Source organism: Chiloscyllium plagiosum, unplaced genomic scaffold (genome assembly GCF_037043375.1).
Source record: "Chiloscyllium plagiosum isolate Xiang-an unplaced genomic scaffold, Cpla_swu_hap1 HiC_scaffold_40, whole genome shotgun sequence".
NCBI classification, from domain to species: Eukaryota; Metazoa; Chordata; class Chondrichthyes; order Orectolobiformes; family Hemiscylliidae; genus Chiloscyllium; species Chiloscyllium plagiosum.
Window position 1 is genome coordinate 36,425,836 of NW_028270178.1, and position 70,474 is coordinate 36,496,309.

A 70,474-nucleotide genomic window follows, 5' to 3' on the forward strand; every position below is an offset into this window, starting at 1 on the left:
AGTGAGGGAGGAGTGAGTGAGGGAATAGTGAGGGAGGAGTGAGGGAGTAGTGAGGGAGGGAGGAGTGAGGGAGGGAGGGATGCGTGAGTGAGGGAAGAGTGAGTGAGGGAGGAGTGAGTGAGGGAGGAGTGAGGGAGGAATGAGTGAGGAGTGAGGGAGGAGTGAGTGAGGGAGGGAAGAGTGAGGGAGGAGTGAGTGAGGGAGGATGTGAGTGATTGAGGGAAGAGTGAGGGAGGAGTGAGTGAGGAGTGAGCGAGGGAGGAGTGAGTGAGGGAGGAGCGAGGGGTGAGAGAGGGAGGAGTGAGTGAGTAGTGAGTGAGTGAGGGAGGAGTGAGTGAGGGAGGGATGAGTGAGGGGTGAGGGAGGGAGGAGTGAGGGAGGGAGGAGTGAGGGAGGGAGGAGTGAGTGAGGGTGGAGTGAGGGAGGAGTGAGTGAGGGTGGAGTGAGGGAGGAGTGAGGGAGGGAGGAGTGAGTGAGTGAGGGAGGAGTGAGTGAGGGAAGAGTGAGTGAGGGAGGAGTGAGTGAGGGAATAGTGAGGAGGAGTGAGGGAGTAGTGAGGAAGGGAGGAGTGAGGGAGGGAGGGATGCGTGAGTGAGGGAAGAGAGAGTGAGGGAGGCATGAGTGAGGGAGGAGTGAGGGAGGAGTGAGTGAGGGAGGAGTGAGGGAGGAGTGTGTGAGGGAGGAGTGAGGGATGGAGGAGTGAGGGAGGAGTGAGTGAGGACTGAGGGAGTGAGTGAGGAGTGTGTGAAGAGTGAGTGTGGGAGGAGCGAGTGAGTGAGGAGTGAGTGAGGGAGGGAGGAGTGAGGGAGGAGTGAGTGAGGGAGGAGTGAGTGAGGGAGGAGTGAGTGAGGGAGGAGTGAGGGATGGAGTGAGTGAGGGGAGTAGTGAGTGAGGGAGTAGTGAGTGAGGGAGGAGTGAGGGAGGAGTGAGTGAGGGAGGAGTGAGTGAGGGAGGAGGAGTGAGTGAGGAGTGAGTGAGTGAGGAGTGAGTGAAGAGTGAGTGAGTGAGGAGTGAGTGTGGGAGGAGTGAGTGAGGGAGGAGTGAGGGGTGAGTGAGTGAGGAGTGAGGGAGGGAGGGAGGAGTGAGGGATGGAGGAGTGAGGGAGGAGTGAGTGAGGGAAGAGTGAGGGAGGAGTGAGTGAGGGAGGCAGTGAGTGAGTGAGTGTGAGTGAGGAGTGAGTGAGTGAGGAGGGAGTGAGTGAGTGAGGAGGGAGTGAGTGAGTGAGGGTGAGTGTGGGAGGAGTGAGTGTGGGAGGAGTGAGTGTGGGAGGAGTGAGTGTGGGAGGAGTGAGTGTGGAGGAGTGAAGTGAGGGAGGAGTGAGGGAGGAGTGAGTGAGGAGTGAGGGAGGAGTGAGTGAGGAGTGAGGGAGGGAGGAGTGAGGGAGGAGGGAGGGAGGAGTGAGGGAGGAGTGAGTAAGGGGAGGAGTGAGGGAGGAGTGAGTAAGGGATGGGTGAGAGAGGAGTGAGGGAGGAGTGAGTGAGTGTGGGAGGAGTGAGGGAGGGAGGAGTGAGGGAGGAGTGAGTGAGGAGTGAGGGAGGAGTGAGTGAGGAGTGAGGGAGGGAGGAGTGAGGGAGGAGTGAGGGAGGAGTGAGGGAGGGAGTAGTGTGTGAGGGAGTAGTGAGTGAGGGAGGAGTGAGGGAGGAGTGAGTGAGGGAGGAGTGAGTGAGGGAGGAGTGAGTGAGGGGTGAGTGAGTGATGAGAGTGAGGGAGGGAGGGAGGAGTGAGGGATGGAGGAGTGAGGGAGGAGTGAGTGAGGGAAGAGTGAGGGAGGAGTGAGTGAGGAGGCGTGAGTGAGTGGGTGAGTGAGGAGTGAGTGAGTGAGGAGGGAGTGAGTGAGTGAGGAGGGAGTGAGTGAGTGAGGAGTGAGTGTGGGAGGAGTGAGTGTGGGAGGAGTGGAGTGTGGGAGGAGTGAGTGAGGAGGAGTGAGGGAGGAGTGAGTGAGGAGTGAGGGAGGAGTGAGTGAGGAGTGAGGGAGGGAGGAGTGAGGGAGGAGTGAGGGAGGAGTGAGGGAGGAGTGAGTAAGGGAGGAGTGAGGGAGGAGGTGAGTAAGGGATGGGTGAGAGAGGAGTGAGGGAGGAGTGAGTGAGGGAGGAGTGAGTGAGTGTGGGAGGAGTGAGGGAGGGAGGAGTGAGTGAGGAGTGAGTGAGTGGGTGGAGTGAGGAGTGAGGAGGGTGAGGTGAGTTTGGGAGGAGTGAGTGTGGGAGGAGTGAGTGTGGGAGGAGTGAGGGAGGTGAGGAGTGAGTGAGTGAGGAGTGAGTGAGTGTGGGAGGAGTGAGTGTGGGAGGAGTGAGTGAGGGAGTGAGGTGAGGGAGGAGGTGAGTGAGGAGTGAGGTGAGGGAGGAAGTGAGTGAGTGAGGAGTGAGTGAGTGAGGAGTGAGTGAGGGAGGAGTGAGTGAGGGAGGAGTGAGTGAGGGAGTGAGTGAGGTAGTGAGTGAGGAGTGAGGGAGTGAGTGAGGGAGTGAGTGAGGAGTGAGTGAGGAGTGAGGAGTGAGTGAGGAGGTGAGGAGTGAGTGAGGAGTGAGTGAGGAGTGAGGAGTGAGGAGTGAGTGAGGGAGTGAGTGAGGGGAGGAGTGAGGGAGGAGTGAGTGAGGAGTGAGGGAGGGAGGGAGGAGTGAGGGATGGAGGAGTGAGTGAGGGAAGAGTGAGGGAGGAGTGAGTGAGGGAGGCGTGAGTGAGTGGGTGAGTGAGGAGTGAGTGAGGAGTGAATGAGTGTGGGAGGAGTGAGTGTGGGAGGAGTGAGTGTGGGAGGAGTGAGTGTGGGAGGAGTGAGTGAGGAGTAAGGGAGGGAGGAGTGAAGTGAGGAGTGAGGGAGGGGAGGAGTGAGGGAGGGAGGAGTGAGGGAGGAGTGAGTAAGGGATGGGTGAGAGAGGAGTGAGGAGGAGTGAGTGAGTGTGGGAGGAGTGAGGGAGGAGGAGGGAGGGAGTGAGTGAGATGGAGTGAGTGAGGAGTGAGTGAGTGAGGAGTGTGAGTGAGTTTGGGAGGAGTGAGTGTGGGAGGAGTGAGTGTGGGAGGAGTGAGGGAGTGAGGAGTGAGTGAGTGAGGAGTGAGTGAGTGTGGGAGGAGTGAGTGTGGGAGGAGTGAGTGAGGGAGGAGTGAGTGAGGAGTGAGTGAGTGAGGAGTGAGTGAGGAGTGAGTGAGGGAGGAGTGAGGGAATGAGGAGTGAGTGAGGGAGGGAGGAGGGAGGGAGGAGTGAGGGAGGGAGGAGTGAGGGAGGGAGGAGTGAGGGAGGGAGGAGTGAGGGAGGGAGGAATGAGGGAGGAGTGAGTGAGGGTGGAGTGAGTGAGGGAGGACTGAGGGAGGAGTGAGGGAGGAGTGAGGGAGGAGTGAGTGAGTGAGTGAGGAGTGAGGGAGGAGTGAGTGAGGGAGGAGTGAGTGAGGGATGAGTGAGTGAGGGAGGAGTGAGTGAGGGAAGAGTGATTGAGGGAGGAGTGTGAGTGAGGGAGGGAGTGAGGGAGTGAGTGAGGAGTGAGGGAGTGAGTGAGGAGTGAGTGAGGAGTGAGTGAGGAGTGAGTGAGGAGTGAGTGAGGGAGTGAGTGAGTGAGGGAGTGAGTGAGGGAGTGAGTGAGGAGTGAGTGAGGAGTGAGTGAGGAGTGAGTAGTGAGGGAGTGAGTGAGGGAGTGAGTGAGGGAGGGAGGAGTGAGTGAGGAGTGAGTGAGGGAGTGAGTGAGGGAGTGAGTGAGTGAGGGAGTGAGTGAGGAGTGAGTGAGGAGTGAGTGAGGAGTGAGTGAGGGAGTGAGTGAGGGAGTGAGTGAGGGAGGGAGTGAGTGAGGGAGGGAGGAGGTATCCCTCCCAAGTCCCTCCCCTCTGCGTGTTTAGTGTTTTCTCATCGTTCTCTGTATCTCTGAGCTCTCTCCTCCCTCCCTCCTTCCCTCCCTCCTTCCCTCCCCCCCCTCAGTCCCTCCCCCCCTCCCTCCCCCCCTCAGTCCCTCCCCCCCCCCTCAGTCCCTCCCCCCTCAGTCCCTCCCCCCTCAGTCCCTCCCCCCTCCCTCCCTCCCCCCTCCCTCCCGCCCTCCCTCCCTCCCTCCCTCCCTCCCCTGGGGAAGGACACTGCCACCTGGAGCAATGAGGGATCACAGGAGAGAGCTCAGTCTCCTCGCCATCCTGGCTGCAGTGCTCGGTGAGTGACTGGGCACAGGGCCCCTCATCTCCACTCACCCTCATCTCCTGCAAGTACACGGCCTGGAGGGAGGGCACGGGAGGGGGGAGAGAGGGAGGGAGAGGGAGGGAGGGAGGGAGCGACAGTCGGGGGAGATGGAGATGCAGGTTCAGACAGAGACACAGAGAGATACAGAGACAGAGAGAGAGAAATGACAGGGGAGGGAGGGAGAGAGTGGGGTGGGGAGATGGAGATGGGAATGCAGATAGAGGGAGAGAGAGACACAGAGACAGGGAGAGAGAGAGACACACAGAGACAGGGAGAGAGAGAGACAGAGAGAGAGAGAGAGAGAGAGACAGAGACAGGGAGAGAGAGACAGAGAGAGAGAGAGAGACACAGAGACAGGGAGAGAGAGACAGAGAGAGAGAGAGAGACAGAGAGAGAGAGAGACACAGAGACAGGGAGAGAGAGACAGAGAGAGAGAGAGACACACACAGAGACAGGGAGAGGGAAGGAGAGAGAGTGGGGGAGATTGTGATGGAGATGCAGATAAAGAGAGAGAGATAGAGTGAGAGAGAGAGAGAGAGAGACACAGAGACAGGGAGAGAGAGACACAGAGACAGGGAGAGAGAGACAGAGAGAGAGAGAGACAGAGACAGGGAGAGAGAGACACAGAGACAGGGAGAGAGAGACAGAGAGAGAGAGACACAGAGACAGGGAGAGAGAGACAGAGAGAGAGAGAGAGAGACACAGAGACAGGGAGAGAGAGAGAGAGAGAGAGACAGGGAGAGAGAGACAGAGAGAGAGAGACACAGAGACAGGGAGAGAGAGACAGAGAGAGAGAGAGAGAGACAGAGACAGGGAGAGAGAGACACAGAGACAGGGAGAGAGAGAGAGAGAGACAGAGACAGGGAGAGAGAGACACAGAGACAGGGAGAGAGAGACAGAGAGAGAGAGAGACAGAGACAGGGAGAGAGAGACAGAGAGAGAGAGTGAGAGAGAGAGGGAGAGAGAGACACAGAGACAGGGAGAGAGAGAGACAGAGACAGGGAGAGAGAGACAGAGAGAGAGAGTGAGAGGGAGAGAGAGACACAGAGACAGGGAGAGAGAGACAGAGAGAGAGAGACACAGAGACAGGGAGAGAGAGACAGAGAGAGAGAGAGAGACAGAGACAGGGAGAGAGAGACACAGAGACAGGGAGAGAGAGACAGAGAGAGAGAGAGACAGAGACAGGGAGAGAGAGACAGAGAGAGAGGGAGAGAGAGACACAGAGACAGGGAGAGAGAGACAGAGAGAGAGAGAGACAGAGACAGGGAGAGAGAGACACAGAGACAGGGAGAGAGAGACAGGGAGAGAGAGACACAGAGACAGGGAGAGAGAGACAGAGAGAGAGAGAGAGACACAGAGACAGGGAGAGAGAGAGAGATAGAGAGACAGAGACAGGGAGAGAGAGACAGAGAGAGAGAGAGAGACAGAGACAGGGAGAGAGAGACAGAGAGAGAGAGAGAGAGACAGAGAGAGAGAGAGACAGAGACAGGGAGAGAGAGACAGAGAGAGAGAGAGACAGAGACAGGGAGAGAGAGACAGAGAGAGAGAGAGAGAGACAGACAGAGACAGGGAGAGAGAGACAGAGAGAGAGAGAGAGAGACCGAGACAGGGAGAGAGAGACAGAGAGAGAGAGAGAGAGACAGAGACAGGGAGAGAGAGACAGAGAGAGAGAGAGAGAGAGAGACAGAGACAGGGAGAGAGAGAGACAGAGAGAGAGAGAGAGAGAGACAGAGACAGGGAGAGAGAGAGACAGAGAGAGAGAGAGAGAGACACAGAGACAGGGAGAGAGAGACAGAGAGAGAGAGAGAGAGAGACAGAGAGAGAGAGAGACACAGAGACAGGGAGAGAGAGACAGAGAGAGAGAGAGACACACACAGAGACAGGGAGAGGGAAGGAGAGAGAGTGGGGGAGATTGTGATGGAGATGCAGATAAAGAGAGAGAGATAGAGTGAGAGAGAGAGAGAGCGAGGAAGCTGCTGGTGACAGGCTGAGATGGAGGGAGGCTTGGAGACAGACAGCTGCAATCTGTTGGGAGGAGGTGAGGGTGTACCGATGTGGGTGCGGGAGGCAGTTTACACGGAGAAGCATGCAGCCTCCCCTGGCCGATCAGCCACCAGACGCCCACAGCGACCCTCTGCTTCCCCCACCCAGCCCCATTCCCCTCCCCTCTGGTCGTGCGTGTGTCTGTATGTGTCAGGCAGGATTTAAGTGTTCATGGCACCAGTCCAGGGAGCTGGGAAAATCAAAACAAGACTCTGGACAGATGGTGAGTGACTCATCCTCCACGTTATTCAGTTTTAAGCACAGTTTGCATTAGATGACAGCACAGCCCTTCAATATTATAGATTTACACAGAAAGAGGAGAGCTCTCTGTACACCGAACCCCATCAAACACTCCCAGGGCAGGGACAGCACGGGGTTAGATACAGAGTAAAGCTCTCTCTACACTGTCCCCCATCAAACCCTCCCAGGACAGGGACAGCACGGGGTTAGATACAGAGTAAAGCTCCCTCTACACTGTCCCCCATCAAACACTCCCAGGATAGGGACAGCACGGGGTTAGATACAGAGTAAAGCTCCCTCTACACTGTCCCCCATCAAACACTCCCAGGACAGGGACAGCACAGGGTTAGATACAGAGTAAAGCTCCCTCTACACTGTCCCCCATCAAACCCTCCCAGGACAGGGACAGCACGGGGTTAGATACAGAGTAAAGCTCCCTCTACACTGTCCCCCATCAAACACTCCCAGGACAGGGACAGCACAGGGTTAGATACAGAGTAAAGCTCCCTCTACACTGTCCCCCATCAAACCCTCCCAGGACAGGGACAGCACGGGGTTAGATACAGAGTAAAGCTCCCTCTACACTGTCCCCCATCAAACACTCCCAGGATAGGGACAGCACGGGGTTAGATACAGAGTAAAGCTCCCTCTACACTGTCCTCCATCAAACACTCCCAGGACAGGGACAGCACGGGGTTAGATAAAGAGTAAAGCTCCCTCTACACTGTCCCATCAAACACTCCCAGGATAGGGACAGCACGGGGTTAGATACAGAGTAAAGCTCTCTCTACACTGTCCCCCATCAAACACTCCCAGGACAGGGACAGCACGTGGTTAGATACAGAGTAAAGCTCCCTCTACACTATCCGCATCAAACACTCCCAGGACAGGGACAGCACGGGGTTAGATACAGAGTAAAGCTCCCTCTACACTGTCCCCCCATCAAACACTCCCAGGACAGGGACAGCACGGGGTTAGATAAAGAGTAAAGCTCCCTCTACACTGTCCCCCATCACACACTCCCAGGACAGGGACAGCACGGGGTTAGATACAGAGTGAAGCTCCCTCTACACTGTCCCCCATCAAACCCTCCCAGGACAGGGACAGCACGGGGTTAGATACAGAGTAAAGCTCTCTCTACACTGGTCCCCATCAAACCCTCCCAGGACAGGGACAGCACGGGGTTAGATACAGAGTAAAGCTCCCTCTACACTGTCCCCCATCAAACCCTCCCAGGACAGGGACAGCACGGGGTTAGATACAGAGTAAAGCTCCCTCTACACTGTCCCCCATCAAACACTCCCAGGACAGGGACAGCACGGGGTTAGATACAGAGTAAAGCTCTCTGCAGAATGAGGGCTGTTGCAGTCCCATTCCTTCACTGCAATTCCCTGCCTTCTCCCAATATCCTTGGGCACCATTTCGGTCGAAATAACCATCCAGAGGTCCTCTCCAAAGTCTCAGTTGAACCTGCTCTCCCCCACATTTCCAGGTAGCGCATTCCCCCACATTTCCAGGTAGCGCATTCCCCCACCCTCACTGTCGCGGATTGTCGCGAGGTCAGCCAGGGGCACCTGAGAGAACAGGAGTCCCCTGAGTGGGGCTGTTAAACTGGGTCCAATCAGGGAGCCCTGGCTGACAGATCTGAACAGGCTGGTCCGAGGTTCTGTTGACTCTGAGAGCAGGCCCTGAGGGAGCCGGGTCAGTGTCGGGGAGTCTCCGCGGGGAAATAAAGGGAGACAGCTTACCAGGCACTGTGGAGTTTTTTTTATCACTGACTGCCTCCCTCGTTCTCGCTCGACTTGCACACCTCAGTCCCTGGGTTTCTTTCGCAAACGGAAGTAATTTCTGCCTGTCCAGCCCGAAACTCCACCGAATCCCCTTCTGCGCCTCCAAGGAGAGCTGTCCCAAAGTCTGCGACTGCGGCCTCTCGGTGCCAGGGACCCGGGTTCGATTCCAACCTCGGGGCGACTGTCCATTTGGAGATTACGCTTTCTCCCTGTGTCTGTGTGGGTTTCCTCTCACAGTCCAAAGATGGTCAGGGTGGATGGGCCATGCTAAATTACCCATAGTGCTCAGGGATGTGTAGGTTAGGGTGGATTGACCATGCTAAATTACCCATAGTGCCCAGGGATGTGGAGGTTAGGGTGGATTGGCCATGCTAAATTACCCATAGTGCCCAGGGATGTGGAGGTTAGGGTGGATTGGCCATGCTAAATTACCCATAGTGCTCAGGGATGTGCAGGTTAGGGTGGATGGGCCATGCTAAATTACCCATAGTGCTCAGGGATGTGGAGGTTAGGGTGGATGGGCCATGCTAAATTACCCATAGTGCTCAGGGATGTGCAGGTTAGGGTGGATTGGCCATGCTAAATTACCCATAGTGTCCAAAGATGTGAATGTTAGGATGGATTGGCCATGCTAAATTACCCACAGTGTTCAGGGATGTGCAGGTTGGGGTGGATTGGCCATGCTAAATTACCCATAGTGCCCAGGGATGTGCAGGTTAGGGTGGATTGGTCATGCTAAATTACCCACAGTGCCCAGGGATGTGCAGGTTGGGGTGGATTGGCCATGCTAAATTACCCATAGTGCTCAGGGATGTGTAGGTTAGGGTGGATTGGCCATGCTAAATTACCCATAGTGTTCAGGGATGTGCAGGTTGGGGTGGATTGGCCATGCTAAATTACCCATAGTGCTCAGGGATGTGCAGGTTAGGGTGGATTGGTCATCCTAAATTACCGATAGTGCTCAGGGATGTGCAGGTTGGGGTGGATTGGCCATGCTAAATTACCCATAGTGCTCAGGGATGTGCAGGTTAGGGTGGATTGGCCATGCTAAATTACACCATAGTGTTCAGGGACGTGCAGGTTAGGGTGGATTGGCCATGCTAAATTACCCATAGTGTTCAGGGACGTGTAGATCAGGGTGGATTGGCCATGCTAAATTACCCATAGTGCCCAGGGATGTGCAGGTTAGGGTGGAATGGCCATGCTAAATTACCCATAGTGTTCAGGGATGTGCAGGTTAGGGTGGATTGGCCATGCTAAATTACCCATAGTGTTCAGGGATGTGTAGGTTAGGGTGGATTGGCCATGCTAAATTACCCACAGTGCTCAGGGATGTGCAGGTTAGGGTGGATTGGCCATGCTAAATTACCCCATAGTGTTCAGGGATGTGCAGGTTATGGTGGATTGGCCATGCTAAATTACTCATAGTGCCCAGGGATGTGCAGGTTAGGGTGGAATGGCCATGCTAAATTACCCATAGTGTTCAGGGATGTGCAGGTTAGGGTGGATTGGCCATGCTAAATTACCCATAGTGCTCAGGGATGTGCAGGTTAGGGTGGATTGGCCATGCTAAATTACCCATAGTGCTCAGGGATGTGCAGGTTAGGGTGGATTGGCCATGCTAAATTACCCCATAATGTTCAGGGATGTGTGGGTTAGGGTGGATTGGCCATGCTAAATTACCCCATAATGTTCAGGGATGTGTGGGTTAGGGTGGATTGGCCATGCTAAATTACCCATAGTGCCCAGGGATGTGTAGGTTAGGGTGGATTGGCCATGCTGAATGACCCATAGTGCCCAGGGATGTGTAGGTTAGGGTGGATTGGCCATGCTAAATTACCCATAGTGTTCAGGGATGTGTGGGTTAGGGTGGATTGGCCATGCTAAATTACCCATAGTGCCCAGGGATGTGTAGGTTAGGGTGGATTGGCCATGCTGAATGACCCATAGTGCCCAGGGATGTGTAGGTTAGGGTGGATTGGCCATGCTGAATGACCCATAGTGCTCAGGGACAGTGTCCTAGCCTGCCCACCCCTGAACACTATGGGGTAAATTCGAACTGCTGATCCACCTTGCTGCATCTGGATTGGGTACTTTCTTTCGAGAGTCATTGTGCACACGCCAAAGTCTGAGGGAGTGGAGGTGACAGTGTGGTGTTGTGAGTGTGGCGTCGACCCTGGATGTCCGCATGCAGGAATCTTGAAGCTTTCCTCCAGTGCACCTTTCCACAAAGTCTGGCGTCCTGTTGCTGCGATCGCTATCATGCTACCGTCTGCTTTGAGCAACTGAAACTCTGTGAGCCTTGACCTTTCTGCAGGGCTCCTCCATTTCAGTCTGCCTTACTGTGTCTTCTGCCAAAATGGGGAGCTTCCCGCCTTGCCACTTTTTCACCACCAGCTCTCTCTTGGCCCCTCCAGCTTTTCATGTCACGTCCAATGCCCTCTGGGCATCCTGTGACATAATATGGCATTAAGAGGTTCTTTCTGAACGGAGGTTTTAGGATAGAGGTGCTGAGCCGTTTGTTTTAAACCAATAGACTAAACAGCTTGTAGAGTCATAGAGATGTCCAGCACGGAAACAGACCCTTCGGTCCAACCCGTCCATGCCGACCAGATATCCCAACCCAATCTAGTCCCACCTGCCAGCACCCGGCCCATATCCCTCCAAACCCTCCCTATTCATATACCCATCCAGATGCCTCTTAAATGTTGTACCAGCCTCCACCACATCCTCTGGCAGCTCATTCCACACACGTACCACCCTCTGGGTGAAAAGGTTGCCCCTTTGGTCTCTTTTATATCTTTCCCCCCTCACCCTAAACCTATGATCCTCTAGTTCTGGACTCCCCCACCCCAGGGAAAAGACTTTGTCTTTTTATCCTATCCATGCCCCTCATGATTTTGTAAACCTCTATAAGGTCACCCCTCATTTTACTAAAGCAGGAACAATAGGAGCAGCCTGGCTGGGTGGGGTCAAGCTACACAGAGCCAGGGGTTTCGTTTAACCTTTAGTTTCTCAGGAGCAGTTGCTGAGAAGTCTTAAAGCTGGGTTTGGAAACTGCAGTATATCTGTCCCTGCTGCACTCTCTCTCTCTCTCTCTTTCTCACCCCCCTCCCTCTCTCATCTCTCTCTCTCCCCCTCTCTCTCTCTCCCTCTCTCACACACTCATTCTCTCTCTCTCCCCCCCTCTCTATCTCCCTCTCTCTTTCTTTCTCTCTCTATCTTGCTCTCTCTCCTCTCTCTCTCTCCCCCTCTCTCTTTCTCTCTCCCTCTCTCCTTCTCTCTCCCTCTCTTTCTCTCTCTCTCTCCCTCTCTCTCTCTCTCCCCCTCTCTCTTTCTGTCTCTCTCTCACACACATTCTCTCTCCCTCCCGTCTCTCTCCCTCTCCCCTCTCTCTCTCCCTCTCCCCTCTCTCTCTGTCCCACAGACACACTCTCTCTATCTCACGGGATGTGACAATATCAGAACAGTTACTGTTTCATCGTTAAACTCTCTGTGACCCTGTTAAGATTTCCCACAGAGTTCAGTCGTTCCAATTCCTTGTTGCTTTTGCTCGATTTTAACTCGCGTGTACAAACAAAGTGGGTTTTGCGTGACATCGCGTAGTCCGACGAATCAAATTTAAAATAAAGTGGACAACGTTAAAAATCATACGACGCAGGTTTATTTGGAAGCACTAGCTTTCGGAGGGCTGCTCCTTCATCGGTTAGCTAGTGGAGACGGATCATAGAATTTATTCCGAAACATCTTAATGTCAGACACGTGATCCAATATATTGAGCAGTGCTGTCAAGTCTTTCATCTTTTAGAAAGGGTCGCAGGTTTCGGTTCATTAATCTGTGAATCCCAGAGTCTTCTGTCAAGTCACACTCCCGAGATAACGTAAGGTTAGCGACTTTTGAGAAAATCTGCAGCTCGCGTTGAGGTTCTGGGTGTAGGTTTGCTCGCTGAGCTGGAAGGCTGGTTTCCAGACGTTTCGTCACCATACCAGGTAATACCTTTAGTGAGCCTCTGGATGAAGCGCTGGTGGTGTGGCCCATTTTCTGTGTTTGGGTGAGGAAGGACACCACTTAGACTGGGACAACACATCCATCCTAGGACAAGCCAAACAGAGACACCCACGAGAATTCCTCGAATGATGGCATTCCAACCGGAACTCTATCAACAAACACATTGACTTGGATCCCATCTAACACCCTCTGAGGGAAAAAAAACAGGAAACGACATCAGCACGGGAAGTGACGTCACCACAGGAAATGGCGTCACCAAACCCAAGGATACCTAAACACATAAATAGAAAGCGGGCCACACCACCAGTGCTTCATCCGGAGGCTCACTGATGATGCAACCGAATATGGTGACAAAACATCTGAAAACCAACCTTCCAGCTCAGCGAGCAAACCTACATCCAGAAATTAAGGTTTAATAAAAAAACAAAAAGTAACATCCCAGCTCAGACAATACATTAAAGGCGTGAGGTTAGAGTCTGTCTGTATCCCAGTCTTGAGTCAGACTGGTTCGATTTCCAAAGTAGGAATTTATAAAATGTCGCATGGACGAGAAAAAATATTGACTCAATTCCAACGCCTAGCCAAATTACACATAGCTAAACTTCTTCTTATTTTAAAGTTCTGGGCAATCTTGTTTTGATTAGATTCCCTACAGAGTGGAAACAGGCCCTTCAGCCCAAAAAGTCCACACTAACCCTCTGAAGAATAACCTACCCAGATTTATTTCCCCTGACTAATGCACCGAACACTATGGGTAATTTAGCATGGCCAATCCACCCTAACCTACACATCCCTGAGCACTATGGGTAATTTAGCATGGCCAATCCACCATAACCTGCACATCACTGGGCACTATGGGTAATTTAGCATGGCCAATCCACCCTAACCTGCACATCCCTGAGCACTATGGGGTAATTTAGCATGGTCAATCCACCGTAACCTGCACATCCCTGAACACTATGGGTAATTTAGCATGGCCAATCCACCCTAACCTGCACATCCCTGGGCACTATGGGGTAATTTAGCATGGCCAATCCACCCTAACCTGCACATCCCTGGGCACTATGGGGTAATTTAGCATGGGCAATCCACCCTAACCTGCACATCCCTGGGCACTATGGGTAATTTAGCATAGCCAATCCACCCTAACCTGCATATCCCTGAACACTATGGGTAATTTAGCATAGCCAATCCACCCTAACCTGCACATCCCTGGGCACTATGGGGTAATTTAGCATGGGCAATCCACCCTAACCTGCACATCCCTGGGCACTATGGGTAATTTAGCATAGCCAATCCACCCTAACCTGCATATCCCTGAACACTATGGGTAATTTAGCATGGCCAATCCACCCTAACCTGCACATCCCTGAACATTATGGGTAATTTAGCATGGCCAATCCACACTAACCTGCATATCTCTGGACAGTGTGGGTAATTTAGCATGGCCAATCCACCCTAACCTGCACATCCCTGGGCACCATGGGTAATTTAGCATGGCCAATCCACCCTAACCTGCACATTCCTAAGCACTATGGGTAATTTACCACGGCCAATCCACCCCTAACCTACACATCCCTGGGCACTATGGGTAATTTAGCATGGCCAATCCACCCTAACCTGCACATCCCTGGGCACTATGGGGTAATTTAGCATGGCCAATCCACCCTAACCTACACATCCCTGGGCACTATGGGTAATTTAGCATGGCCAACCCACCCTAACCGACACTTTCCCGAACACTATGGGTAATTTAGCATGGCCAATCCACCCTAACCTACACATCCCTGGGCACTATGGGTAATTTAGCATGGCCAATCCACCCTAACCTACACATCCCTGAACACTATGGATAATTTAGCATAGCCAATCCACCATAACCTGCACATCCCTGGGAACTGTGGGTAATTTAGCATGGCCAATCCACCCTAACCTGCACATCCCTGGGCACTGTGGGTAATTTAGCATGGCCAATCCACCCTAACCTGCACATCCCTGCACACTATGGGTAATTTAGCATGGCCAATCCACCCTAACCTGCACATTCCTGCAGACATGGGCAGGGGGAAGAATGTGCAAACTCCCACCCAGACAGTCGCCCCGAGACTGGCATTGAAGCCGGAGCCCAGGCGATGAGAGGCAGCGGTGCTAACCACTGAGCCACTGTGCTGCCCTTATATATCCTTGCGGGGGTTGGGGGGAGGGGGAGGGGGGTGGGGGAGAGAGAGGGGGTGTGGTTTGGGGGTGGGGGTTGATGTGGTCCATTGAGATTGACGGGGGCCCGCAGCACTTGGCAGTTTCTGAAATAAATCAGTGGAAGCGTGATATCTCTTCAAAGAAACTGTGCTCGCTTTGTCCTGATGACGTTGAGTATATTTTGGAATACTGCAGCTGATAGGTTGTTGTCCCCCTCCACCCCCACATGCCCAGCCCCACCTTGTGAACCACAGAATTATGGGAGGGCCGCTCCCTCAGTAGAGATCCGCCATTTTGGATCGTGATGAAATATTTGCACTCAGCAGGTGGCGGGCTATTTAGGAACTCTCTTCCAAAATGGCGGGTACTCACGTATTTGGGAAATTGATGGGGCGATTTTGTTTTTTTTGGGAGTTGAGGGAGGGGGGAGCAGGTGGGAGGGTACACGATTGTATTGTAGACCGCCCCCCAATAGTCAGAGGGAAATTGAGAAGCAAACTTGTAAGGAGATCTCGGCTATCTGTAAGAATAATAGGGTGGTTATGGTAGGGGATTTTAACTTTCCAAACATAGACTGGGACTGCCATAGTGTTAAGGGTTGAGATGGAGAGAAATTTCTTAAGTGTGTACAAGACAATTTTCTGATTCAGTATGTGGATGTACCTACTAGAGAAGGTGCAAAACTTGACCTACTCTTGGGACATAAGGCAGGGCAGGTGACTGAGGTGTCAGTGGGGGAGCACTTTGGGGCCAGAGACCATAATTCTATTAGATTTAAAATAGTGATGGAAAAGGACAGACCAGATCTAAAAGTTGAAGTTCTAAATTGGAGAAAGGCCAATTTTGACGGTATTAGGCAAGAACTTTCGAAAGCTGATTGGGGGCAGATGTTCGCAGGTAAAGGGACGGCTGGAAAATGGGAAACCTTCAGAAATGAGATAACAAGAATCCAGAGAAAGTATATTCCTGTCAGGGTGAATGGGAAGGCTGGTAGCTATAGGGAATGCTGGATGACTAAAGAAATTGAGGGTTTGGTTCAGAAAAAGAAGGAAGCATATGTCAGGGACAGACAGGATAGATCGAGTGAATCCTTAGAAGAGTATAAAGGCAGTAGGAGTATACTTAAGAGGGAGATCAGGAGGGCAAAACGGGGACATGAGATAGCTTTGGCAAATAGAATTAAGGAGAATCCAAAGGGTTTTCACAAATATATTAAGGACAAAAGGGTAACAAGGGAGAGAATAGGGCCCCTCAAAGATCAGCAAGGCGGCCTTTGTGTGGAGCCACAGAAAATGGGGGAGATACTAAATGAATATTTTGCATCAGTATTTACTGTGGAAAAGGATATGGAAGGTATAGACTGGAGGGAAATAGATGGTGACATCTTGCAAAATGTCCAGATTACAGAGGAGGAAGTGCTGGATGTCTTGAAACGGTTAAAGGTGGATAAATCCCCAGGACCTGATCAGGTGTACCCGAGAACTCTGTGGGGAGGTAGAGAAGTGATTGCTGGGCCTCTTGCTGAGATATTTGTATCATCGATAGTCACAGGTCAGGTGCTGGAAGACTGGAGGTTGGCTAACGTGGTGCCACTGTTTAAGAAGGGCGGTAAAGACAAGCCAGGGAACTATAGAGCGGTGAGCCTGACCTCAGTGGTGGGCAAGTTGTTGGATGGAATCCTGAGGGACAGGATGTACATGTATTTGGAAAGGCAAGGACTGATTCGGGATAGTCAACATGGCTTTGTGCGTGGGAAATCATGTCTCACAAACTTGATTGAGTTTTTTGAAGAAGTAACAAAGAAGATTAATGAGGGCAGAGCAGTAGATGTGATCTATATGGACTTCAGTAAGGCGTTCGACAAGGTTCCCCATGGAAGATTGATTAGCAAGGTTAGATCTCATGGAATACAGGGAGAACTAGCTATTTGGATACAGAACTGGCTCAAAGGTAGAAGACAGAGGGTGGTGGTGGAGGGTTGTTATTCAGACTGGAGGCCTGTGACCAGTGGAGTGCCACAAGGATCGGTGCTGGGCCCTCTACTTTTCATCATTTACATAAATGATTTGGATGCTGCATAAGAGGTACAGTTAGTCAGTTTGCAGATGACACCAAAATTGGAGGTGTAGTGGACAGCGAAGAGGGTTACCTCAGATTACAACAGGATCTGGACCAGATGGGCCAATGGGCTGAGAAGTGGCAGATGGAGTTTAATTCAGATAAATGTAAGGTGCTGCAGTTTGGGAAAGCAAATCTTAGCAGGACTTATACACTTCATGGTAATGTCCTAGGGAGTGTTGCTGAACAAAGAGACCTTGGAGTGCAGGTTCATAGCTCCTTGAAAGTGGAGTCGCAGGTAGATAGGATAGTGAAGGCGGCGTTTGGTATGCTTTCCTTTATTGGTCAGAGTATTGAGTACAGGAGTTGGGAGGTCATGTTGTGGCTGTACCAGACATTGGTTAGGCCACTGTTGGAATATTGCGTGCAATTCTGGTCTCCTTCCTATCGGAAAGATGTTGTGAAACTTGAAAGGGTTCAGAAAGGATTTACAAGGATGTTGCCAGGGTTGGAGGATTTGAGCTACAGGGAGAGGCTGAACAGGCTGGGGCTGTTTTCCCTGGAGCGTCGGAGGCTGAGGGGTGACCTTATAGAGGTTTATAAAATTATGAGGGTCATGGATAGGGTAAATCGACAAAGTCTTTTCCCTGGGGTGGGGGGAGTCCAGAACTAGAGGGGCATAGGTTTAGGGTGAAAGGGGAAAGATATAAAAGAGACCTAAGGGGCAACTTTTTCACCCAGAGGGTGGTACGTGTATGGAATGAGCTGCCAGAGGATGTGGTGGGGGCTGGTACAATTGCAACATTTAAGAGGCATTTAGATGGGTATATGAATAGGAAGGGTTTGGAGGGATATGGGCCGGGTGCTGGCAGGTGGGACTAGATTGGGTTGGGATATCTGGTCGGCATGGACGGGTTGGACTGAAGGGTCTGTTTCCATGCTGGACATCTCTATGACGCTATGACTCGAGGTCAGAGGTCAGATGGCCGCCCTCCAGCCTCTCCACGTGTCAACCCCAGCTGCTCCTGTCATCCCAACAGGAACATTGAGTATCCGGGTGGTACAGGTCCCCAGAGGGCCGCTCTACAGGGTGGAGGGGACCCACGTGTTCATCCCGTGCAACGTGACACAGGCCGAGGGCACCGACAGATTGGTTTTCCGGTGGGATTTCGTCAACGCGGAGATGGAGACGGGCACGCCGATCGCTGTGGTCAGCACCCAGGACAGCGGGTACCCTGATGCCAGGTACCAGCCCCGCGTCAAAGCCGGAGAGATCTACATTCACAGGCTGTCACGCAGCTCCGCTCAACTGCACCTTACACACCTGCAGAGGGGCGACCAGGGGCAGTACAAGTGCAAAGTGGGCACCAAGACACAGCTCGCCTCACAGAGTGCCACGGTTGAGCTGAAAGGTTGGCATTGAGAACCGAGCAGAAATGGGGTTGGCGTGCATTGTGAGTGGGAGTGAATGGGAAGGGGTTTGGGACCATTCGGATTGTGTGCGGTGGGAGTGAATGGGAAGGGTGTTTGGGTCCATTGGGATTGTGTGGAGTGGGAGTGAATGGGAAGGGGTTTGGGACCATTGGGATTGTGTGCAGTGGGAGTGAATGGGAAGGGGTTTGGGTCCATTGGGATTGTGTGGAGTGGGAGTGAATGGGAAGGTGTTTGGGACCATTGGGATTGTGTACGGTGGGAGTGAATGGGAAGGGGATTGGGTCAATTGGGATTGTGTGGATTGGGAGTGAACGGGAAGGGGTTTGTGTCCATTGGGATTGTGTGCGGTGGGAGTGAATGGGAAGGGGTTTGGGTCCATTGGGATTGTGTACAGTGGGAGTGAATGGGAAGGGGTTTGGGACCATTGGGATTGTGTACGGTGGGAGTGAATGGGAAGGGGATTGGGTCCATTGGGATTGTGTGCAGTGGGAGTGAATGGGAAGGGGTTTGGGTCCATTGGGATTGTGTGCGGTGGGAGTGAATGGGAAGGGGTTTGGGTCCATTGGGATTGTGTGCGGTGGGAGTGAATGGGAAGGGGTTTGGGTCCATTGGGATTGTGTGCAGTGGGAGTGAATGGGAAGGGGTTTGGGTCCATTGGGATTGTGTGCAGTGGGAGTGAATGGGAAGGGGTTTGGGTCCATTGGGATTGTGTGCGGTGGGAGTGAATGGGAAGGGGTTTGGGTCCATTGGGATTGTGTGCAGTGGCAGTGAATGGAATGGGGTTTGGGTCCATTGGGATTGTGGGCAGTGGGAGTGAATGGGAAGGGGTTTGGGTCCATTGGGATTGTGTACAGTGGGAGTGAATGGGAAGGGGTTTGGGTCCATTGGGATTGTGTGCGGTGGGAGTGAATGGGAAGGGGTTTGGGTCCATTGGGATTGTGTGCGGTGGGAGTGAATGGGAAGGGGTTTGGGTCCATTGGGATTGTGTACAGTGGGAGTGAATGGGAAGGGGTTTGGGTCCATTGGGATTGTGTGCGGTGGGAGTGAATGGGAAGGGGTTTGGGTCCATTGGGATTGTGTGCAGTGGCAGTGAATGGGATGGGGTTTGGCTCCATTGGGATTGTGTGCAGTGGGAGTGAATGGGAAGGGGTTTGGGTCCATTGGGATTGTGGGCAGTGGGAGTGAATGGGAAGGGGTTTGGGTCCATTGGGATTGTGTACAGTGGGAGTGAATGGGAAGGGGTTTGGGTCCATTGGGATTGTGTGCGGTGGGAGTGAATGGGAAGGGGTTTGGGTCCATTGGGATTGTGGGCAGTGGGAGTGAATGGGAAGGGGTTTGGGTCCATTGGGATTGTGTGCAGTGGCAGTGAATGGGATGGGGTTTGGGTCCATTGGGATTGTGTGCAGTGGGAGTGAATGGGAAGGGGTTTGGGTCCATTGGGATTGTGGGCAGTGAGAGTGAATGGGAAGGGGTTTGGGTCCATTGGGATTGTGTACAGTGGGAGTGAATGGGAAGGGGTTTGGGTCCATTGGGATTGAGTGCGGTGGGAGTGAATGGGAAGGGGTTTGGGTCCATTGGGATTGTGTGCGGTCGGAGTGAATGGGAAGGGATTTGGGTCCATTGGGATTGTGTGCAGTGGGAGTGAATGGGAAGGGGTTTGGGTCCATTGGGATTGTGTGGAGTGGGAGTGAATGGGAAGGGGTTTGGGTCCATTGGGATTGTGTGCAGTGGGAGTGAATGGGAAGGGGTTTGGGTCCATTGGGATTGTGGGCAGTGGGAGTGAGTGGGAAGGGGTTTGGATCCATTGGGATTGTGTGCGATGGGAGTGAATGGGAAGGGGATTGGGTCCATTGGGATTGTGTGCGGTGGGAGTGAATGGTAAGGGGTTTGTGTCCATTGGGATTGTGTGCAGTGGGAGTGAATGGGAAGGGGTTTGGGTCCATTGGGATTGTGTGCAGTGGGAGTGAATGGGAAGGGGTTTGGGTCCATTGGGATTGTGTGCAGTGGGAGTGAATGGGAAGGGGTTTGGGTCCATTGGGATTGTGTGCAGTGGGTGTGAATGGGAAGGGGTTTGGGTCCATTGGGATTGTGTGCGGTGGGGGTGAATGGGAAGGGGTTTGGGTCCATTGGGATTGTGTGCGGTGGGGGTGAATGGGAAGGGGTTTGGGTCCATTGGGATTGTGTGCAGTGGGAGTGAATGGGAAGGGGTTTGGGTCCATTGGGATTGTGTACGGTGGGAGTGAATGGGAAGCGGTTTGGGTCCATTGAGATTGTGTGCGGTGGGAGTGAATGGGAAGGGGTTTGGGTCCATTGGGATTGTGTGCGGTGGGAGTGAATGGGAAGGGGTTTGGGACCATTGGGATTGTGTGCGGTGGGGGTGAATGGGAAGGGGTTTGTGTCCATTGGGATTGTGTGCGGTGGGAGTGAATGGAAAGGGGTTTGTGTCCATTGGGATTGTGTGCAGTGGGAGTGAATGGGAAGGGGTTTGGGTCCATTGGGATTGTGTGCAGTGGGAGTGAATGGGAAAGGGTTTGGGTCCATTGGGATTGAGTGCAGTGGGAGTGAATGGGACGGGGTTTGGGTCCATTGGGATTGTGTGCGGTGGGAGTGAATGGGAAGGGGTTTGGGACCATTGGGATTGTGTGCAGTGGGAGTGAATGGGAAGGAGTTTGGGTCCATTGGGATTGTGTGCAGTGGGAGTGAATGGGAAGGGGTTTGGGTCCATTGGGATTGTGTGCAGTGGGAGTGAATGGGAAGGGGTTTGGGTCCATTGGGATTGTGTACAGTGGAAGTGAATGGGAAGGGGTTTGGGTCCATTGGGATTGTGTGCAGTGGGAGTGAATGGGAAGGGGTTTGTGTCCATTGGGATTGTGGGCAGTGGGAGTGAATGGGAAGGGGTTTGGGTCCATTGGGATTGTGTGCAGTGGGAGTGAATGGGAAGGGGTTTGGGTCCATTGGGATTGTGTACGGTGGGAGTGAATGGGAAGGGGTTTGGGTCCATTGGGATTGTGTGCGGTGGGAGTGAATGGGAAGGGGTTTGGGTCCATTGGGATTGTGTGCGGTGGGAGTGAATGGGAAGGGGTTTGGGTCCATTGGGATTGTGTGCAGTGGGAGTGAATGGGAAGGGGTTTGGGTCCATTGGGATTGTGTGCGGTGGGAGTGAAAGGGAAGGGGTTTGGGTCCATTGGGATTGTGTGCGGTGGGGGTGAACGGGAAGGGGTTTGGGTCCATTGGGATTGTGTGCGGTGGGGGTGAACGGGAAGGGGTTTGGGTCCATTGGGATTGTGTGCGGTGGGGGTGAACGGGAAGGGGTTTGGGTCCATTGGGATTGTGTACGGTGGGAGTGAACGGGAAGGGGTTTGGGTCCATTGGGATTGTGTACAGTGGGAGTGAACGGGAAGGGGTTTGGGTCCATTGGGATTGTGTACAGTGGGAGTGAACGGGAAGGGGTTTGTGTCCATTGGGATTGTGTGCGGTGGGAGTGAATGGGAAGGGGCTTGTGTCCATTGGGATTGTGTGCGGTGGGAGTGAATGGGAAGGGGTTTGGGTCCATTGGGATTGTGGGCAGTGGGAGTGAATGGGAAGGGGATTGGGACCATTGGGATTGTGTGCAGTGGGAGTGAATGGGAAGGGGTTTGGGTCCATTGGGATTGTGTGCAGTGGGAGTGAATGGGAAGGGGTTTGGGTCCATTGGGATTGTGTACAGTGGGAGTGAATGGGAAGGGGTTTGGGTCCATTGGGATTGTGTGCGGTGGGAGTGAATGGGAAGGGGTTTGGATCCATTGGGATTGTGTGCAGTGGGAGTGAATGGGAAGGGGTTTGTGTCCATTGGGATTGTGTGCAGTGGGAGTGAATGGGAAGGGGTTTGGGTCCATTGGGATTGTGTGCAGTGGGAGTGAATGGGAAGGGGTTTGGGTCCATTGGGATTGTGTGCAGTGGGAGTGAGTGGGAAGGGGTTTGTGTCCATTGGGATTGTGTACAGTGGGAGTGAATGGGAAGGGGTTTGGGTCCATTGGGATTGTGTAGAGTGGGAGTGAATGGGAAGGGGTTTGGGTCCATTGGGATTGTGTGCGGTGGGAGTGAATGGGAAGGGGTTTGGGTCCATTGGGATTGTGTGCGGTGGGAGTGAATGGGAAGGGGTTTGGGTCCATTGGGATTGTGTGCGGTGGGAGTGAATGGGAAGGGGTTTGGGTCCATTGGGATTGTGTGCGGTGGGAGTGAATGGGAAGGGGTTTGGGTCCATTGGGATTGTGTGCGGTGGGAGTGAATGGGAAGGGGTTTGGGTCCATTGGGATTGTGTGCGGTGGGAGTGAATGGGAAGGGGTTTGGGTCCATTGGGATTGTGTGCAGTGGGAGTGAATGTGAAGGGATTTGGGTCCATTGGGATTGTGTGCGGTGGGAGCGAATGGGAAGGGGTTTGGGTCCATTGGGATTGTGTGCAGTGGGAGTGAATGGGAAGGGGTCTGGGTCCTTTGGGATTGTGTGCGGTGGGAGTGAACGGGAAGGGGTTTGGGTCCATTGGGATTGTGTGCGGTGGGAGTGAATGGGAAGGGGTTTGGGTCCATTGGGATTGTGTGCGGTGGGAGTGAATGGGAAGGGGTTTGGGTCCATTGGGATTGTGTGCAGTGGGAGTGAATGGGAAGGGGTCTGGGTCCTTTGGGATTGTGTGCAGTGGGAGTGAATGGGAAGGGGTTTGTGTCCATTGGGATTGTGTGCAGTGGGAGTGAATGGGAAGGGGTTTGGGTCCATTGGGATTGTGTGCAGTGGGAGTGAATGGGAAGGGGTTTGGGTCCATTGGGATTGTGTGCGGTGGGAGTGAATGGGAAGGGGTTTGGGTCCATTGGGATTGTGTGCAGTGGGAGTGAATGGGAAGGGGTCTGGGTCCTTTGGGATTGTGTGCAGTGGGAGTGAATGGGAAGGGGTTTGTGTCCATTGGGATTGTGTGCAGTGGGAGTGAATGGGAAGGGGTTTGGGTCCATTGGGATTGTGTGCAGTGGGAGTGAATGGGAAGGGGTTTGGGTCCATTGGGATTGTGTGCAGTGGGAGTGAATGGGAAGGGGTTTGTGTCCATTGGGATTGTGTACAGTGGGAGTGAATGGGAAGGGGTTTGGGTCCATTGGGATTGTGTAGAGTGGGAGTGAATGGGAAGGGGTTTGGGTCCATTGGGATTGTGTGCGGTGGGAGTGAATGGGAAGGGGTTTGGGTCCATTGGGATTGTGTGCGGTGGGAGTGAATGGGAAGGGGTTTGGGTCCATTGGGATTGTGTGCGGTGGGAGTGAATGGGAAGGGGTTTGGGTCCATTGGGATTGTGTGCGGTGGGAGTGAATGGGAAGGGGTTTGGGTCCATTGGGATTGTGTGCGGTGGGAGTGAATGGGAAGGGGTTTGGGTCCATTGGGATTGTGTGCGGTGGGAGTGAATGGGAAGGGGTTTGGGTCCATTGGGATTGTGTGCAGTGGGAGTGAATGTGAAGGGATTTGGGTCCATTGGGATTGTGTGCAGTGGGAGTGAATGGGAAGGGGTTTGGGTCCATTGGGATTGTGTGCGGTGGGAGTGAATGGGAAGGGGTTTGGGTCCATTGGGATTGTGGGCAGTGGGAGTGAATGGGAAGGGGTTTGGGTCCATTGGGATTGTGTGCGGTGGGAGTGAATGGGAAGGGGTTTGGGTCCATTGGGATTGTGTGCGGTGGGAGTGAATGGGAAGGGGTTTGGGTCCATTGGGATTGTGTGCGGTGACAATATGGTAATCCAATCCCCCTTTCTGTTTCTTGTCTTTATTCCTGTGCTGTTGTTCCTGTATTTCTTTGACCCTTATTTGTTTGTCTCTCTCTCTCTCTCTCTCTCTCTCTCCTTTCCTGTTTCTCCTTCTGCAATCCGCTCTCTCTCCATCCATCCCTCTTACTCTCTCTCCCTTCCACTCGATGTCGCTCACTCTCCCTCTCACTGTGTCTCGCTATGCTTTTCTTATATCTTCCTGCATCTCCCTCTTACTCTGTTTTCTGTCTCTCCTCTCTCTCTCCCCCACGGTCTGCCTCCATCTTGCTCTCACTCTCTCTCACCCTCCCTCCCCCTCTCCCTGCCCCCCTCTCTCTCTTTTCCTCCCTCTCTTCTCCCCTTCCGCCTTCCTCTTTGTCCCCTCCCCCTCTCTCTCCCACTATCTCCCTCCCCTTACTCCCTCCCCTTCCCCCCTCCCCACTCCCCTTCCCCCCCTCACTCCTCTTCCACCCTCTTCTCTCCCCCTCAACCTCCCCCTCATTCTCTTTTCCTCCTGTTCCTCCCTTCTCTTCACTTCCTCCTCTCTCTCTCCGGTCTACCTCTCCTCACATCCTCCCCTACCCCCTCTCCCCTTCCCCCTCACCCTCCCACCACACCCCCCTATAGGGGGCGGCCCGCGGGGGCGCCCGATCTCTCCGTTCACTACTCCTCACACTCTACTCTCCCTCCCACTCCCTCCCCCTCCCCCTCCCGTCTCTGCTCCCTCCCTCCCCTTCCCCTCCCATTCCCCTTCTCTCCTTCCATCCCTCCCCTTCTCCTCACCCTCTCCCCTCACCCCTTCCCACTTCCCCACTCACCTCCCTCCATCCCTGCACCATTTCCCTCCCCTCTCCTCTCACCTCCCTCCCCCTGCCTCCCCCTCACACTCCATCTCCCCGCACCCCCCACTCCCCTCCCTCTCTCACCCTTCTCTCCCCGTCTCCTCTCTCCCCCCCACCTCCTCTATCCTCTCTCCCCTCCCTCCCTCCCCGTCACCTCCCCTCTCCTCTCCCACCCTCTCCCTCCCCCTACCCATTCTCCTCACCCCTCCTCCCTCCCCCTTCGCATCCACTCCATCCCTCCTCCTCTCCCCATCCCCCTCCACCCCTTCCCACCTCCCCCTCCCCTCCATCCCTGCTCCCGCACCTTCCCTCTCCCCACACGCTCACTCCCCCTCACACTGCCCCACTCCCTCTCTCCCCGTCCCCCTCTCTCCCACCCTCCCCATTCCCTTCCCCTTCCCCCTCCCCCTCCCTCCCTCACACTCCCCCTCCCCCTCTCCCTCTCCCCTCCATCTCTCTCTCTCTCTCTCTCCTTCTCCCCTCCCTCCCTCACACTCCCGCTCTCCCCTCTCCCTCTCCCCTCCATCTCTCTCCCTCTCCCTACCTCCCTCACACTCCCGCTCTCCCCTACCCCTCTCCCCTACATCTCTCTCCCTCTCTCCCCTCCCTCCCTCACACTCCCGCTCTCCCCACCCTCCCTCCACCTCTCCCCACCCGGCTCGACCTCTCCACTACAAACGTCCCTGTTCCCCCCTCCACTCCATCCCTCCTCCTCTCCCCATCCCCCTCACCCCTTCCCACTCCCCCTCCCCTCCATCCCTGCACCCGCGCCTTCCCTCTCCCCACACGCTCCCTCCCCCCTCACACTGCCCCACTCCCCTCTCTCCCACCCTCCCCATTCCCTTCCCCCTCCCCCTCCCTCACCCTCCCACTCCCCACTCTCCCTCTCCCCTCCCTCACCCTCCCACTCCCCCCTCCCCTCTCCCCTCTCCCTCTCCCCTCCCTCACACTCCCACTCCCTACTCCCCCTCTCCCCTCCATCTCTCTCCCTCTCTCCCCTCCCTCCCTCACACTCCCCCTCTCCCCACCCTCCCTCCACCTCTCCCCACCCGCTCCACCCTCTCCACTACAAACGTCCCTGTTCCCCCTTCCCTCCACTCCATCCCTGCCCTTCCCTCTCCTCCCCGTCTCCCTCCACCCTCCCTCCGCCCAGTCCTCCCGGACACCCTCCACCTGTCCCCGGCCCTCGGGGGAGGGGGGGACCCTGGTCCTGCGCAGAGGGCGAGCGCCTGGGCCTGCGATGCCGGGCCGAGACGCTCACGGTGCCCCACACCCACCTCGCGCTGGCCTTCCGGGTCAACCGGAGCGCGGCCGGGGAGCTGGACACGGTCATCGGAGTGGGGCCCGAGCTGAGGGTGGACAGCCCGGGCGCCGGGCCGTACTGGCCCGCTTCCTCCGCGGCCAGGTGGGCCTGGAAAAGGTCAAAGGTGACTCCTACCGCCTCAGGGTCGACCATGTCAAGCCGCAGGACACAGGGCTTTACCTCTGCACGGCCAGGGAATGGATCCAGGACCCGGACGGAGGCTGGCGGAGATTATCGAAAAGACCATTTCCCTGGCGGAGCTCACCGTCCAACCCAACGGTGAGCGGAGGGGTGGGGGGGGGGGGGATTTACCTCCCTCTCCAATCCTTCAGGGCAATTGGGAAGAGGAGTGAGGGGGAGAGTGGGATTAGACTGGGTGGGATATTAAAGGGAGTGGGGAGTGAGGGAGAGTGGGATTAGACTGGGTGGGATATTAAAGGGAGTGGGGAGTGAGGGGGAGAGTGGGATTAGACTGGGTGGGATATTAAAGGGAGTGGGGAGTGAGGGGGAGAGTGGGATTAGACTGGGTGGGATATTAAAGGGAAGTGGGGAGTGAGGGGGGAGAGTGGGATTAGACTGGGTGGGATATTAAAGGGAGCGGGGAGTGAGGGGGAGAGTGGGATTACACTGGGTGGGATATTAAAGGGAGCGGGAGTGAGGGGGGAGAGTGGGATTAGACTGGGTGGGATATTAAAGGGAGCGGGGAGTGAGGGGGGAGAGTGCGATTAGACTGGGTGGGATATTAAAGGGAGGGGGAGAGTGAGGGGGGAGAGTGGGGTTAGACTGGGTGGGATATTAAAGGGAAGTGGGGAGTGAGGGGGAGAGTGGGATTAGACTGGGTGGGATATTAAAGGGAGCGGGGAGTGAGGGGGAGAGTGGGATTAGACTGCGTGGGATATTAAAGGGAGGGGGAGAGTGAGGGGGGAGAGTGGGGTTAGACTGGGTGGGATATTAAAGGGAGCGGGGAGTGAGGGGGGAGAGTGCGATTAGACTGGGTGGGATATTAAAGGGAGGGGGAGAGTGAGGGGGAGAGTGGGGTTAGACTGGGTGGGATATTAAAGGGAAGTTGGGGAGTGAGGGGGGAGAGTGGGATTACACTGGGTGGGATATTAAAGGGAGCGGGGAGTGAGGGGGGAGAGTGGGATTAGACTGGGTGGGATATTAAAGGGAGCGGGGAGTGAGGGGGGAGAGTGGGATTAGACTGGGTGGGATATTAAAGGGAGTGGGGAGTGAGGGGGGAGAGTGGGATTAGGCTGGGTGGGATATTAAAGGGAGCGGGGAGTGAGGGGGGAGAGTGGGATTAGACTGGGTGGGATATTAAAGGGAGCGGGGAGTGAGGGGGGAGAGTGGGATTAGACTGGGTGGGATATTAAAGGGATCGGGGAGTGAGGGGGAGAGTGGGATTAGACTGGGTGGGATATTAAAGGGAGCGGGGAGTGAGGGGGGAGAGTGGGATTAGACTGGGTGGGATATTAAAGAGAGCGGGGAGTGAGGGGGAGAGTGGGATTAGACTGGGTGGGATATTAAAGAGAGTGGGGAGTGAGGGGGAGAGTGGGATTAGACTGGGTGGGATATTAAAGGAGTGAGCGGGGAGAGTGGGATTAGACTGGGTGGGATATTAAAGGGAGTGGGGAGTGAGGGGGGAGAGTGGGATTAGACTGGGTGTGATACTAAAGGGAGCGGGGAGTGAGGGGGGAGAGTGGGATTAGACTGGGTGGGATATTAAAGGAGCGGGGAGTGAGGGGGGAGAGTGGGATTAGACTGGGTGGGATATTAAAGGGAGCGGGGAGTGAGGGGGGAGAGTGGGATTAGACTGGGTGGGATATTAAGAGAGCGGGGAGTGAGGGGGAGAGTGGGATTAGACTGGGTGGGATATTAAAGAGAGTGGGGAGTGAGGGGGAGAGTGGGATTAGACTGGGTGGGATATTAAAGGGAGTGAGCGGGGAGAGTGGGATTAGACTGGGTGGGATATTAAAGGGAGTGGGGAGTGAGGGGGGAGAGTGGGAATTAGACTGGGTGTGATACTAAAGGGAGCGGGGAGTGAGGGGGGAGAGTGGGATTAGACTGGGTGGGATATTAAAGGAGCGGGGAGTGAGGGGGGAGATTGGGATTAGACTGGGTGGGATATTAAAGGGAGCGGGAGTGAGGGGGGAGAGTGGGATTAGACTGGGTGGGATATTAAAGGGAGTGGGGAGTGAGGGGGGAGAGTCAGATTAGACTGGGTGGGATATTAAAGGGAGCGGGGAGTGAGGGGGGAGAGTGGGATTAGACTGGGTGGGATATTAAAGGGAGCGGGGAGTGAGGGGGGAGAGTGGGGTTAGACTGGGTGGGATATTAAAGTGGTCGGGGAGTGAGGGGGGAGAGTGGGATTAGACTGGGTGGGATATTAAAGGGAGCGGGGGAGTGAGGGGGGAGAGTGGGATTAGACTGGGTGGGATATTAAAGGGGGTGGGGAGTGAGGGGGAGAGTGGGATTAGACTGGGTGGGATATTGAAGGGAGTGGGGAGTGAGGGGGGAGAGTGGGATTAGACTGGGTGGGATATTAAAGGGAGCGGGGAGTGAGGGGGGAGAGTGGGATTAGACTGGGTGGGATATTAAAGGGAGTGGGGAGTGAGGGGGGAGAGTGGGATTAGACTGGGTGGGATATTGAAGGGAGTGGGGAGTGAGGGGGGAGAGTGGGATTAGACTGGGTGGGATATTAAAGGGAGCGGGGAGTGAGGGGGGAGAGTGGGATTAGACTGGGTGGGATATTAAAGGGAGTGGGGAGTGAGGGGTGAGAGTGCGATTAGACTGGGTGGGATATTAAAGGGAGTAGGGAGTGAGGGGGAGAGTGGGATTAGACTGGGTGGGATATTAAAGGGAGTGGGGAGTGAGGGGGGAGAGTGGGATTAGACTGGGTGGGATATTAAAGGGAGCGGGGAGTGAGGGGGAGAGTGGGATTAGACTGGGTGGGATATTAAAGAGAGCGGGGAGTGAGGGGGAGAGTGGGATTAGACTGGGTGGGATATTAAGGGAGTGGGGAGTGAGGGGTGAGAGTGCGATTAGACTGGGTGGGATATTAAAGGGAGTAGGGAGTGAGGGGGAGAGTGGGATTAGACTGGGTGGGATATTAAAGAGAGCGGGGAGTGAGGGGGAGAGTGGGATTAGACTGGGTGGGATATTAAAGGGAGCGGGGAGTGAGGGGGGAGAGTGGGATTAGACTGGGTGGGATATTAAAGGGAATGGGGAGTGAGGGGGGAGAGTGGATTAGACTGGGTGGGATATTAAAGGGAGCGGGGAGTGAGGGGGAGAGTGGGATTAGACTGGGTGGGATATTAAAGGGAGTGCGGAGTAAGGGGGAGAGTGGGATTAGACTGGGTGGGATATTAAAGGAGCGGGGAGTGAGGGGGGAGAGTGGGATTAGACTGGGTGGGATATTAAAGGGAGTGAGGGGTGAGGGGGGAGAGTGGGATTAGACTGCGTGGGATATTAAAGGGAGTGGGGAGTGAGGGGGGAGAGTGGGATTAGACTGGGTGGGATATTAAAGGGAGTGGGGAGTGAGGGGGAGAGTGGGATTAGACTGGGTGGGATATTAAAGGGAGTGAGGGGTGAGGGGGGGAGAGTGGGATTAGACTGCGTGGGATATTAAAGGGAGTGGGGGAGTGAGGGGGGAGAGTGGGATTAGACTGCGTGGGATATTAAAGGGAGTGGGGAGTGAGGGGGAGAGTGGGATTAGACTGGGTGGGATATTAAAGGGAGTGGGGAGTGAGGGGGGAGAGTGGGATTAGACTGGGTGGGATATTAAAGGGAGTGGGGAGTGCGGGGGAGAGTGGGATTAGTCTGGGTTGGATATTAAAGGGAGCGGGGAGTGAGGGGGGAGAGTGGGATTAGACTGGGTGGGATATTAAAGGTAGTGGGGAGTGAGGGGGGAGAGTGGGATAAGACTGGGTGGGATATTAAAGGGAGCGGGGTGTGAGGGGCGGGAGATTGGGGTGCCAGTGGGATCTTCCTGTGCCTGATCTGTGCTCTGCTCCGCCCGCAGACATGAGACTGGGTGCAGTGGCATCCCTCGCCCCTTCCAAGTTTTACCGGGGGGACACGGTGGAGCTGCACTGCAACGTGACTCTGGGAGTGGGGCTCGGTGAGGAGGAGGAGGAGCCGCGGCTGGCGGTGGGTTGGTGGGGCCAGGCCGAGGAGCCCCTGGCGATGGTGGACCATCGCGGCGTCTCCGTGCCCACGGCCTGGCAGGGCCGCACTCCCGCCGGGAGTGAGCTCAGCTCCGACCGTCCCGCTGCCCTCTGCTTCCGCCTCCGAGTCCACCGAGCGTCGAAGGGCGACGAGGGGCCGTACCGCTGCCAGGTCACCAGCTGGGGGCGCCGGCGAGGCACCAGCCCCTACCTCCTGGCCAGCGCCCAATCGCAGCCCGTCACCCTCTTCCTCTACCTCTCCCGTGAGTATGGGGGTGAGGGGGGGCGGGGGGTGGGTGCGTGGGTGAGGGCTCCCTAATATTGGGGTCAGGTGTGAAGGGTCGCACAGTTTGGGGGGGGGGAAGGGTCGTCTGGGTCTCACAGTTTGAGGGGGAATGGGGTGAGGGGTTGCACAGTTTGAGGGGGAATGGGGTGAGGGGTTGCACAGTTTGAGGGGGAATGGGGTGAGGGGTTGCACAGTTTGAGGGGCTGAGGGGTCACACAGTTTGAGGGGGAATGGGGTGAGGGGTTGCACAGTTTGAGGGGCTGAGGGGTCCCACAGTTTGAGGGGGAATGGGGTGAGGGGTCTCACAGTTTGAGGGGGTGAGGGGTCCCACAGTTTGAGTGGGAATGGGGTGAGGGGTTGCACAGTTTGAGGGGGAATGGGGTGAGGGGTTGCACAGTTTGAGGGGCTGAGGGGTCCCACAGTTTGAGGGGGAATGGGGTGAGGGGTCGCACAGTTTGAGGGGGAATGGGGTGAGGGGTCCCACAGTTTGAGTGGGAATGGGGTGAGGGGTTGCACAGTTTGAGGGGGAATGGGGTGAGGGGTTGCACAGTTTGAGGGGCTGAGGGGTCACACAGTTTGAGGGGGAATGGGGTGAGGGGTTGCACAGTTTGAGGGGGAATGGGGTGAGGGGTTGCACAGTTTGAGGGGCTGAGGGGTCCCACAGTTTGAGGGGGAATGGGGTGAGGTGTCTCACAGTTTGAGGGGGTGAGGGGTCCCACAGTTTGAGGGGGAATGGGGTGAGGGGTCGCACAGTTTGAGGGGGTGAGGGGTCCCACAGTTTGAGGGGGAATGGGGTGAGGGGTCGCACAGTTTGAGGGGGAATGGGGTGAGGGGTCCCACAGTTTGAGGGGGAATGGGGGTGAGGGGTCTCACAGTTTGAGGGGGAGGGGTCCCACAGTTTGAGGGGGAATGGGGTGAGGGGTCTCACAGTTTGAGGGGGTGAGGGGTCCCACAGTTTGAGGGGGAATGGGGTGAGGGGTCTCACAGTTTGAGGGGGTGAGGGGTCCCACAGTTTGAGGGGGAATGGGGTGAGGGGTCGCACAGTTTGAGGGGGTGAGGGGTCCCACAGTTTGAGGGGGAATGGGGTGAGGGGTCGCACAGTTTGAGGGGGAATGGGGTGAGGGGTCCCACAGTTTGAGGGGGAATGGGGTGAGGGGTCGCACAGTTTGAGGGGGAATGGGGTGAGGAGTCCCACAGTTTGAGGGGGAATGGGGTGAGGGGTCTCACAGTATGAGGGGGGAAGAGGGTGAGGAGTCTCACAGTTTGAGGGGAAGGGGGTGAGGGGTCCCAGTTTGGGGGGTGATCGGATGAGGGATCCCACAGTTTTGGTGTTGAGGGCAGAGGGGTCCCACAGTTAGGGGGGGGGGGGGGAGACAGTGGAGGGAGGGATCCCACCGTTAGGTGTGGAGGGGGGGGGGTTGGCAGAGGGCTGGAGGATGAGGGCGACGTGCTGACCACTGCGCACTGCATTGTTCGTAGCCTCCGACACCCTCCTGATCCCACTGTCGGTGGGCGCAGCCCTGTCTCTCTCTGTCGCCATTGCCATCATCGCCACGGTGACCTGCTGCTTCCTCCGGAGACTCGCCAAGCGCTGACGGCTCCGACCGGGGGTGAGTGATCGAGCCCGCGGCTTCACCGGCACAGCAAGATCCCAATTCCAAAACCTCCCCCACCCCCCCCACCCCCCCCCCACAGTCCACTGACCTTCTCCCGACTCTGCATCTCTCCTCAGAGCTCCACGTCACGGGCCTGACTGGCTGGAGCGCCAGGAAGACAACCGAAGACCTGAAACTCCCACCCTCCAGCAAGCTGAGCCTCTTGGGATAGGCCAACGTTCGGCAAAACCCCGACGTTCCCAAACTCCGCCTCGTCCTGGCCATCCACCGGGCAACGTTGCAAAATATTGAACCCCCTCCCCGTCACCAACAGGGTGACTTGGAAAATGCAACCGCAAAATAGTGTCACCCCCAAAAAAACACACCGACACCGTTGAAGGTCTGACTCTCTGGAACGCGCCAAACTCCTGGATCTCAATAACCCCAACATCGACCGTGTTACCCCGGAAACATACACTTTCCCCAAAATCGCTTATACACCAACTTCCCCCCAACCAAAGCACGGACAACTACCCAACAAGATATCGCAAAACTTTTGCCCCGTACCCAACCAGATCACCCAAAATCACTGACCCCCATCCCCAAACCAGATCCCCCAAAATCACTGACACCTATCCCAAACCAGATCCCCCAAAATCACTGACCCCCATCCCCAAACCAGATCCCCCAAAATCACTGACCCCCATCCCCAAACCAGATCCCCCAAAATCACTGACACCTATCCCAAACCAGATCCCCCAAAATCACTGACCCCCATCCCTAAACCAGATCCCACCAAAATCACTGACCCCCATCCCCAAACCAGATCCCCCGAAATCACTGACCCCATCCCAACCATATCCCCCAAAATCACTGACCCCCATCCCCAAACCAGATCCCCCAAAATCACTGACACCCATTCCTAAACCAGATCCCCCAAAATCACAGAGCCCCATCCCAACCATATCCACCAAAATCACTGATCCCATCCCCAAACCATATCCCCCCAAAATCACTGACTCCCATCTCAAACCAGATGCCCCAAAATCACTGACCAACATCCCCAAACCAGATACCTCAAAATCACTGACACCCATCCCAACCATATCCCCCAAAATCACTGACCCCATCCCCAAACCAGATACCCCCCAAAATCACTGACCCCATTCCCAAACCAGATCCCCCCAAAATCACTGACCACCATCCCCAAACCAGATACCCCAAAATCACTGACCCCCATCCCAACCATATCCCCCAAAATCACTGACCCCCATCCCCAAACCAGATCCCCCCAAAATCACTGACCCCCATCCCCAAACCATATCCCCCAAAATCACTGACCCCCATCCCCAAACCATATCCCCCAAAATCACGGACCCCCATCCCCAAACCAGATCCCCCAAAATCACTGACCCCCATCCCCAAACCAGATCCCCCAAAATCACGGACCCCCATCCCCAAACCAGATCCCCCAAAATCACTGACCCCCATCCCCAAACCAGATCCCCCAAAATCACTGACCCCTATCCCAAACCATATCCCCCAAAATCACTGACCCCCATCCCCAAACCAGATCCCCCCAAAATCACTGACCCCCATCCCCAAACCAGATCCCCCAAAATCACTGACCCCCATCCCCAAACCATATCCCCCAAAATCACTGACTCCCATCCCAACCATATCCCCCAAAATCACTGACCCCCATCCCCAAATCAGATCCCCGTCAAAATCACTGACCCCCATCCCCAAACCATATCGCCCAAAATCACTGACCACCATCCCCAAACCAGATACCCCAAAATCACTGACCCCCATCCCCAAACCAGATCCCCCAAAATCACTGACCCCTATCCCAAACCATATCCCCCAAAATCACTGACCCCCATCCCCAAACCAGATCCCCCCAAAATCACTGACCCCCATCCCCAAACCAGATCCCCCAAAATCACTGACCCCCATCCCCAAACCATATCCCCCAAAATCACTGACCCCCATCCCCAAACCATATCCCCCAAAATCACGGACCCCCATCCCCAAACCAGATCCCCCAAAATCACTGACCCCCATCCCCAAACCAGATCCCCCCAAAATCACTGACCCCCATCCCCAAACCAGATCCCCCAAAATCACTGACCCCATTCCCAAACCAGATCCCCCCAAAATCACTGACCACCATCCCCAAACCAGATACCCCAAAATCACTGACCCCCATCCCAACCATATCCCCCAAAATCACTGACCCCCATCCCCAAACCAGATCCCCCCAAAATCACTGACCCCCATCCCCAAACCATATCCCCCAAAATCACTGACCCCCATCCCCAAACCATATCCCCCAAAATCACGGACCCCCATCCCCAAACCAGATCCCCCAAAATCACTGACCCCCATCCCCAAACCAGATCCCCCAAAATCACGGACCCCCATCCCCAAACCAGATCCCCCAAAATCACTGACCCCCATCCCCAAACCAGATCCCCCAAAATCACTGACCCCTATCCCAAACCATATCCCCCAAAATCACTGACCCCCATCCCCAAACCAGATCCCCCCAAAATCACTGACCCCCATCCCCAAACCAGATCCCCCAAAATCACTGACCCCCATCCCCAAACCATATCCCCCAAAATCACTGACTCCCATCCCAACCATATCCCCCAAAATCACTGACCCCCATCCCCAAATCAGATCCCCGTCAAAATCACTGACCCCCATCCCCAAACCATATCGCCCAAAATCACTGACCACCATCCCCAAACCAGATACCCCAAAATCACTGACCCCCATCCCCAAACCAGATCCCCCAAAATCACTGACCCCTATCCCAAACCATATCCCCCAAAATCACTGACCCCCATCCCCAAACCAGATCCCCCCAAAATCACTGACCCCCATCCCCAAACCAGATCCCCCAAAATCACTGACCCCCATCCCCAAACCATATCCCCCAAAATCACTGACCCCCATCCCCAAACCATATCCCCCAAAATCACGGACCCCCATCCCCAAACCAGATCCCCCAAAATCACTGACCCCCATCCCCAAACCAGATCCCCCCAAAATCACTGACCCCCATCCCCAAACCATATCCCCTAAAATCACTGACCCCCATCCCCAAACCAGATCCCCCCAAAATCACTGACCCCCATCCCCAAACCATATCCCCCAAAATCACGGACCCCCATCCCCAAACCAGATCCCCCAAAATCACTGACACCTATCCCAAACCAGATCCCCCAAAATCACTGACCCCCATCCCCAAACCAGATCCCCCAAAATCACTGACCCCCATCCCCAAACCATATCCCCCAAAATCACTGACCCCCATCCCCAAACCAGATCCCCCGAAATCACTGATCCCATCCCCAAACCAGATCCCCAAATTCACTGACCCCCATCCCCAAACCAGATCCCCCGAAATCACTGACCCCTTCCCCAAACCAGATCCCCAAATTCACTGACCCCCATCCCCAAACCAGATCCCCCAAAATTACTGAGCCCCATCCCAACCATATCCCCCAAAATCACTGACCCCCATCCCCAAACCATATCCCCCAAAATCACTGACCCCCTTCCCCAAACCATATCCCCCAAAATCACTGACCCCCATCCCCAAACCAGATTCCCCAAATTCACTGACCCCCATCCCCAAACCAGATCCCCCAAAATCACTGACCCCCATCCCCAAACCAGATCCCCCCAAAACACTGACTCCCATCCCAAACCATATCTCCCAAAATCACTGACCCCCATCCCCAAACCAGATCCCCCAAATTCACTGACCCACATCCCCAAACCAGATCCCCCAAAATCACTGACCCCCATCCCCAAACCAGATCCCCCAAAATCACTGGCCCCCCTCCCCAAACCAGATCCCCCCAAAACACTGACCCCCATCCCCAAACCATATCTCCCAAATTCACTGACCCCATCCCCAAACCAGATCCCCCAAATTCACTGACCCCCATCCCCAAACCAGATCCCCCCAAAATCACTGACCCCCATCCCCAAACCAGATCCCCTCAAAATCACTGACCACCACCCCCAAACCAGATCCCCCAAAATCACTGACCCCCATCCCCAAAACATATCCTCCAAAATCACTGACCCCCATCCCCAAACCATATCCCCCCAAAATCTCTGACCCCATCCCCAAACCAGATCCCCCAAAATCATTGACCCCTCATCCCCAAACCAGATCCCCCAAAATCACTGACCCCCATCCCCAAACCATATCTCCCAAAATCTCTGACCCCCATCCCCACACCAGATCCCGCAAAATCACTGACCCCCATCCCCAAACCATATCTCCCAAAATCACTGACTCCCATCCCCAAAACATATCCCCCCCAAATCACTGACCCCCATCCGCAAACCATGTCCCCCCAAAATCTCTGACCCCCATCCCCAAACCAGATCCCCCAAAATCACTGACCCCCATCCCCAAACCATATCCCCCCAAAATCTCTGACCCCCATCCCCAAACCAGATTCCTCAAAATCACTGACCCCTATCCCAAACCAGATTCCCCAAAATCACTGACCCCTATCCCAAACCATGTCCCCCAAATTCACTCACCCCCATCCCCAAACCAGATCCCCCAAAATCACTGACCCCCATCCCCAAACCAGATCCCCCAAAATCACTGATCCCCATCCCCAAACCAGATCCCCCAAAATCACTGACCCCCATCCCCAAACCAGATCCCCCAAATTCACTGACCCCCATCCCCAAACCATATCCCCCCAAAATTACTGACCCCCAACCCCAAACCAGATCCCCCAAAATCACTGACCCCCATCCCCAAACCAGATCCCCCAAAATCACTGGCCCCCATCCCCAAACCATATCCCCACAAAATCACTGACCCCCATCCCCAAACAAGATCCCCCAAAATCACTGACCCCCATCCCCAAACCATATCCCCCCAAAATCACTGACCCCCATCCCCAAACCATATCCCCCCAAAATCACTGACCCCCATCCCCAAACCAGATTCCCCAAAATCACTGACCCCCATCCCCAAACCAGATCCCCCAAAATCACTGACCCCTATCCCCAAACCAGATACCCCAAAATCACTGACCCCCAACCCCAAACCATATCCCCACAAAATCACTGACCCCCGTCCCCAAACCTGATCTCCCAAAATCACTGACCCCCATCCCCAAACCAGATCCCCCAAAATCACTGACCCCCATCCCCAAACCATATCCCCCCAAAATCACTGACCCCCATCCCCAAACCAGATCCCCCAAAATCACTGACCCCCATCCCCAAACCAGATCCCCCAGAATCACTGACCCCCATCCCCAAACCAGATCCCCCAAAATCACTGACCCCCATCCCCAAACCAGATCCCCCAAAATCACTGACCCCCATCCCCAAACCAGATCCCCCAAAATCATTGACCCCTCATCCCCAAACCAGATCCCCCAAAATCACTGACCCCATCCCCAAACCATATCTCCCAAAATCTCTGACCCCCATCCCCAAACCTGATCCCCCAAATTCACTGACCCCCATCCCCAAACCATATCTCCCAAAATCACTGACTCCCATCCCCAAAACATATCCCCCCCAAATCACTGACCCCCATCCCCAAATCATGCCCCGCCAAAATCTCTGACCCCCATCCCCAAACCAGATCCCCCAAAATCTCTGACCCCCATCCCCAAACCAGATCCCCCAAAATCACTGACCCCTATCCCAAACCATATCCCCCAAAATCACTGACCCCCATCCCCAACCATATCCCCCAAAATCACTGACCCCCATCCCCAAACCAGATCCCCCAAAATCACTGACCACCATCCCCAAACCATATCCCCCAAAATCACTGACCCCCATCCCCAAACCAGATCCACCAAAATCACTGACCCCCATCCCCAAACCAGATCCCCCAAATTCACTGACCCCCATCCCCAAACCAGATCCCCCAAAATCACTGACCCCCATCCCCAAACCAGATCCCCCAAAATCACTGACCCCCATCCCCAAACCATATCCCCCCAAAATCACTGACCCCCATCCCCAAACCAGATCCCCCAAAATCACTGACCCCCATCCCCAAACATATCCCCCCAAAATCACTGACCCCATCCCCAAACCATATCCCCCCAAAATCACTGACCCCCATCCCTAAACCAGATCCCCCAAAATCACTGACCCCCATCCCCAAACCATATCCCCCAAAATCACTGACCCCCATCCCCAAACCAGATCCCCCAAAATCACTGACCCCCATCCCCAAACCAGATCCCCCAAATTCACTGACCCCCATCCCCAAACCAGATCCCCCAAAATCACTGGCCCCCCTCCCCAAACCAGATCCCCCAAAATCACTGACCCCCATCCCCAAACCATATCCCCCCAAAATCACTGACCCCCATCCCCAAACCAGATCCCCCAAAATCACTGACCCCCATCCCCAAACCATATCCCCCCAAAATCACTGACCCCCATCCCCAAACCATATCCCCCCAAAATCACTGACCCCCATCCCCAAACCAGATACCCCAAAATCACTGACCCCATCCCCAAACCAGATCCCCCAAAATCACTGACCCCCATCCCCAAACCAGATACCCCAAAATCACTGACCCCCCAACCCCAAACCATATCCCCCCAAAATCACTGACCCCCGTCCCCAAACCTGATCTCCCAAAATCACTGACCCCATCCCCAAACCAGATCCCCCAAAATCACTGACCCCCATCCCCAAACCAGATCCCCCAAAATCACTGACCCCCATCCCCAAACCAGATCTCCCAAAATCACTGACCCCCATCCCCAGACCAGATCCCCCAAAATCACTGACCCCCATCCCCAAACCAGATCCCCCCAAAATCACTGACGCCCATCCCCAAACCAGATCCCCCAAAATCACTGACCCCCATCCCCAAACCAGATCTCCCAAAATCACTGACCCCCATCCCCAAACCAGATCCCCCAAAATCACTGACCCCCATCCCCAAACCAGATCTCCCAAAATCACTGACCCCCATCCCCAAACCAGATCCCCCAAAATCACTGACCCCCATCCCCAAACCAGATACCCCAAAATCACTGACCCCCAACCCCAAACCATATCCCCCCAAAATCACTGACCCCCGTCCCCAAACCTGATCTCCCAAAATCACTGACCCCCATCCCCAAACCAGATCCCCCAAAATCACTGACCCCCATCCCCAAACCAGATCCCCCAAAATCACTGACCCCCATCCCCAAACCAGATCTCCCAAAATCACTGACCCCCATCCCCAAACCATATCCCCCAAAATCACTGACCCCCATCCCCAAACCAGATCTCCCAAAATCACTGACCCCCATCCCCAAACCAGATCCCCCCAAAATCACTGACCCCCATCCCCAAACCAGATCCCCCAAAATCACTGACCCCCATCCCCAAACCAGATCCCCCAAAATCACTGACCCCCATCCCCAAACCAGATCCCCCAAAATCACTGACCCCATCCCCAAACCAATGTCTCCAAAACACCGAAAGCCTTCCCAAAATATCACACTCCCCCATGTTCTCAACCCCAATCTCCTTCAATCCACCCTCTATCACTCTCTGTCCATCCCTTTCTCGCTCTCTCTCTCTCTCTCTCTCATTCTCTCACTCTGCCTCTCAGTTTCTCTTCCCCCTCTCCCGTTCCTTCTGCCTCTGCTTTTCTCTCTACTTCTGTTCCTATCAATCCATCTCTCTTTTTTGCGTCCTGTCTCTATTCCTCCCTCTCCCTCGCTTTCACTCTCCCTCGCTATTTTCTCCTTCTTTCGGTCACTCTCTCCTCCCCCAACCCCCCCCCCCCCCCCCCCCTTTCGCCCGATGACTCTGTCTCTCAGTCACGACCTGAGTAAGTGCTGAGATGTTGTTACCCCTCAGGGACAGTTTCGGACCAGAGAGCGCCCCCTCAGGCTTAATGGGGGGTGGGGGGGGGGGAGAGCAATGGAAGACTGAGAGGAGGAGAAATTTCCTCTCCCGGAACTCCTTGCCGCCGAGAGCTGAGGGGGCAGACTCCTTGTGTACATTGAAAAGTGAAATAGATCAGTCGGGGAATCGAGGGTTAAAGGGAATGTGCAGGAAAGTGGACATGAGGACTTTTGGTACAGCCATGATCCTGTTGAACGGTGTCACAGGCTTGTGGAGCCAAATGGCCTCGTCCTATACCTATTTCTAATGGCTTGACTCCTCACTGGGGTAAGACCATTGGAAAGTAAGCCCTTCCATTCCTAGTGTCATCATAACAAAAGCACATAAAGCTCCCTCTTGTATCTTTCAGTCTCAGATTGATCGAAAATACTGCTCAGGTATTTGTACTGAACAGGGGGGCACTATTTATGACCAGTAATTAGAGTCTTAAAAAAGTTAAACCGTTGCAAACTGTAGGCGTACAACCGTACTAATTAAAACTCCAAACTGCTTACAAACACCTCAAAGAGAGACAGAGTAAGGTCGATTACGGACTGAGGGGAAAGATGGGTCAGTACCTGTTCCTAGGTTCTGTTGTTGAGACCATCTTTCTGTTGGCTGGCTCGTTGATTCAGTCATCTTTCTCCAGATGCTGGTCAGTGAGGGATACTTGTAAAACGTCTCCGACCTGTCTGTTTAAATGTCACAGCTTAGAACTGTCGCATGAGGGTGAACTGGTTTCCTTTCAGGTCAACAGTGAGGTTTGACTGCAGAGAACAGAGAGACCACTTCATAGGCTGTTGAAGAACCAAACATCTCTCTCTCTCTCTCTCTCACACGCACTGTTTCTTGTTCCCAGTTGCAAACTGCTTAGGGTCACCTGGGAACTAATCACACAATTGCTGGCACGCAGAAAAAGTATCGATCGTTGATAAGTGGTCACCAGTCCATAGACCAATTAACTTCTGTTTCCAAGAAAAACGGTACATCTCTGTACTCTGCAACTCCAAACTCAAAGGTTCGGGCAGTTCTTTATGATTGCACGGCACGAGGGTCAGATTTCTCTTACGTTTCGGAAATTACAGCCACCTTTTCAAACACTGGTTTGGAAGGAAATTCTCTCTCATTGCACTCTGTTTTTGAAAGCAAAAATTAATCACTTCAGTCCTCTCTCTCTCTCTCTCTCTCTATCTATCTCTCAGTCCCCTCTCTCTCTCTGTCTCTATCTGTCTGTCTCTCTCTCAATCTTTCAGTCCTCTCTCTCTCTCAGTACCCCCCCCCCGTCTCTCTCTCAATCTTTCAGTCCTCTCTCTCTCTTAGTACCCCCCCGTCTCTCTCTCAATCTCTCAGTCCTCTCTCTCTCTCTCTGTGTCTCTGTCTCTCTCTCAGTCCCCTCTCTCTCTGTCTCTATCTGTCTCTCTCTCAATCTTTCAGTCCTCTCTCTCTCTCTCTCTCAGTACCCCCCCCCCGTCTCTCTCTCAATCTCTCAGTCCTCTCTCTCTCTCTCTGTGTCTCTGTCTCTCTCTCTCTCTATCTCTCAGTCCCCTCTCTCTGTCTCTATCTGTCTCTCTCTCTCTCAATCTTTCAGTCCTCTCTCTCTCTCTGTGTCTCTGTCTCTCTCTATCTCTCAGTCCCCTCTCTCTCTGTCTCTATCTGTCTCTCTCTCTCAATCTTTCAGTCCTCTCTCTCTCAATCTCTCAGTCCTCTCTCTCTCTCTGTGTCTCTGTCTCTCTCTCTCTCAGTCCCCTCTCTCTCTCTCTCAATCGTTCAGTCCTCTCTCTCTCTCTCTCAGTACCCCCCCCGGTCTCTCTCTCAATCTCAGTCCTCTCTCTCTCTCTCTGTGTCTCTGTCTCTCTCAGTCCCCTCTCTGTCTGTCTCTATCTGTCTCTCTCTCTCTCTCTATCTCTCAGTCCCCTCTCTCTCTGTCTCTATCTGTCTCTCTCTCTCAATCTTTCAGTCGTCTCTCTCTCTCTCTCTCTCTCAGTCCCCCCTACCCGTCTCTCTCTCAATCTCTCAGTCCCCTCTCTCTCTCTGTCTCTCTCTGTCTCAATCTTTCAGTGCTCTCTCTCAATCTCCCAATCGTCTCTCTCTCTTTCTCTCTCTCTCATTCCCCTCTCTCATTCTCTCTCTGTCTCTCTCTCTCTCAATCTCTCTGTCCTCTCTCTCTCTGTCAGTCCCCTCTCTCTCTCTCAATCTCTCTGTCCTCTCTCTCTCTCAGTCCCCCCCTCTCTCTCTCTCTCTATCTCTCAATCCTCTCGCTCTCTCTCTCTCTCTCAATCTCTCAGTCCCTTCTCTCTCTGTCTCTCTCTCTCAATCTCTCAGTCCTCTCCCTCTCTCTCTATCTCTCAGTCCCTTCTCTCTCTGTCTCTCTCTCTCAATCTCTCAGCCCTCTCCCTCTCTCTCTCTCAATCTCTGTCCTCTCTCTCTCTCAATCTCTCAGTCCCTTCTCTCTCTGTCTCTCTCAATCTCTCAGTCCTCTCCCTCTCTCTCTCTCTCAATCTCTCTGTCCTCTCTCTCTCTCTGTCAGTCCCCCCTCTCTCTCTCAATCTCTCTGTCCTCTCTCTCTCAGTCCCCCCTCTCTCTCTCTCTCAATATCTCAGTCCTCTCCCTCTCTCTCTCTCAATCTCTCAGTCCCTTCTCTCTCTCTCTCTCTCAATCTCTCAGTCCTCTCCCTCTCTCTCTCTCAATCTCTCTGTCCTCTCTCTCTCTCTCTCAATCTCTCAGTCCCTTCTCTCTCTCTCTTTCTCTCTCTCAATCTCTCTGTCCTCTCTCTCTCTCTCTCATTCTCTCAGTCCCTTCTCTCTCTGTCTCTCTCTCTCAATCTCTCAGTCCCCTCTCTCTCAATCTCTCAGTCCCCTCTCTCTCAATCTCTCTGTCCTCTCTCTCTCTCTCTCTCTCAATCTCTCAGTCCCTTCTCTCTCTCTCTCTCTCTCTCTCTCTGTCCCTATCTCTCTCTTTCTCCCCCTTGCTCCTTCATTGCATGTGCCACTTGTCCAATCCTGGAGTTGCCCGTTCTGCTCAGTGTGGATACGATGAGACGTGCATGTCCCCACAGTGCTATACCGACCCCGTCTGCTCCTGTCACAGTGTGGTTAACGGCCACGAGTTGATAGTTAGCGATGGCTGACTGGCAAATATTGGACGCAAACTGGAAAGGAGAGCTGGTTAATCTCGTTGACGCTGGTTAGTGAGATGTTATTGTCGCTGGGTACGGGTGAACATCCGAGACCCAGCAAATGGAAAAGTTAACGGCTAACGCAGTGAGTATCGATGGAGCATTCAATTTTCCGAACGGCTGGTTAAGAGTTGTTGCCAAGATGGGAACCATACAATGGTTGGTCAATCGCTAACCTTTATCCAGAACCTGTGGGATGTGTGTTCACTGATATCTGGTGATGGCAATGTTGGATTTACTCGAATCCCTTGCACTGAAATGAATAAATATATTTATGAACGTGAGCGAAGTCGGTTTAGTTGTCACAGTGTTAACGGTGGAGTAAATCCATCGCTCGTAATTGTTTATCGCTGTGGGATGGTTTGTTGAAAATGGAAAAATACATTATAAGTTATAAACACAGCATATCTGTGTGTGTGTGTGTGAGTGTGTGTGCCTGTGTGTGTGTGTGTCTGAGTGTCTGTGAGTGTGTGTGAGGGAGAGAGTGTGTGTATGTACCAAGTGAGTGTGTGTGTGAGTGTGAGTATGTGTGTCTGTGGGTGAGTCTGGATGTGAGTGTGTGTATGAGTGTGTCTGTGGGTGAGTCTGTGTGTGTGTGTGCATGTGTATGTGAGTGTGAGTATGTGTGTCTGTGGGTGAGTCTGGATGTGAGTGTGTGTATGAGTGTGTCTGTGGGTGAGTCTGTGTGTGTGTGTGCATGTGTATGTGAGTGTGTGTGTGTGTGTCTGTGGGTGAGTCTGTGTGTGTGTGTGCATGTGTATGTGAGTGTGTGTGTGTGTGTCTGTGGGTGAGTCTGTGTGTGTGCATGTGTGTGTGTCTGAGTGAGTCTGTGTGTGAGTGTGTGAGTGAGACTGTGTGTGTGCATGTGTGTGTGTCTGTGAGTGAGTCTGTGTGTGAGTGTGTGAGTGAGACTGTGTGTGTGCATGTGTGTGTGTCTGTGAATGAGTCTGTGTGTGAGTGTGTGAGTGAGACTGTGTGTGTGCATGTGTGTGTGTCTGTGAATGAGTCTGTGTGTGAGTGTGTGAGTGAGACTGTGTGTGTGCATGTGTGTGTGTCTGTGAATGAGTCTGTGTGTGAGTGTGTGAGTGAGACTGTGTGTGTCTGTGAGTGAGTCTGTGTGTGTGTGTGTCTGTGGGAGAGTCTGTGTGTGTGTGTCTGTGGGTGAGTCGGTGTGTGTGTGTGCATGTGTGGGTGAGTCTGTGTGGGTGTGTCTGTTGGTGAGTCGGTGTGTGTGTGTGCATGTGTATGTGAGTGTGCGTGTGTGTCTGTGAGTGAGTCTGTGTGTGAGTGTGTGGGTGAGACTGTGTGTGTGCATGTGTGTGTGTGTCTGTGAGTGAGTCTGTGTGTGTGTGTCTGTGGGTGAGTCTGTGTGTGTGTGTCTGTGGGTGAGTCGGTGTGTGTGTGTGCATGTGTATGTGAGTGTGCGTGTGTGGGTGAGTCTGTGTGGGTGTGTCTGTTGGTGAGTCGGTGTGTGTGTGTGCATGTGTATGTGAGTGTGCGTGTGTGGGTGAGTCTGTGTGGGTGTGTCTGTGGGTGAGTCGGTGTGTGTGTGTGCATGTGTATGTGAGTGTGCGTGTGTGGGTGAGTCTGTGTGGGTGTGTCTGTGGGTGAGTCGGTGTGTGTGTGTGCATCTGTATGTGAGTGTGCGTGTGTGGGTGAGTCTGTGTGGGTGTGTCTGTGGGTGAGTCGGTGTGTGTGTGTGCATCTGTATGTGAGTGTGCGTGTGTGGGTGAGTCTGTGTGGGTGTGTCTGTGGGTGAGTCTGTGTGTGTGTGTGCATGTGTATGTGAGTGTGCGTGTGTGGGTGAGTCTGTGTGGGTGTGTCTGTTGGTGATTCAGTGTGTGTGTGTGCGTGTGTATGTGAGTGTGTGTGTGTGTTTTAGTGTGTGTGTGCATGTGTATGTGAGTGTGCGTGTGTGGGTGAGTCTGTGTCTGTCTGTTGGTGAGACTGTGTGTGTGCATGTGTACATGAGTGTGCATGTGTGGGTGTGTCTGTGTGTGGGTGAGTCTGTGTGTGTGTCTGTTGGTGAGTCGGTGTGTGTGTGTGCATGCGTATGTGAGTGTGCGTGTGTGGGTGAGTCTGTGTGTGTGCATGTGTATATGAGTGTGCATGTGTATGTGAGTGTGTGTGGGTGAGTCTGTGTGGGTGTGTCTGTTGGTGATTCGGTGTGTGTGTGTGCGTGTGTATGTGAGTGTGTGTTTTAGTGTGTGAGCGTGTATGTGAGTGTGTGTGTGTGTATGTGAGTGTGTGTGGGGGTGAGTCTGTGTGTGAGTGTGTGTGCGTGTGAGAGTGTGTGAGTGTGTGTGCGTGTGTATGTGAGTGTGGGTGAGTGTGTTCGTGTGTGTGTGGGTGAGTCTATGTGTATGTGAGTGTGTGTGTGTGTGTTAGTGAGTGTGTGCATGTGTATGTGAGTGTGCGTGTGTGGGTGAGTCTGTGTGTGCGTGGGTGGGTCTGCGTGTGTGCATGTGTATGTGAGTGTGTGTGGGTGGGTGAGTCTGTGTGTGTGTGGGTGGGTCTGTGTGTGTGCATGTGTATGTGAGTGTGCGTGTGTGGGTGAGTCTGTGTGTGTGTGGGTGGGTCTGTGTGTGTGCATGTGTATGTGAGTGTGCGTGGGTGGGTGAGTGTGTATGTGAGTGTGCGTGGGTGGGTGAGTCTGTGTGTGTACGTGAGTGTATCTGTATGTGTGTGTGTGTGGATGAGTGTGTGCGTGGTTGGGTGAGTCTGTGTGTGCGTGTGTATCTGAGTGTACGTGAGTCTGTGTGTGTTTGTGTGCGTGTGTATCTGAGTGTGCATGAGTCGATGTGTGTGCGTGCGTGTGTATGTGAGTGTGCGTGTGTGTGTGTGTGGGTGAGTGTGTATGTGAGTGTGCGTGGGTGGGTGAGTCTGTGTGTGTGGGTGAGTCTGTGTGTGTACGTGAGTGTATCTGTATGTGTGTGTGTGTGTGGATGAGTGTGTGCGTGGTTGGGTGAGTCTGTGTGTGCGTGTGTATCTGAGTGTGCGTGAGTCTGTGTGTGTTTGTGTGCGTGTGTATCTGAGTGTGCGTGAGTCGATGTGCGTGCGTGTGTATGTGAGTGTGTGTGTGTGAGTGTGCGTGTGTGGGTGAGTCTGTGTGAGTCTGTGTGTGTGTTAGTGAGTGTGCGTAAGTCTGTGTGTGTATGTGCATGTGTATCTGAGTGTGCGTGAGTCTGTGTGTGTTTGTGTGCGTGTGTATCTGAGTGTGCGTGAGTCGATGTGTGTGCGTGCGTGTGTATGTGAGTGTGTGTGTGTGAGTGTGCGTGTGTGGGTGAGTCTGTGTGAGTCTGTGTGTGTGTTAGTGAGTGTGCGTGAGTCTGTGTGTGTATGTGCATGTGTATCTGAGTGTGCGTGAGTCTGTGTGTCTGTGTGTGCACGTGTGTGGGTGAGTCTGTGTGTGCATGTGTATGTGAGTGTGCGTGTGTGTGTGTTAGCGTGTGTGTTAGTGTGTGTGTGTGTTAGTGAGTGTGTGTGAGAGCGTGTATATGAGTGTGTGTGCGTGTATGTGAGTGTATGTGTGGGTGAGTCTGTGTGTGTGTGAGTGTGCGTGCGTGGGTGAGTCTGTGTTAGTGAGTGTGCGTGAGTCTGTATGTGTGTGCGTGTGTATCTGTGTATGTGAGTGTGTATGTGAGTGTGCGTGTGTATGTGAGTGTGTGTACGTGTGTGTGTGTGCGCGTGTGAGTGTGTGTGTGAGTGTGTGTGTGGGTTAGTGTGTTCATGTGTGGGTGAGTCTGTGTGTTAGTGAGTGTGTGTGTGTTAGTGAGTGCCTGCATGTGTATGTGAGTGTGCATGTGTGGGTGAGTCTGTGTGTTAGTGAGTGTGTGTGTGTTAGTGAGTGCCTGCATGTGTATGTGAGTGTGCATGTGTGGGTGAGTGTGTGTGTGTGCATGGGTAAGTGAGTGTGCGTGTGTGAGTGAGTCTGTGTGTGTGCGTGGGTGGGTCTGTCTGTGTGTGTGTAGGTGAGTCTGTGTGTGTGCGTGAGTGTATCTGTATGTGTGTGTGTGGATGAGTGTGCGCGTGGTTGGGTGAGTCTGTGTGTGTGCGTGTGCATCTGAGTGTGTGTGAGTCTGTGTGCATGAGTGTGTGTGTGTGTGGGTGAGTGTGTGTGTGTATGCGTATGTATGTGAGTGTGCGTGTGTGCGTGAGTGTGTGTGTGTGGGTGAGTGTGTATGTGAGTGTGCGTGGGTGGGTGAGTCTGTGTGTGTGGGTGAGTCTGTGTGTGTACGTGAGTGTATCTGTATGTGTGTGTGTGTGGATGAGTGTGTGCGTGGTTGGGTGAGTCTGTGTGTGCGTGTGCATCTGAGTGTGCGTGAGTCTGTGTGTGTTTGTGTGCGTGTGTATCTGAGTGTGCGTGAGTCGATGTGTGTGCGTGCGTGTGTATGTGAGTGTGTGTGTGTGAGTGTGCATGTGTGGGTGAGTCTGTGTGAGTGTTAGTGAGTGTGCGTAAGTCTGTGTGTGTATGTGCATGTGTATCTGAGTGTGCGTGAGTCTGTGTGTGCACGTGTGTGGGTGAGTCTGTGTGTGTGCATGTGTATGTGAGTGTGCGTGCGTGTGTTAGCGTGTGTGTGTGTGTTAGTGTGTGTGTGTTAATGAGTGTGTGTGTGTTAGTGAGTGTGTGTGAGAGCGTGTATATGAGTGTGTGTGTGGGTGAGTCTGTGTGTGTGTGAGTGTGTGTGCGTGTGTATGTGAGTGTGCGTGTGTGGGTGAGTCTGTGTGTTAGTGAGTGTGCGTGAGTCTGTGTGTCTGTGTGCGCGTGTATGTGAGTGTGCGTGTGTATGTGAGTGTGTACGTGTGTGTGTGTGCGTGTGAGAGTGTGTGTGTGCATGTGTGTGAGTGTGTGTGTGGGTGAGTGTGTTCATGTGTGGGTGAGTCTGTGTGTTAGTGAGTGTGTGTGTGTATTAGTGAGTGTCTGCATGTGTATGTGAGTGTGCATGTGTGGGTGAGTCTGTGTGTGTGTGCATGGGTAAGTGGGTGTGCGTGTGTATGTGAGTGTGTGTGTGTTAGTGAGTGTGTGTGTATGCGTGTATGTGAGTGTGTGTGTGTGGGTGAGTGTGTGTGTGAGTGTGTTTGTGAGTGTGTGGGTGAGTCTGTGTGTTAGTAAGTGTGTGTGAGTGTGGGTGTGTGGGTGAGTCTTCGTGTGTGGGTGTGTTAGTGAGTGTGTGTGTGTGAGTGTGGGTGTGTGGGTGAGTCTTCGTGTGTGGGTGTGTTAGTGAGTGTGTGTGTGTATGTGAGTGTGCGTGTGTGGGTGAGTGTGTTAGTGAGTGTGTGCGTGTGTATGTGAGTGTGTGTGGGTGAGTGTGTGTGTGGGTGAGTGTGTTCGTGAGTGAGTCTGTGTTAGTGAGTGTGTGTTAGTGAGTGTGTGTATGTGAGTGTGCGTGTGTGGGTTAGTCTGCGCGTGTGTGTGTTAGTGAGTGTGTGTGTGTTAGTGAGTTTGTGTGTGCATGTGAGTGTGTGGGTGAGTGTGTATGTGTGCGTGTGTGGGTGAGTGTGTATGTGTGCGTGTGTGGGTGAGTGTCTGTGTGTGTATGTGAGTGTGTGTGTGTGGGTGAGTGTGTGTATGTGGGTGAGTGTGTGTGTGTGCGCGCGTGTGTGTGTGTCAGTCTGTGAACGTGTGTGTCGGTGAGTGTGTGTGGCTGTCCGTGTATGTCTGTCTGTGAGTGTGTGTGGCTGTCTGTGAGTGTGTGCGTGTATGTGTGTGTCTGAGAGTGTGTGTCTGTCTGTGTGTTTGTCTAAGTATGTGTATGTGTCTGTGAGTGTGTCTGCGTATGCATGAGTCTGCGTGTGTGTGAGTGAATATATCTGTGTGTGTGTGAGAGAGTGTGTCTGTGTGTGTGAGAGTGAGTGTGAGTGTGTCTGAGTGTGTGCCTGTGTGAGTGAGTGAGTGAGTGTGTGACTGTGCGTGTCTGTGTGTGTGAGAGTGAATGTGTGTCTGTGCGTGCGTGCATTTGTGTGTGAGAGTGAGTATATCTGTGTGTGTGAGAGAGAGTGAGTGTGTGTATGTATGTGTAAGTGTGTGTGCGATTGAGTGTGAGTGTGTCTGTGAGTGTGTCTGTGGGTGTGACTGTGTGCGTGTATGTGAGTGTGTGTGTGTGTGCACCTATGCGAATGTGTTTGTGTGTGTGGGTGAGTGTGTGTGTGTGTGCGCGTGTCTGTCTGTGTATGAGTGTAACTAACAGTGTTCACACAAGCACACGGAGCCCCTGAAGAGAAACTCTTGGGAAGACGAGGCCCACATCTGACGGAGCCCCTCCTTCAGGATCTGGCCTCGCCACGTGGGCCTGTCAGCTCCTGTCCAGCACGCGGAATCTGGAACAGGAGTTCAAGCACATGAATTGCATGAGTTGGTGAGCTCGGTTGGCTGGATGGCTGGTCTGCGATGCAGAGAGCGGCAAACAGCATGGGCTCAATCTGAATGTGGAGAGGTGAAAATGCCACCAGTGAGCGGTGTCTGCGAGGAGAGATCTGCTCGACGGTCTGCCAGTGCAAACGAGAGGACATGTCACCTTTCATCCCGTGACAGGGTTTGAGGTGCAGATGTTGGTGTCCAAACGCATCAGGGAAATTCCTGCTTGTGCTGTCAGCTCGATGTTTCACGAGAGGGCCGCGGTGGGTACAGCGATGCCCCACCCAGGTGAGCCACAGCAGAGATGTATTCCCGATGAGACACTGACCGAGCACAAACCAGAGGGAGGGAGAGCCACGTCTTCTGGAAATTTCCTGCTTCGTTCCTGGAAGACGTCCACCTCAGCTCAAAGCATCCCCACTGGAATCTCATAATTCTATTTCTCGCGGTCCTGTCGGCGTGTTATAATGTAGGGGCTGGAGGGGGTTGCAGAGATAGGGAGGGGTGTAGGGGCTGGAGGGGGTTACAGAGATAGGGAGGGGTGTAGGGGCTGGAGGGGGTTACAGAGATAGGGAGGGGGTGTAGGGGCTGGAGGGGGTTACAGAGATAGGGAGGGGTGTAGGGGCTGGAGGGGGTTACAGAGATAGGGAGGGGGTGTAGGGGCTGGAGGGGGTGACAGAGAGAGAGAGGGGGTGTAGGGGATGGAGGGGGTGTAGGGGATGGAGGGGGTTACAGAGATAGGGAGGGGGTGTAGGGGATGGAGGGGGTTACAGAGATAGGGAGGGGGTGTAGGGGCTGCAGGGGGTTACAGAGATAGGGAGGGGGTATAGGGGCTGGAGGGGGTTACATAGATAAGGAGGGGAGTGTAGGGGCTGGAGGGGGTAACAGAGATAGCGAGGGGGCGGAGGGGGTTACAGTGATAGGGAGGGATGTAGAGGCTGGAGGGGGTTATAGAGATGGGGAGGGGGTGTAGGGGCTGGAGGGGGTTACAGAGATAGGGAGGGGGTCTAGGGGCTGGAGGGGGTTACAGAGATAGGGAGGGGGTCAAGGGGCTGGAGGGGGTTACAGAGATAGGGAGGGGTGTAGGGGATGGAAGAGGTTACAGAGATAGGGAGGGGTGTGGGCTGGAGGAAGTTACAGAGATAGGGAGGGGGTGTAGGGGCTGGAGGGGGTTACAGAGATAGGGAGGGGGTGTAGGGGATGGAGGGGGTTACACAGATAGGGAGGGGGTGTAGGGGCTGGAGGAGGTTACAGAGATAGGGAGGGGGGTGTAGGGGCTGGAGGACGTTACAGAGATAGGGAGGGGGGTGTAGGGGCTGGAGGGGGTTACACAGAGAGGGAGGGGATGTAGGGGCTGGAGGGGGTTACAGAGATAGGGAGGGGTGTAGGGGCTGGAGGGGGTTACAGAGATAGGGAGGGGGTGTAGGGGCTGGAGGGGGTTACAGAGATAGGGAGGGGGTGTAGGGGATGGAGGGGGTGTAGGGGATGGAGGGGGTTACAGAGATAGGGAGGGGGTGTAGGGGATGGAGGGGGTTACAGAGATAGGGAGGGGGTGTAGGGGCTGCAGGGAGTTACAGAGATTGGGAGGGGGTGTAGGGGCTGGAGTGGGTTACAGTGATAGAGAGGAGTAGGGGGTTACAGAGATAGGGAGTGGTGTAGGGGCTGGAGGCGGTTACAGAGATAGGGAGGGGGTGTAGGGGATGGAAGAGGTTACAGAGATAGGGAGGGGTTGTAGGGGCTGGAAGAGGTTACAGAGATAGGGAGGGGGTGTAGGGGCTGGAGGGCGTTACAGAGATAGGGAGGGGGTGAAAGGGCTGGAGGGGGTTACAGAGATAGGGAGGGGGTGTAGGGGCTGGAGGGGGTTACAGAGATAGGGAGGGGTATAGGGGCTGGAGGAGGTTACAGAGGTAGGGAGGGGTGTAGGGGATGGAGGAGGTTCCAGAGATAGTGAGAGGGTGTAGGAGCTGGAGGAGGTTACAGAGATAGGGAGGGGTGTAGGGGCTTGAGGAAGTTACAGAGATAGGGAGGGGGTGGAGGGGATGGAAGAGGTTACAGAGGTAGGGAGGGGGTGTAGGGGCTGGAGGGGGTTACAGAGATAGGGAGGGGGTGTAGGGGCTGGAGGGGGTGTAGTGGCTGGAGGGGTTTACATAGATAGGGAGATGGTCTAGGGGCTGGAGGGAGTTACAGAGATAGGGAGGGGGTGTAGGGGCTGGAGGGGGTTACAGAGATAGGGAGGGGGTGTAGGGGCTGGAGGAGGTTACCGACATAGGGAGGGGGTCTAGGGGCTGGAGGGGTTACTGAGATAGGGAGGGGGTCTAAGGGCTGGAGGGGGTTACAGAGATAGGGAGGGTGTGTAGGGGCTGGAGGGGATTACAGAGATAGGGAGGGGGTGTAGGGGATGGAGGGGGTGTAGGGGATGGAGGGGGTTACAGAGATAGGGAGGGGGTGTAGGGGATGGAGGGGGTTACAGAGATAGGGAGGGGGTATAGGGGCTGGAGGGGGTTACATAGATAGGGAGGGGAGTGTAGGGGCTTGAGGGGGTTACAGAGATAGGGAGGGGGCGGAGGGGGTTACAGTGATAGGGAGGGATGTAGGGGCTGGAGGGGGTTACAGAGATAGGGAGGGGGTATAGGGGCTGGAGGGGGTTACAGAGATAGGGAGGGGGGTGAAGGGGCTGGAGGGGGTAACACAGATAGGGAGGGGTGTAGGGGCTGGAGGGGGTTACAGAGATAGGGAGGGGGTGAAGGGGCTGGAGGGGGTAACACAGATAGGGAGGGGTGTAGGGGCTGGAGGGGGTTACAGAGATAGGGAGGGGGTGTAGGGGATGGAGGGGGTGTAGGGGATGGAGGGGGTTACAGAGATAGGGAGGGGGTGTAGGGGCTGGAGGGGGTGTAGGGGATGGAGGGGGTTACAGAGATAGGGAGGGGGTGTAGGGGATGGAGGGGGTTACAGAGATAGGGAGGGGTGTAGGGGCTGGAGGAGGTTACAGAGATAGGGAGGGGGTGTAGGGGCTGGAGGGGGTTACAGAGATAGGGAGGGGTGTAGGGGCTGGAGGAGGTTACAGAGATAGGGAGGGGTGTAGGGGATGGAAGAGGTTACAGAGATAGGGAGGGGTGTAGGGGCTGGAGGAAGTTACAGAGATAGGGAGGGGTTGTAGGGGCTGGAGGGGGTTACAGAGATAGGGAGTGGCTGTAGGGGCTGGAGGAGGTCACAGAGATAGGGAGGGGGTGTAGGGGCTGGAGGGGGTTACAGAGATAGAGAGGGGTATAGGGGCTGGAGGAGGTTACAGAGATAGGGAGGGGTGTAGGGGCTGGAGGGGGTTACAGAGATAGGGAGGGGTATAGGGGCTGGAGGAGGTTACAGAGATAGGGAGGGGGTGTAGGGGCTGGAGGGGGTTACAGGGATAGGGAGGGGTATAGGGGCTGGAGGAGGTTACAGAGATAGGGAGGGGTGTAGGGGCTGGAGGCGGTTACAGAGATAGGGAGGGGTATAGGGGCTGGAGGAGGTTACAGAGATAGGGAGGGGTATAGGGGCTGGAGGGGGTTACAGAGATAGGGAAGGGGTGTAGGGGATGGAGGAGGTTACAGAGATAGGGAGGGGTATAGGGGCTGGAGGGGGTTACAGAGATAGGGAGAGGGTGTAGGAGCTGGAGGAGGTTACAGAGATAGGGAGAGGGTGGAGGGGGTTACAGTGATAGGGAGGGGGATTCGGGGGATTCGGGGCTGGAGGGGGTGTAGTGGCTGGAGGGGTTTACATAGATAGGGAGGGGTATAGGGGCTGGACGAGGTTACAGAGATCGAAAGGGGTGTTGGGAGTGGATGACGTTACAGAGATAGGGAGGGGGTGTAGGGTCTGGAGGAGGTTACACAGGTAGGGAGGGGGTGTAGGGGCAGAAGGGGGTTACAGAGATAGGGAGGGGGTTTAGGGGCTGGAGGGGGTTACAGAGATAGGGAGGGGTATAGGGGCTGGAGGGGGTTACAGAGATAGGGAGAGGGTGTAGGAGCTGGAGGAGGTTACAGAGATAGGGAGGGGGTGTAGGGGCTGGAGGGGGTTACAGAGATAGGGAGGGGTGTTGGGGCTGGAGGGGGTTACAGAGATAGGGAGGGGTTTCGGGGTACGAGGGGGTTACAGAGATAGGGAGGGGTTGTAGGGGCTGGAGGGGGTTACAGAGATAGGGAGGGGGGGTGTCGGTGCCGGAGGGGTTTACAGAGATAGGGAGGGGTGTAGGGGCTGGAGGGGGTTACAGAGGTAGGGAGGGGGTGTAGGGGCTGGAGGGGGTTACAGAGATAGGGAGGCGTGTAGGGGCTGGAGGGGGTTACAGAGATAGGGAGGGTGTGTAGGGGCTGGAGGGGTTTACAGAGATAGGGAGGGATGTAGAGGCTGGAGGGGGTTACAGAGATAGGGAGGCGTGTAGGGGCTGGAGGGGGTTACAGAGATAGGGAGGGGGTGTAGGGGCTGGAGGGGTTTACAGAGATAGGGAGGGATGTAGAGGCTGGAGGGGGTTACAGAGATAGGGAGGCGTGTAGGGGCTGGAGGGGGTTACAGAGATAGGGAGTGGGTGTAGGGGCTGGAGGGGGTTACAGAGATAGGGAGGGGGTGTAGGGCCTGGAAGAGGTTACAGAGATAGGGAGGGTGTGTAGGGGCTGGAGGGGGTTACAGAGATAGGGAAGGGGTGTAGGGGCTGGAGAGGGTTACAGAGATAGGGAGGGGATATAGGGGGTTTCAGAGATAGGGAGGGGTATAGGGGCTGGAGGGGAGTTACAGAGATAGGGAGGGGGTGTAGGGACTGGAGGAGGTTACAGAGATAGGGAGGGGGTGTAGGAGCTGGAGGAGGTTACAGAGATAGGGAGGGGGTGTAGGGGATGGAGGGAGTTACAGAGATAGGGAGGAGGGTGTAGGGGCTGGAGGGGGTTACAGAGATAGGGAGGGGAGTGTAGGGGCTGGAGGGGTTACAGAGATAGGGAGGGAGTGTAGGGGCTGGAGGGGGTTACAGAGATAGGGAGGGAGTGTAGGGGCTGGAGGGGGTTACAGAGATAGGGAGGGGGTGTAGGGGCTGGAGGGGGTTACACAGATAGGGAGGGGGTGTAGGGGCTGGAGGAGGTTACAGAGATAGGGAGGGGGGTGTAGGGGCTGGAGGACGTTACAGAGATAGGGAGGGGGGTGTAGGGGCTGGAGGGGGTTACACAGAGAGGGAGGGGATGTAGGGGCTGGAGGGGGTTACAGAGATAGGGAGGGGTATAGGGGCTGGAGGGGGTTACAGAGATAGGGAGGGGGTGTAGGGGCTGGAGGGGGTTACAGAGATAGGGAAGGGGTGTAGGGGATGGAGGGGGTGTAGGGGATGGAGGGGGTACAGAGATAGGGAGGGGGTGTAGGGGATGGAGGGGGTTACAGAGATAGGGAGGGGGTGTAGGGGATGGAGGGGGTGTAGGGGATGGAGGGGGTACAGAGATAGGGAGGGGGTGTAGGGGATGGAGGGGGTTACAGAGATAGGGAGGGGGTGTAGGGGCTGCAGGGAGTTACAGAGATTGGGAGGGGGTGTAGGGGCTGGAGTGGGTTACAGTGATAGAGAGGAGTAGGGGGTTACAGAGATAGGGAGTGGTGTAGGGGCTGGAGGCGGTTACAGAGATAGGGAGGGGGTGTAGGGGATGGAAGAGGTTACAGAGATAGGGAGGGGTTGTAGGGGCTGGAAGAGGTTACAGAGATAGGGAGGGGGTGTAGGGGCTGGAGGGCGTTACAGAGATAGGGAGGGGGTGAAAGGGCTGGAGGGGGTTACAGAGATAGGGAGGGGGTGTAGGGGCTGGAGGGGGTTACAGAGATAGGGAGTGGCTGAAGGGGCTGGAGGAGGTCACAGAGATAGGGAGGGGGTGTAGGGGCTGGAGGGCGGTTACAGAGATAGGGAGGGGGTGTAGGGGCTGGAGGGGGTTACAGAGATAGAGAGGGGTATAGGGGCTGGAGGAGGTTACAGAGATAGGGAGGGGGTGTAGGGGCTGGAGGGGGTTACAGAGATAGGGAGGGGGTGTAGGGGCTGGAGGGGGTTACAGAGATAGGGAGGGGTATAGGGGCTGGAGGAGGTTACAGAGGTAGGGAGGGGTGTAGGGGATGGAGGAGGTTACAGAGATAGGGAGAGGGTGTAGGAGCTGGAGGAGGTTACAGAGATAGGGAGGGGGTGTAGGGGCTTGAGGAAGTTACAGAGATAGGGAGGGGGTGGAGGGGATGGAAGAGGTTACAGAGGTAGGGAGGGGGTGTAGGGGCTGGAGGGGGTTACAGAGATAGGGAGGGGGTGTAGGGGCTGGAGGGGGTGTAGTGGCTGGAGGGGTTTACATAGATAGGGAGATGGTCTAGGGGCTGGAGGGAGTTACAGAGATAGGGAGGGGTGTAGGGGATGGAAGAGGTTACAGAGATAGGGACGGGTGTAGGGGCTGGAGGAAGTTACAGAGATAGGGAGGGGGTGTAGGGGCTGGAGGGGGTTACAGAGATAGGGAGGGGGTGTAGGGGCTGGAGGAGGTTACCGACATAGGGAGGGGGTCTAGGGGCTGGAGGGGTTACTGAGATAGGGAGGGGGTCTAAGGGCTGGAGGGGGTTACAGAGATAGGGAGGGTGTGTAGGGGCTGGAGGGGATTACAGAGATAGGGAGGGGGTGTAGGGGATGGAGGGGGTGTAGGGGATGGAGGGGGTTACAGAGATAGGGAGGGGGTGTAGGGGATGGAGGGGGTTACAGAGATAGGGAGGGGGTATAGGGGCTGGAGGGGGTTACATAGATAGGGAGGGGAGTGTAGGGGCTTGAGGGGGTTACAGAGATAGGGAGGGGGCGGAGGGGGTTACAGTGATAGGGAGGGATGTAGGGGCTGGAGGGGGTTACAGAGATAGGGAGGGGGTATAGGGGCTTGAGGGGGTTACAGAGATAGGGAGGGGGGTGAAGGGGCTGGAGGGGGTAACACAGATAGGGAGGGGTGTAGGGGCTGGAGGGGGTTACAGAGATAGGGAGGGGGTGAAGGGGCTGGAGGGGGTAACACAGATAGGGAGGGGTGTAGGGGCTGGAGGGGGTTACAGAGATAGGGAGGGGGTGTAGGGGATGGAGGGGGTGTAGGGGATGGAGGCGGTTACAGAGATAGGGAGGGGGTGTAGGGGCTGGAGGGGGTGTAGGGGATGGAGGGGGTTACAGAGATAGGGAGGGGGTGTAGGGGATGGAGGGGGTTACAGAGATAGGGAGGGGTGTAGGGGCTGGAGGAGGTTACAGAGATAGGGAGGGGGTGTAGGGGCTGGAGGGGGTTACAGAGATAGGGAGGAGTGTAGGGGCTGGAGGAGGTTACAGAGATAGGGAGGGGTGTAGGGGATGGAAGAGGTTACAGAGATAGGGAGGGGTGTAGGGGCTGGAGGAAGTTACAGAGATAGGGAGGGGTTGTAGGGGCTGGAAGAGGTTACAGAGATAGGGAGGGGGTGTAGGGGCTGGAGGGCGTTACAGAGATAGGGAGGGGGTGAAAGGGCTGGAGGGGGTTACAGAGATAGGGAGGGGGTGTAGGGACTGGAGGGGGTTACAGAGATAGGGAGTGGCTGTAGGGTCTGGAGGAGGTCACAGAGATAGGGAGGGGGTGTAGGGGCTGGAGGGGGTTACAGAGATAGAGAGGGGTATAGGGGCTGGAGGAGGTTACAGAGATAGGGAGGGGTGTAGGGGCTGGAGGGGGTTACAGAGATAGGGAGGGGTATAGGGGCTGGAGGAGGTTACAGAGATAGGGAGGGGGTGTAGGGGCTGGAGGGGGTTACAGGGATAGGGAGGGGTATAGGGGCTGGAGGAGGTTACAGAGATAGGGAGGGGTGTAGGGGCTGGAGGCGGTTACAGAGATAGGGAGGGGTATAGGGGCTGGAGGAGGTTACAGAGATAGGGAGGGGTATAGGGGCTGGAGGGGGTTACAGAGATAGGGAAGGGGTGTAGGGGATGGAGGAGGTTACAGAGATAGGGAGAGGGTGTAGGAGCTGGAGGAGGTTACAGAGATAGGGAGAGGGTGGAGGGGGTTACAGTGATAGGGAGGGGGATTCGGGGGATTCGGGGCTGGAGGGTGTGTAGTGGCTGGAGGGGTTTACATAGATAGGGAGGGGTGTAGGGGCTGGACGAGGTTACAGAGATCGAAAGGGGTGTTGGGAGTGGATGACGTTACAGAGATAGGGAGGGGGTGTAGGGTCTGGAGGAGGTTACACAGGTAGGGAGGGGGTGTAGGGGCAGAAGGGGGTTACAGAGATAGGGAGGGGGTTTAGGGGCTGGAGGGGGTTACAGAGATAGGGAGGGGTATAGGGGCTGGAGGGGGTTACAGAGATAGGGAGAGGGTGTAGGAGCTGGAGGAGGTTACAGAGATAGGGAGGGGGTGTAGGGGCTGGAGGGGGTTACAGAGATAGGGAGGGGTGTTGGGGCTGGAGGGGGTTACAGAGATAGGGAGGGGTTTCGGGGTACGAGGGGGTTACAGAGATAGGGAGGGGTTGTAGGGGCTGGAGGGGGTTACAGAGATAGGGAGGGGGGGTGTCGGTGCCGGAGGGGTTTACAGAGATAGGGAGGGGTGTAGGGGCTGGAGGGGGTTACAGAGGTAGGGAGGGGGTGTAGGGGCTGGAGGGGGTTACAGAGATAGTGAGGCGTGTAGGGGCTGGAGGGGGTTACAGAGATAGGGAGGGGGTGTAGGGGCTGGAGGGGTTTACAGAGATAGGGAGGGATGTAGAGGCTGGAGGGGGTTACAGAGATAGGGAGGCGTGTAGGGGCTGGAGGGGGTTACAGAGATAGGGAGGGGGTGTAGGGGCTGGAGGGGTTTACAGAGATAGGGAGGGATGTAGAGGCTGGAGGGGGTTACAGAGGTAGGGAGGCGTGTAGGGGCTGGAGGGGGTTACAGAGATAGGGAGGGGGTGTAGGGGCTGGAGGGGGTTACAGAGATAGGGAAGGGGTGTAGGGGCTGGAGAGGGTTACAGAGATAGGGAGGGGATATAGGGGGTTTCAGAGATAGGGAGGGGTATAGGGGCTGGAGGGGGTTACAGAGATAGGGAGGGGGTGTAGGGACTGGAGGAGGTTACAGAGATAGGGAGGGGGTGTAGGAGCTGGAGGAGGTTACAGAGATAGGGAGGGGGTGTAGGGGCTGGAGGGGGTTACAGAGATAGGGAGGGGGTGTAGGGGCTGGAAGAGGTTACAGAGATAGGGAGGGGGTGTAGGGGCTGGAGGGGGTTACAGAGATAGGGAAGGGGTGTAGGGGCTGGAGGGGGTTACAGAGATAGGGAGGGGGTGTAGGGCCTGGAAGAGGTTACAGAGATAGGGAGAGGGTGTAGGGGCTGGAGGGGGTTACAGAGATAGGGAGGGGGTGTAGGGGCTGGAGGGGGTTACAGAGATAGGGAGGGGGTGTAGGGGCTGGAGGGGGTTACAGAGATAGGGAGGGGGTGTAGGGGCTGGAGGGGGTTACAGAGATAGGGAGGGGGTGTAGGGCCTGGAAGAGGTTACAGAGATAGGGAGAGGGTGTAGGGGCTGGAGGGGGGTTACAGAGATAGGGAGGGGGTGTAGGGGCTGGAGGGGGTTACAGAGATAGGGAGGGTGTGTAGGGGCTGGAAGAGGATACAGAGATAGGGAGGGGGTGTAGGGGCTTGAGGGGGTTACAGAGATAGGGAAGGGGTGTAGGGGCTGGAGGGGGTTACAGAGATAGGGAGGGGGTGTAGGGCCTGGAAGAGGTTACAGAGATAGGGAGGGGGTGTAGGGGCTGGAGGGAGTTAAATTGATAGGGAGGGGGTGTAGGGGCTGGAGGGGGTTACAGAGATATGAGGGGCGTAGTGGCTGGAGGGGTTTATATAGATAGGGAGAGGGTGTAGGGGTTGGAGGGGATTACAGAGATAGGGAGGGGTGTAGGGGCTGGAGGAGGTTACAGAGACGGAAAGGGGTGTAGGGGGTGGATGACGTTATAGAGATAGGGAGGGGGTGTAGGGTCTGGAGGAGGTTACAGAGGTAGGGAGGGGATGTAGGGGCTGGAGGGGGATGCAGAGGTAGGGAGTGGGTGTAGGGCCTGGAAGAGGTTACAGAGATAGGGAGGGGTGTAGGGGCTGGAGGGGCTTACCGAGATAGGGAGGGGGTGTAGGGGCTGGAGGGGGGTTACAGAGATAGGGAGGGGGTGTAGGGGCTGGAGGGGGTTACAGAGATAGGGAGGGGGTGTAGGGTCTGGAGTAGGTTACAGAGGTAGGGATGGGGTGTAGGGGCAGAAGGGAGTTACAGAGATAGGGAGGGGATGTAGGGGCTGGAGGGGGATGCAGAGATAGGGAGGGGGTGTAGGGGCTGGAGTGGGTTACAGAGATAGGGAGGGGGTGTAGGGGCTGGAGGGGGTTACAGAGATAGGGATGGGGTGTAGAGGCTGGAGGGGGTTACAGAGATAGGGAGGGGGTGTAGGTGTTGGAAGGGCTTACAGAGATAGGGAGGGGGTGTAGGGGCTGGAGGGGGTTACAGAGATAGGGAGGGAAGTAGGTGCTGGAGGGGGATACAGAGATAGGGAGGGGGTGTAGGGGCTGGAGGGGGTTACAGTGATAGGGATGGGGTGTAGGGGCTGGAGGGGGTTACAGAGATAGGGAGGGGGTGTAGGTGTTGGAAGGGCTTACAGAGACAGGGAGGGGGTGTAGGGGCTGGAGGGGGTTACAGAGATAGGGAGGGGGTGTAGCGGCTGGAGGGGGTTACAGAGATAGGGAGGGGGTGTAGGGGCTGGAGGGGGTTACAGAGATAGGGAGGGGTGTAGGGGCTGGAGGGGTTTACAGAGATAAGGAGGGGATGCAGGGGGTTTCAGAGATAGGGAGGGGTATAGGGGCTGGAGGGGGTTACAGAGATAGGGAGGGGGTGTAGGGGGCTGGAGGGGGTTACAGAGATAGGGAGGGGGTGTAGGGGCTGGAAGAGGTTACAGAGATAGGGAGGGGGTGTAGGGGCTGGAGGGGATTACACAGATAGGGAGGGGTGTAGGGGCTGGAGGGGATTACACAGATAGGGAGGGGTGTAGGGGCTGGAGGGGGTTACAGAGATAGGGAGGGGTATAGGGGCTGGAGGGGGTTACAGAGATAGGGAGGGGGTGTAGGGGCTGGAGGGGTTTACAGAGACAGGGAGGGGTGTAGGGGCTGGAGGGGGTTACAGAGGTAGGGAGGGGTGTTGGGGCTGGAGCGGGTTACAGAGATAGGGAGGGGTTGTAGGGGCTGGAGGGGTTTACAGAGACAGGGAGGTGTGTAGGGGCTGGAGGGGGTTACAGAGGTAGGGAGGGGGTGAAGGGGCTTGAGGGGGTTACAGAGATAGGGAGGGGTGTTGGGGCTGGAGCGGGTTACAGAGATAGGGAGGGGTGTAGGGGATGAAGTGAGTGGGTGAGTTTAATGCTGTAATACTCATGTGAATTTGTATGTCACTCAGTGTGGTTGGAATGTGATCTGTGCCTGACACTGATGCTCTCCCTCTGTCTCTCTATCTGTCTTTCTTCAACTCTCCTCCCACATTCCATTGTTCCTGCTGTTTCCTGTCGCTCTCTCTCTCTCTCTCTCTGTCTCCTTCCTTTCTCTTTGCTGCTGTCTCCCTGTCTCCCCCTGCCTTTCTGCCTCTGGACACGTCACTATTGTATCTCACGCGATCTCTCCTTCTCTCTGTCTGTTTTTCTGCCTCCCTCTCTCTCTCTCTCTCTCTGTACCTCTCCCAGTCTCTGTCTGTTCAGCTCACTCCCCTGACATCTCTCTCTTCCAGTCTCTTCCTCTCTATCTTGCTGTCTCTCTCGATATATACTCCACCACTCTTTGTCTGTCTGTCTCTCTCTCTCCCTCCCAGCCTCTCTGTGAATGTATCCCTCTCTCTCTGTTTCTTTCTCTCCCACTCTCTCTCTTGCTTCTCTCTCTCTGCCTCCTTGTCTCACCCTGTATCTCCATCTCTATCTCTCTCTCCCACCCTGTCTCTCGCTCTCTCTCCCTCCCTGTCTCTCGCTCTCTCTCCCTCCCTGTCTCTATCTCTCCCTCCCTGTCTCTATCTCTCTCTCCCTCCCTGTCTCTCTCTCTCTATCTCTCTCTCCCTCCCTGTCTCTATCTCTCTTTCCCTCCTTGTCTCTCTCCCCCTCCCTGTCTCTATCTCTCTTTCCCTCCTTGTCTCTATCTCTCTTTCCCTCCTTGTCTCTCTCTCCCTCCCTGTCTCTATCTCTCTTTCCCTCCTTGTCTCTATCTCTGTTTCCCTCCTTGTCTCTCTCTCTCTCTCTCTCCCTATCTCTATCTCTCTCTCTCTCCCTGTCTCTATCTCTCTCTCCCTCCTTGTCTCTCTCTCCCTCCCTGTCTCTAACTATCTTTCCCTCCTTGTCTCTATCTCTCTTTCCCTCCTTGTCTCTCTCTCTCCCTGTCTCTATCTCTCTCTCCCTCCTTGTCTCTCTCTCTCTCCCTGTCTCTATCTCTCTCTCGCTCCTAGTCTCTCTCTCTCTGTCTCACTCTCTGAATTTCTCTCATAGAGTCATAGAGATGTACAGGATGGAAACAGACCCTTCGGTCCATCCCGTCCATGCCGACCAGATATCCCAACCCAATCTAGTCCCACCTGCCAGCACCCGGCCCATATCCCTCCAAACCCCTTCCTATTCATATACCCATCCAGATGCCTCTTAAATGCTGTAATTGTACCAGCCTCCACCACATCCTCTGGCAGCTCATTCCACACACGTACCACCCTCTGGGTGAAAAAGTTGCCCCTTAGGTCTCTTTTATATCTTTCCCCTCGCACCCTAAACCTATGCCCCACGAGTTCTGGACTCCCCCCACCCCAGGGAAAAGACTTTGTCTATTTATCCTATCCAAGCCCCTCATGATTTTATAAACCTCTATAAGGTCACCCCTCAGCCTCCGACGCTCCAGGGAAAACAGCCCCAGCCTGTTCAGCCTCTCCCTGTAGCTCAGATCCTCCAACCCTGGCAACATCCTTGTAAATCTTTTCTGAACCCTTTCAAGTTTCACAACATCTTTCCGATAGGAAGGAGACCAGAATTGCACGCAATATTCCAACAGTGGCCTAACCAATGTCCTGTACAGCCGCAACATGACCTCCTAACTCCTGTACTCAATACTCTGACCCATAAAGGAAAGCATACCAAACGCCGCCTTCACTATCCTATCTACCTGCGACTCCACTTTCAAGGAGCTATGAACCTGCACTCTTTGTCTGTCTCTCGATCTCTCTCTCTCTTTGTTCAGCAACACTCCCCAGGACCTTACCATAAAGTGTATAAGTCCTGCGAAGATTTGCTTTCCCAAAATGCAGCACCTCGTATCCACTTTCAAGGAATTGTGAACCTGCCCTCCTCTACCAGACTTTCTCTTTCTAAATGTCTCTCTCCCCACCTCTTTCTCTCTCACCCTGTCTGTCCATCTCTCTGTCTCTCTCTCTCTCTCTCATTATCTCTCCACCTCTCTCACCACCTCTCATCCTGTCTGTCCATCTCTCTGTCTCTCTCTCTCTCTCATTATCTCTCTCCACCTCTCTCACCACCTCTCATCCTGTCTGTCCATCTCTCTGTCTCTCTCTCATTATCTCACTCCACCTCTCTCACCACCTCTCATCCTGTCTGTCCATCTCTCTGTCTCTCTCTCTCTCTCTCATTATCTCTCTCCACCTCTCTCACCACCTCTCATCCTGTCTGTCCATCTCTCTGTCTCTCTCTCATTATCTCACTCCACCTCTCTCACCACCTCTCATCCTGTCTGTCCATCTTTCCGTCTCTCTCTCTCTCTCATTATCTCTCCACCTCTCTCACCACCTCTCATCCTGTCTGTCCATCTTTCCGTCTCTCTCTCTCTCATTATCTCTCTCCACCTCTCTCACCACCTCTCATCCTGTCTGTCCATCTTTCCGTCTCTCTCTCTCTCTCATTATCTCTCCACCTCTCTCACCACCTCTCATCCTGTCTGTCCATCTTTCCGTCTCTCTCTCTCTCATTATCTCTCTCCACCTCTCTCACCACCTCTCATCCTGTCTGTCCATCTTTCCGTCTCTCTCTCTCTCTCATTATCTCTCCACCTCTCTCACCCTGTCTGTCCATCTTTCCGTCTCTCTCTCTCTCTCTCTCTCTCTCTCACTGTCTCTGTCTCTCTGATGAATATTGTGTCTGGAGTAGACATTCCCCACACTGCTCCGGTCTCCACATTCCCCGAGGGTTTGAGTGGGGCGTGAATTCCCGGATCGGTTTTGTCTGCTGTGCCTTGGGCTGGAGACGGTGGGAGACTGGCAAGTGTGTGTCACCTCAGCACCAAAACTCTGTCTCCTCCAGATCATCCTTGTCTCTTTGTGTCAGTGTTGGACCGGGGTGTACAAAAGTTAAAAATCACACAACAACAGGTCCAACAGGTTTATTTGGAAGCAATATTTTGGAAGTGAAATTTTGAACACACTTGGATTGGTCAAGCAGACAAAAAGAGAGGGCACAGCAAGATCCCAGCCATTGTGAATCAGTCTGTAAGTCAGCGAATGTTGACAGAGGATGGACAGAGAGTTTCCAGTCAATCAACCTTCGACCCCGAGATGCCCTCCCGCTTTCGCCTCCTCCATCTCGAAGTCACGATAATGGACAGAAAGTCGATTCGATTCCTGACAGTGTGGAAACAGGCCCTTCGGCCCAACAAGTCCACGCCGACCCTTCGAAGAGGAACCCACCCAGATCCATTCCCCTAGCCTATCCCTAACTTAATGCACTGAACACTGTGGGAAATTTAGCATGGCGAATCAACCCTCACCTGCACATCCCAGGGCACTATGGGTAATTTAGCATGGCCAATCCACCCTAACCTGCACATCCCTGAACACTGTGGGTAATTTAGCATGGCCAATCAACCCTAACCTGCACATCCCTGAGCACTATGGGGTAATTTAGCATGGCCAATCCACCCTAACCTGCACATCCCTGAACACTGTGGGTAATTTAGCATGGCCAATCAACCCTAACCTGCACATCCCTGAGCACTATGGGTAATTTAGCATTGCCAATCCACACTAACCTGCACATCCCTGAGCACTATGGGTAATTTAGCATGGCCAATCCACCCTAACCTGCACATCCCTGAGCACTATGGGTAATTTAGCATGGCCAATCCACACTAACCTGCACATCCCTGAACACTATGGGATAATTTAGCACGGCCAATCCACCCTAACCTACACATCCTTGAGCACGATGGATAATTTAGCATGGCCAACCCACCCTAACTTACACATCCCTGAACACTATGGGTAATTTAGCACAGCCAATCCACCCTAAACTGCACATCCCTGAACACTATGGGGTAATTTAGCATGGCCAATCCACCCTAACCTGCACATCCCTGAACACTATGGGGTAATTTAGCATGGCCAATCCACCCTAACCTGCACATCCCTGAGCACTATGGGTAATTTAGCATGGCCAATCCACCCTAACCTGCACATCCCTGAACACTATGGGTAATTTAGCATGGCCAATCCACCCTAACCTGCACATCCCTGAGCACTATGGGTAATTTAGCATGGCCAATCCACCCTAACCTACACATCCCTGAACACTATGGGGTAATTTAGCATGGCCAATCCACCCTAACCTACACATCCCTGTGCACTATGGGTAATTTAGCATGGCCAATCCACCCTAACCTTCACATCCCTGAGCACTATGGATAATTTAGCATGGCCAATCCACCCTAACCTACACATCCCTGAGCACTATGGGTAATTTAGCATGGCCAATCTACCCTAACCTACACATCCTTGAGCAATATGGGTAATTTAGCATGGCCAATCCACCCTAACCTGCACATCCCTGAGCACTATGGGTAATTTAGCATGGCCAACCCACCCTAACCTGCACATCCCTGAACACTATGGGGTAATTTAGCATGGCCAATCCACCCTAACCTGCACATCCCTGAACACTATGGGGTAATTTAGCATGGCCAACCCACCCTAAGCTACACATCCCTGAGCACTATGGGTAATTTAGCATTGCCAATCCACCCAAACCTACACATCCTTGAGCACTATGGGTAATTTAGCATGGCCAATCCACCCTAATGTGCACATCCCTGAACACGATGGGAAATTTAGCATGGCCAATCCACCCTAACCTGCACATCCCTGAACACTATGGGTAATTTAGCATGGCCAATCCACCCTAACCTACACATCCTTGAGCACGATGGGTAATTTAGCATGACCAATCCACCCTAACCTACACATCCTTGAGCACGATGGGTAATTTAGCATGGCCAGTCCACCCTAACTTACACATCCTTGAGCACGATGGGTAATTTAGCACGGCCAATACACCCTAACTTACACATCACTGAACACTATGGGTAATTTAGCATGGCCAATCCAACCTAACCTACACATCCTGGAACACTATGGGGTAATTTAGCATTGCCAATCCACCCTAACCTACACATCCCTGAACACTATGGGTAATTTAGCATGGCCAATCCACCCTAACCGACACATCCCGGAATACTATGGGATAATTTAGCTTGGCCAATCCACCCTAACCTACACATCCCGGAATACTATGGGTAATTTAGCATGGCCAATCCACCTTAACCTGCACATCCCTAAATACTATGGGGTAATTTAGCATGGCCAATCCACCCGAACCTACACATCCCTCAACACTATGGGGAAATTTAGCATGGTCAATCCACCCTAACCTACATATCCCTCAACACTATGGGGTAATTTAGCATGGCCAATCCACCCTAACCTGCACATCCCCCAGCACTATGGGTAATTTAGTATGGCCAATCCACCCTAACCTGCACATCCCTCAGCACTATGGGTAATTTAGCATGGTCAATCCACCCTAACCTGCACATCCCTCAGCACTATGGGTAATTTAGCATGGCCAATCCACCCTAACCTGCACATCCCTGAGCACTATGGGGTAATATAGCATGGCCAATCCACCCTAACCTACACATCCCTGAACACTGTGGGGTAATTTAGCATGGCCAATCCACCCTAACCTGCACATCCTTGAGCACGATGGAGAATTTAGCATGACGAATCCACCGGAACCTACCCATCATTGAGCACGATGGGTAATTTAGCATGGCCAATCCACCTCAACATGTACATCCCTGAACACTATGGGGTAATTTAGCATGGCCAATCCACCCTAACCTGCACATCCCTGAGCACTATGCGTAATTTAGCATGGGCAATCCACCCTAACCTACACATCCTTGAGCACTATGGGGTAATTTAGCATGGCCAATCCACCCTAACCTGCACACCCCTGAACACTATGGGTAATTTAGCATGGCCAATCCACCCTAACCTGCACATCCCTGAGCACTATGCGTAATTTAGCATGGGCAATCCACCCTAACCTACACATCCTTGAGCACTATGGGGTAATTTAGCATGGCCAATCCACCCAAACCTACACATCCCTGAACACTATGGGTAATTTAGCATGGCCAATCCACCCTAACCTGCACATCCCTGAGCACTATGCGTAATTTAGCATGGGCAATCCACCCTAACCTACACATCCCCGAACACTATGGGTAATTTAGCATGGCCAATCCACCCTAACCTACACATCCCTGAACACTATGGGGTAATTTAGCATGGCCAATCCACCCTAACCTGCACATCCCTGAACACTATGCGTAATTTAGCATGGCCAATCCACCCTAACCTACACATCCCTGAGCATTATGGGTAATTTAGCATGGCCAATCCACCCTAACCTGCACATCCCTGAACACTATGGGGTAATTTAGCATGGCCAATCCACCCTAACCTACACATCCCTGAACACTATGGGGTAATTTAGCATGGCCAATCCACCCTAACCTGCACATCCCTGAACACTATGCGTAATTTAGCATGGCCAATCCACCCTAACCTACACATCCCTGAGCATTATGGGTAATTTAGCATGGCCAATCCACCCTAACCTGCACATCCCTGAACACTATGGGGTAATTTAGCATGGCCAATCCACCCTAACCTGCACATCCCTGAACACTATGCGTAATTTAGCATGGCCAATCCACCCTAACCTACACATCCCTGAGCATTATGGGTAATTTAGCATGGCCAATCCACCCTAACCTGCACATCCCTGAACACTATGGGGTAATTTAGCATGGCCAATCCACACTAACCTACACATCCCTGAACACTATGAGTAATTTAACATGTCCAATCCACCCAAACGTACACATCCCTGAGCACTATGGGTAGTACTGAGAGAGGGCCACACTGTCGGAGCGTCAGTGCTGAGGGAGTGCCGCACTGTCGGAGGGTCAGTGCTGAGGGATGACTGCACTATCGGAGGGTCAGTCCTGAGGGAGGGCCGCACTGTCGGAGGGTCAGTAATAATGGAGCGCCGCACTGTGGGAGCGTCAGTACTGAGGGAGCGCCGCACTGTCGGAGGGTTAGTACTGAGTTAGCGCCGCATTGTGGGAGGGTCAGTACTGAGGGAGTGCTGCACTGTCGGAGGGTCAGTACTGAGGGAGTGTCGTACTGTCGGAGGGTCAGTACTGATGGAGTGCCGCAATGTCAGAGAGACAGTGCTGAGGGAGCGCCGCACTGTCGGAGGTTCAGTACTGAGGGAGCGCCGCACTGTCGGAGGGTCACTGCTGAGGGAGTGCCGCACTGTCGGAGGGTCAGTACTGTGTGAGTGCTGGATTGTCAGAGGGACAGTGATGAGGGAGTGCTGCACTGTCGGAGGGTCAGTACTCAGGGAACGACGCACTGTCGGAGGGTCAGTACTGAGGGAGCGCCGCACTGTCGGAGGGTCAGTACTGAGGGAGCGCCGCACTGTCGGAGGGTCAGAAATGAGGGAGTGCTGCACTGTCGGAGGGTCACTGCTGATGGAGAGCCGCATTGTCGGAGGGTCAGTGCTGAGGGAGGGCTGCATTGTTGGAGGGTCAGTCCTGAGGGAGCGCCGCACTGTCGGAGGGTCAGTACCGAGGGAGCATCGCACTGTCGGAGGGTCAGTACTGAGGGAGCGCCGCACTGTCGGAGGGTCAGTACTGACGGAGTGCCGCACTGTCGGAGGGTCAGTACTGAGGAAGCGCCGCACTGTCGGAGGGTCAGTACTGAGGGAGTGCTGCACTGTGGGAGGGTCAGTACTGAGGGAGTGCTGCACTGTCGCAGGGTCAGTACTGAGGAAGTGCCACACTGTGGGAGGGTCAGTACTGAGGGAGTGCTGCACTGTGGGAGGGTCAGTACTGAGGGAGTGCCGCACTGTGGGAGGGTCAGTACTGAGGGAGTGCTGTACTGTCGGAGGGTCAGTACTGAGGGAGTGCCGCACTGTGGGAAGGTGAGGACTGAGGGAGTGCCGCACTGTCGGAGGGTCAGTACTGAGGGAGCGCCGCACTGTGGGAGGGTCAGTACTGAGGGAGTGCCGCACTGTCGGAGGGTCAGTACTGAGGGAGTGCCGCACTGTCGGAGGGTCAGTACTGAGGGAGCGCCGCAGTGTCGGAGGGTCAGTACTGAGGGAGTGCACCACTGTTGGAGGGTCAGTACTGAGGGAGCGCCGCACTGTCGGAGGGTCAGTACTGAGGGAGTGCACCACTCGTGGTGGGTCAGTACTGAGGGAGGGCAGCACTGTCGGAGGGTCAGTACTGAGGGAGTGCACCACTGTCGGAGGGTCACTACTGAGGGAGCACCGCACTGTGGGAGGGTCAGTACTGAGGGATCGCCGCACTGTCGGAGGGTCAGTACTGAGTTAGCGCCGCATTGTGGAAGGGTCAGTACTGAGGGAGCGTCGCACTGTCGGAGGGTCAGTACTGAGGGAGTGCACCACTGTTGGAGGGTGAGTACTGAGGGAGCGCTGCACTGTCGGAGGGTCAGTACTGAGTTAGCGCCGCATTGTGGGAGGATCAGTACTCAGGGAGCGCCGCACTGTGGGAGGGTCAGTACTGAGGGATCGCCGCACTGTGGGAGGGTCAGTGCTGAGTTAGCGCCGCATTGTGGGAGGGTCAGTACTGAGGGAGCGTCGCACTGTTGGAGGGTGAGTACTGAGGGAGGGCAGCACTGTCGGAGGGTCAGTACTGAGGGAGCGCCGCACTGTCGGAGGGTCAGTACTGAGTTAGCGCCGCATTGTGGGAGGGTCAGTACTGAGGGAGTGCTGCACTGTCGGAGGGTCAGTACTGAGGGAGTGCCGCACTGTCCGAGGGTCAGTACTGAGGGAGTGCTGCACTGTCGGAGGGTCAGTACTGAGGGAGTGCTGCACTGTGGGAGGGTCAGTACTGAGGGAGTGCTGCACTGTCGGAGGGTCAGTACTGAGGGAGTGCTGCACTGTGGGAGGGTCAGTACTGAGGGAGTGCTGCACTGTTGGAGGGTCAGTACTGAGGGAGTGCTGCACTGTCCGAGGGTCAGTGCTGAGGGAGTGCTGCACTGTCGGAGGGTCAGTACTGAGGGAGTGCTGCACTGTGGGAGGGTCAGTACTGAGGGAGTGCTGCACTGTTGGAGGGTCAGTACTGAGGGAGTGCCGCACAGTCGGAGGGTCAGTACTGAGGAACGCCGCAGTGTCGGAGGGTCAGTACTGAGGGAGTGCACCACTGTTGGAGGGCCAGTACTGAGGGAGCGCCGCACTGTCGGAGGGTCAGTACTGAGGGAGTGCACCACTGTCGGAGGGTCAGTACTGAGGGAGTGCACCACTGTTGGAGGATCAGTACTGAGGGAGCGCCGCACTGTCGGAGGGTCAGTACTGAGGGAGTGCCGCACTGTCGGAGGGTCAGTACTGAGGGAGTGCCGCACTGTCGGAGGGTCAGTACTGAGGGAGCGCCGCACTGTCGGAGGGTCAGGACTGACGGAGTGCTGCACTGTCGGAGGGTCAGTACTGAGGGAGTGCTGCACTGTCGGAGGGTCAGTACTGAGGGATTGCCGCACTGTCGGAGGGTCAGTACTGAGTGAGTGCCGCACTGTCGGAGGGTCAGTACTGAGGGAGAGCCGCACTGTGGGAGGGTCAGTACTGAGGGAGTGCTGCACTGTGGGAGAGTCAGTACTGAGGGAGTGCTGCACTGTCGGAGGGTCAGTACTGAGGGATTGCCGCACTGTCGGAGGGTCAGTACTGAGTGAGTGCCGCACTGTCGGAGGGTCAGTACTGAGGGAGAGCCGCACTGTGGGAGGGTCAGTACTGAGGGAGCGCTGCACTGTCGGATGGTCAATACTGAGGGAGCGCCGCACTGTGGGAGG

The 70,474-nt window shown here is 54.8% G+C and overlaps 1 pseudogene across 1 annotated transcript; it reads left to right on the plus strand.

The window, feature by feature from the left end:
* Positions 1-4,021: 4,021 nt before the first annotated feature.
* On the plus strand, positions 4,022-32,479 carry LOC148138462 (immunoglobulin superfamily member 8-like; annotated as a pseudogene). The gene is made up of 6 exons (XR_015753933.1): positions 4,022-4,117; positions 17,521-17,892; positions 25,661-26,089; positions 29,832-30,239; positions 31,742-31,872; positions 31,995-32,479. The product of XR_015753933.1 is annotated as an immunoglobulin superfamily member 8-like (transcript).
* The last annotated feature ends 37,995 nt before the right edge of the window (positions 32,480-70,474 follow it).